We start from the raw sequence: 72,089 nt of genomic DNA, 5'->3' as shown, positions 1-72,089 counted from the left end.
AGAGCAGATTTATTGAAAAGGGATACGATGAAGCAAGCCTTAGAAATTATTACGAAGAAATTCTGAATTTGGAACGGAACACCCTCATGATCCCAAAAGAGTCGAAGAAGGGAAATATGGAAAAGATGAAGAATGAAATAACCTTCATCACCCAGTACAGCTCACAGTCGAAGAAAATGGAGGGAGTTCTAAACAAATATTGGCCCATTCTATTAAAGGACGAAAAATTATGTGAAATCCTTCCAAGAAAACCTAAGGTGATATATAAGAGGGCGAGGAATATTAAATCATCATTAGTAAAAAGTGCCCTTCCAATGGAAGCAGGGACAGAGGAAAGTGAGAAACCTACCTGGTTACAAAAGGGAAAAAGAACAAAGGGGGTTTTCCACTGTTTAGGGTGTCAGAATTGTAAAATCGTTAATCATACTAGTACCAAAAATACTCAAAGCTTTTTTTCCAAGGCCAACAGGAAAGAATTCAAAATAGAAGAAGAGATAACGTGTGACACAAAAGGTGTAGTGTACCTCTTAGAGTGCCCGTGTGGATTACAGTACGTTGGGAGAACCATCAGGCCCCTAAAGAATCGCATTTCAGAGCATATTAGAAATATCAGAAACAAAGTGGAAACCCACAGTATCCCAATACACTTTGCACATCATCATAATAGTGATCCTACATGTTTAAAATTTATTGGTATAAAGAAAATCAAAAATAACTGGAGAGGTGGGGATATAGTGGCCGAAATTTCAAAGGAGGAAGCAAAGTGGATCTACCAAATGGATACCATCACTCCAAAAGGCCTGAACATCGACTTTGATTTAGCAAGTTTCCTGGAATGACACTCCGTCCAGATGATCTGTTCGAGCTATATCACATCTCAAATAAGCACGGATCTCCCCTATAGAGGACAAAGGGGAGAATCCCCTTTTTCTCTCCTTTTTTCCTCTCCTCCTTCTTCCCCATTCCTTTCCCATCTTTTCCCTTTTCATCTTGTTTCTTTCTGGTCAGACTGGTTCTTTTAAACATCTGAGAACAGATTATTGATGCAATTATGAATTTGCATAATTCTTGTATAAGTAATTTCCTTTATTTATATGTTTTATAAGTTTGTTTCATTTTTAAAATGAAAGTTTTAATCATTTAATATAATGACAACTCTGCTCCTGCAAGGAAGGAGTTAACATACACACAATGGGACACTGCAGAAAAGACCTATCACTGGAAAACACCAGGTATATAAGACACTCCTTTTTGCATGACACCTATCCCTGACGAAGCCCTACATGGGAGAAACGCGTTGGTTCACTGCATGCTAATCTCAGGAGCTGGAACCCAATCTAAACTTCCACTGACTCGCTGACGACACGTCATCCCCGGAAGTCGGAAGCCGCGAAACCGGAAGCGACTGGCCTGCGTTCCACGCTTGCGGGCCAGACGATACAAGCTGTATCGGAGCTCTGGGAATCGGCTGCCCGGCCCCACCGGAGGTCCATGAGGTACAACGAGGTACGGACCCGGGGTAGGAGGGAACGGAGGACTCTGAACACCATAAATCTACAGGTACTATCACCCAACAAGCACTAGCTCACACATTCGTGGTGTGTATAATAGGAGAGTGCTGGGAGTTACCTACATAATAAGAACAGCCGCAGTGGAAGGGTATAGTGAGCCGTGATCATCCTAAGAAGTTTGTTAGCTACTAAACTGAGCTACTGGGATGAGGCGATACACGGCTATATATTCATATAGGAAAGTCCCTACTATTCAAAGACTGTTTTTCTAAAGGACATTAAGTATCATCTACGTGGGATAAGCAGGTCTCGGGACTTTTCTCCACGCCTTTTTGGGGCGAGTACTGAATTACATTCATAAGTATTGACACACTGATATGAATATATGATTATTTGTGATAGGCAGTAGATTGCTATAATCATTACACTGTTGTGTTTATTAGGTTATGCTAAGATAAATCATGCTAACTCTTTGGATGAAACTTTATGATTTTATAAATATGTTTTAACATGTCTTAACGTATAAATAAATTTAGAATTAATCAGTCTGACTAACTCCTTCTGGCACTCTTTCTTTAACCCCTGGTGCGCCAAGGTATTTTCTTATTTTTGATAGTCAGGGAGTAGTCCTCACCAGGAATAATGCAATGTATTGCCCGTGGCCCAGAGATGAGCTGCGATCAATCATTTCAGAATTCCCCGACCCTCGGAAGCATTTAGCCAGAAGTCAGAAATTTATCAGCGATCTGGGTAATGCGTATGAACCGACAAACACACACTGGCGGATAGTTTTGAAAGCGTGCCTACCTCCTAATATTGACACCCAAAAATGTATCACTGATTGTAGGTTAGAGTCGGATAGTCTTATGACTGACAAACATAATCAGGAGAACGTAGAACGAATTAATAGACAACTAGAGTTGTGTTTCCCCATTAATGTTAAGTGGAGAAAAATTTTCTCCATAAAACAGAGGGAAAATGAAATGACATCTGAATATTTCCATCGGGCCCTGCAAATAATAGATAGATACATTGGGGTATCAGATACAGGGAACGATGTGAATTATAGGGAAGTGGCTGTCTCTGTGCTAATGGACGGACTCAATAAGACAGTAAGGGACAGGGTACAAACATTTTTGCCTGATTGGAGAGGGGCCACAGTAGCTTGTCTTAGAGAGTGCGCGATTGAACACCATAAGAATATTGCTAGGCGTAGAGAACTGCAGGAGGAGAGGCTGAGGATTGAAAGAATACAGGCTCTTACACCAAAGTCTCATCAACCTAAACCCCAAAACCCAGATAGTAAGAAAAGACTTAGGATATGTTACACTTGTATGAAGGAAGGACATTTTGCTAGAGATTGTAAGAGTAGTAGAACACATAGCCAATATAGACCCCTAGACAGAGAAAACAAGCCACGTTATTAAACACATAGACGGGATCAAGGGACATATAGTAAGGAATCATGAGCCATATAGAAAACACAGATTTGGTTAATGGGAAGAACAGAATAAATGCAACTTTACCCTTTTTGACAGAACTTACTGGGGTTAGGAGGAGGTCTCTAAACTTTTGCTTCTCTCTCTAGCAGAAGTGACCTCTAAGTAACTTAACAGGAGTTTTGTTAGAGATGGTATACATATAGAGTGCTCCCGCCCAGGAAGCACAAAATATGTTGGATACCCACGAAGACTAATGTTGCATTTCACTGTTCTAGATGCATGTCCATCACAGGTAGAGGACATTATCTCAAAGATACCGGGTTCCCTATGAACTTAGAATGGACAGGACACTGGATTGATGGCTGGGATAGTCCCAGTAGAGATATAACACACATAGAATTTCTTTAAGGGGAGTAGACCGAGTAGAGAATCATTCCCCTGTAGTGCCCAATCCAGATGTCAAATTTTGTAAAATCTTCTTTGCCTCTACAAACTTATCTGTTACTAAACTCTATGTGATTTGTCTTCAAAGTTTCCCCATCATCTCTTAGGTTCACCGACAGGATTACAGTTCAAACGTCACATGCCTACTCGGCCTTTCAGAGCTCTGCCTAAATCCAGTATATCTCACCAGCATAGGGACACCAGTATTAACGCTCTGCCCACCCCTCTGCCCAGATACATCCATCTGGAAAAGACATCTGCCCTACCCAAAATGTTTATATGAATGTATTTTAGATATGTGTCTTATCTTCATCTCTGCAACCTCCAGTTAATAGCACACATAGTCGACAGGTGATATCCACATATACCAGCACTCACATGTTTCCCCCTCCATGTATCATCAACTAAATGTACACCCCATTTGTTTTAACAAGAAGCCGAAAAGAGCTCGGTAGTGTTTGTTGGCCCATTTACAGACCCTTGATACGGGATGAGAAGGATTTAATGTATACTTCGCAATACCTCGAAGCTTATTTAGAACATATACGGCACGATGATACATGCCCCTCAGACATGGATTCATACATACATGCTTTTTACTATCCCACTAGGTCATACATTTCCTACCTACCACTCTCCCCCGACCATCCAAACTTCTGTAGATATTGTGTAGATATTTTTCTGCTTAGTGATTAGATAGTGGCAGTTATTGGTGACTGCCAAAGGGTGGACTGTCAAAGTCGAAAAATATTGCAGTACACGCATCACGTACAAACTACACACAGATGGCCTCTGCGTGTGTACTTGTTCTGTCGTGCGTGCACATATTCGCAATTTGCATGTGGTCGCTCCCGCGGTCCTGCGCATTAGCGCGGGGTATGGGTATTTACGGTAGAGTTTGTGAACGAATGGAAAGCTATCAAAACACATTACATATTTAATCCAAATAGTGCACAATGTACACATAGCCTCCCTGCACCACATCAGAAAGTAACAGCAGTTTAAATGCTTTCAGAACAAAGGGATTCACCTTTACAGAATAGGAGGGGACAGAACAAGGTTATAAGGTGGTGTTTGGTATCCAGCTGAAGGGTATTTTAAGGGTAACATTCCGGTGTTGGTTTGAGAAAGATTGCATGTTCCTGCGGATAGTTATGTGCAGGAGCAGAATATAGATATAAACTGTATTTACTGTACATTATGTATGCGGCAGGAATCCAGATGAGACCACCCACAAGAACAGTTGGGAAAGACATCGCCTACCTATTCAAACCGACCTATGACCTCTCCTGTACTGTAAATGTGCATTCCTGTGTCCAATAGACAAAGAGATTACAGTATCTATTGTATTGCTTTTTGGAAGAATTGTATAAAGAGAGCCTGCTGCAGGCCTGGTCAGACACAAGACTCACAACGTTATCTATCAGATGACGGAGGACCGGACCGGGTAGCGCAAGCGAATCCACTCACGTATGTACCATTGAATGTAGCCATTTACTCTGTTATATTGTATTGTATTATTTGTATTGTAACCCCCTTTCAGCAATAATACGCTATGGTTTCGGAACCCAGCGGTTTAATTACAATCTGGTGTCGTGTCTTCATTGCCCTGCTAAGGTTTAAAGTGTATTATCATTGCATTGCATTGCTGTAAAAGGTTTAAAGTGTATCTCTGGGTGTATACGCGCTGTGAGTACTTTGTACCGTCAGCGCGGCGTTTGTACGCAAAGTCCGTACACAGTACGGGACTTTGTACGCCAATAGCGGACAAAGTACGTAGAGTGTGTATTAAGTATAGCGGCCGCAGCGGCTCCATGGTAAAGAGTATTTAAGGTGTGTTTAAGGTATAGCTTTCATTCCTGTAAGATAATCAGCATTATCACTGTCAATTTACATATTGGAGATGATTGGTGGGTGCATTAACACCTTGCACTTATCACTGCTTTAGTACTTCTCCAGGCTAAATACATCTGCCCCTGTGTGTGCACGCGCAGTGCGGCTCCTGCTGAATAAGCCCCTCCCCTTCAATTTCGCCAGCCATACCTTGCTTCTAGGGACTGCAGCTAATGTTGTCCCTACAAGTTATTTTTGTTTATATACTAAAGTTTTGTTTGAGGTTTTTTCTCTGTAAATGTTTTTCCACCCAAGAGATGATGACAGGCAGGCTACCAGATGAACAGACCCCCTCACGTCAGATGGTAGGACTCACCACTGGTAAAGGGATCATCGGTTTGATAAGAAAATCATCAAAGCAGAGACCCCACTGTCATGGAGAGACTTCCATTCTATTATATTAAGTAGCTTTCTGTGGATTAAACTAAATCGAATGGCTTTGTGATTCTCTTATTATTGAGTTACTAATATCTGAGAGACTTTAATACACCTTTACAGAAGGGTTTCAGCTGTCACTGGTCTCCTGTGGGAATACAGAGCAAAGGTAACTGTGTATAAACGACTTACCTTGGGGAGTGTCCCGGATACTATGATTCTCATGTAATAAATGTCAGAGCAGAACTTGTAAAGCACTCTAATATCTAGAATGTAACCTTCAGTAATTCTGCTGGTATAAACTTACTCAGCAGGAATTCAGAAGCCAAGCTTTCCCCTAGAGCCATTCTTTAGAATAGTTCCTATGTAAACCTTGTCCGTGACACTGGATAAGTGTTACGTAGTTTATAAGATTACGCCGTTTGCAGCAGGGGCTACAAAAATAGTGCAGTTGGCATTACTGAATGAATTACTGCACAGCTGAACTACATGTATAGGCAGATTGTGTCCTGTATAAAGATGGTGCTTGGTCCTGCAATCTTCCTACTTCAGTTTAACAAGAGCAACAGAAATTCCCTGTACTGTTGGAGGACGCTGCACCTTCCACTATCTAACTCTCAGTCTGTGGCATCTCCATTCACTTCCTCACATCATTGCACTGCCCCATACACCCCCTCTTAAGCCTGGTACACACTCAGGGCCGGTTCTTGCCCTTTTGGCGCCCCGGGCGGGAACTAGGGGCGTGGCTTCATACAGGGGGTGTGGTCAGTTATGCCCCCTGTACAGTAGAGTAGCACCGCTGAAAAAGAAAAAAAGAAAGAAATTTATACTTACTATCCCCGCTCCCGACCGCTGCAGACCTCCGCAGGCGCCACTCCTGTCCTCGGATCTGGCATAGACAGACACTAGAGGTCAATTATTACCCCTAGCGTCTGTCAGTCCCACAATGCTGTGCGGTGCGCGATGACATCATCGCGCACCGCACAGCAAAGGTCCTCTCCACGAAGGGAAACTAGACGCGTAGCATCTAGTTCCCTTCACAGCGGGACCAGCGGGGGACACAGCAGGCAGTGGGAGGCACAGCAGTAGCGGATCTTGTCATGGTGCGGCGCCCTCCAGATGGCGCTGGCGCCCCGGGCAACAGTCCTGCTTGCCCGTGGCAAGATCCCCTACTGTACACACTATGCCGATCGCTCAGCAGAACATTTACATATTAACATAAATGGACAAGGTAATACCTCCCCCAACACGCATTTCCTGAAATAATCTGTGCTACTGTGAAAATGCTGATAATCTGATTGGCTACGAGTTGCTGATTCCCCAGCCTGGGTACACAATATAGCAGGAAATAAAGGCTGTAGGCAAACAACATTTGAGCCTTCTCTGGCTCCCCAGCTTTAAGACTTTTTCTCTTTCACTTCTCAGTCTGACTTGACTTTTGCACAGAGTTTTCTTTCTTTCCTACTTTCTTTTATTACAAATCACCAGATTAGATAATCAGACCAGCTCCATAATCATCTTATTACTTATCAAAGAGCACAAGAAAATATTGCTGAGAAGTCACAGACTTTATTTCGTAACTAACTCGTGGAACATCAAAGTTTTCTGATTCCGCTACCTTATCTTTTTTTTTTTTTTGTCAAGAATAATGTTGTAAAAATATTTTAAGTTGCAATATGTTAAGCTCAACATCCAACTCTGGACCTTATTCAGGGTTGTTAGCAAACCCCAAAAAGTTAGTAATTGGGCAAATCCATGTTGCACTGCAGGTGGGGCAGATGTAACATGTGCAGAGAGAGTTAGATTTGGGTGGGGTGTGTTCAAACTGAAATCTAAATTGCAGTGTAAAAATAAAGCAGACAGTATTTACCCTGCACAGAAACAATATAACCCACCAAAATCTAACTCCCTCTGCACATCTTACATCTGCCCCACCTGCAGTACAACTAGTGCCGTTTCTAGCGGCGGGCGAGCCGTGCAACCGCACGGGGTGCCCGCCGCGGCACTTTGTGACTCCTTATCTCCTCTCCTCCCTCTTCCCGAGCGCTCCTGCTGGGGGGGGCGGAGTTTCGCGGAATGACGCGTTTGCGTCGTGATGTTACGACGCAAACGCGTCATTCCGCGAAACTCCGCCCCCCGAGCAGGAGCGCTCGGGGAGAGGGAGGAGAGGAGATAAGCATGGAAGGAGGAGGCGGCCGACGCAAGGGACGTGAGTCGGCGGGACCCGAAGAGCGGGAAGATGTAAGTATTATCTCTCTCTCTCTCTCTCTCTCTCTCCCTCTCTCCCTCTCTCCCCCTTCCTTCCCCCCCCACTTGACACCTGTCTGCCGCGCTGTGTAAAATGGGGATACCTGCCTGCCGCACTGTGTAAAATGGGGATACCTGCCTGCCGCACTGTGTAAAATGGGGATACCTGCCTGCCGCACTTTGTAAAATGGGGGCACCTGCCTGCGTACTGTGTAAAATGGGGATATCTGCCTACCGTACTGTGTAAAATGGGGATACCTGCCTGCCGCACTGTGTAAAATGGGGGCACCTGCCTGCGTACTGTGTAAAATGGGGATACCTGCCTGCCGCACAGTGCCGTTTCTAGCGGCGGGCGAGCCGTGCAACCGCACGGGGCGCCCGCCGCGGCACTTTGTGTGTCCATAATCTCCTCTCCTCCCTCTTCCCGAGCGCTCCTGCTCGGGGGGCGGAGTTTCGCGGAATGACGCGTTTGCGTCGTGACGTCACGACGCAAACGCATCATTCCGCGAAGCCCCGCCCCCCGAGCAGGAGCGCTCGGGGAGAGGGAGGAGAGGAGATTAGCCTGGAAGGAGGAGGCGGCCGGCGCGAGGGATGTGAGGCGGCGGGACCCGAAGAGCGGGAAGATGTAAGTATTATCTCTATCTTTCTCTCTCTCCCCCTTCCTCCCCCCCCCACTTGACACCTGCCTGCCGCACTGTGTAAAATGGGTATACCTGCCTGCCGCACTGTGTAAAATGGGGATACCTGCCTGCCGCACTGTAAAATGGGGATACCTGCCTGCCGCACTGTGTTAAATGGGGATACCTGCCTGCCGCAGTGTGTAAAATGGGGATACCTGCCTGCCGCACTGTGTAAAATGGGGATACCTGCCTGCCGCACTGTGTAAAATGGGGACACCTGCCTGCCGCACTGTGTAAAATGGGGGCACCTGCCTGCGTACTGTGTAAAATGGGGATATCTGCCTGCCGCACTGTGTAAAATGGGGATACCTGCCTGCCGCACTGTGTAAAATGGGGACACCTGCCTGCCGCACTGTGTAAAATGGGGGCACCTGCCTGCGTACTGTGTAAAATGGGGATATCTGCCTGCCGCACTGTGTAAAATGGGGGCACCTGTCTGCGTACTGTGTAAAATGGGGATATCTGCCTGCCGCACTGTGTAAAATGGGGATATCTGCCTGCCGCACTGTGTAAAATGGGGGCACCTGTCTGCGTACTGTGTAAAATGGGGATATCTGCCTGCCGCACTGTGTAAAATGGGGATATCTGCCTGCCGTACTGTGTAAAATGGGGATACCTGCCTGCCGCACTGTGTAAAATAGGGATATCTGCCTGCCGCACTTTGTAAAATGGGGACACCTGCCTGCCGTGCCGTGTAAAATGGGGGCACGTGCCTGCCGCGCTGTGTAAAATGGGGATATCTGCCTGCCGTACTGTGTAAAATGGGGATACCTGCCTGCCGCACTTTGTAAAATGGGGGCACCTGCCTGCGTACTGTGTAAAATGGGGATATCTGCCTACCGTACTGTGTAAAATGGGGATACCTGCCTGCCGCACTGTGTAAAATCAAATGGGGATACCTGCCTGCCGTACTTTGTAAAATGGGGACACCTGCCTGCCGCGCTGTGTAAAATGGGGACACCTGCCTGCCGCGTTGTGTAAAATGGGGACACTTGCCTGCTGTAATGTGTAAAATGGGGACTTTTTTATTTTTATTTCCCCCCCCCCTGTGGGGGGCGTGATGATATCAGACGAGGCCACGCCCACTTTAATGAGACTACACCCATTTTAATCAGGCCACACACCCTTGTCGGGAGATGCTTTTTCTTTTTATAGCTATATGGGGGGGGGGGCGCATTTTGAAATCTCTCACTGGGAGCCAAATTGTCTAGAAACGGCCCTGAGTACAACATGGTTTTGCCCAATTGCTAACTTTTTTGGTTTGCTAACAAACCTGAATAACTCCCTCTGTTTATGGTACTTTCCTGCTCTCTGCCTTCCAGCTTACAATATTTATTAATTCAGTATTAGTTTCTTATATAGCGCAGCTAATTCCGTTGCGCTGTACAATTGGAAACAGTAATAACATAAAACAAAGCAATTTGAAACAATAGTGACTTAGAGACTGGTGTAGGAAGGAGGGGTTTGTGTTCTTGGAACACTGGGCGGACTTCTCAGTCAGGCGCCATCTTTTTTGTCGTGATGGATTGCACCTGAATGAGGACAGGGCTGCGATGCTGGGGGGTAGGATGGTTAGAAGGTTGGAGGAGCTTTTAAACTAGGAGCCTGGGGGGAGGGTTTAGCTAGTATCTACGGGACAAAGAGGGAGAACAGTAAAGATCGGGGTAAGGAATAATTTGGGGAGGAGAAGGGGGGAGCAAAGGATCAGCAGGCAAGGGTATCTGCATGGGTATTGACACCGGATTTACGGACACTGGTATTGTCCGAGATATTCCAAAATTATTATCTATGGATGAGTATTCCACAACAATGCAGAATATAGAAAAGGATGTCCAAAGCATAAGGGAAGATACTAACATCAGGGGGCAGGACATAGAAAGACTTATTACGTCAAATAGTGCTAGTAGTGAGGAAGGAGGTATTAAATATGATGGGGGTGGTAATGGAGGGAGGAGATTAACAATAGGTAAGAGTAAGTCCAGAAAGACACTTGTAAATACAGATTAGATACCATTAAAACAAACCATCAAGGGAAACACTACAGTATGCTAAAATGTATGCTTGCGAATGCAAGAAGCCTGTCGGGTAAAATGGGAGAATTGGAATGTCTTGCATCAAATTTCCAATACGATATTATAGGTATTACGGAAACATGGTGGGACGACTCCCACGACTGGGTTGCGTTTTTGGAGGGTTATTCTCTTTTTAGGAGGGATAGGGCTACCAAAAGGGGAGGAGGGATATGTTTCTTCGTTAAACCATCTCTTAAACCATGCGTAATAGATACTATCTGCAAGGGGATTGGAGATAACGTGGAGTCGCTATGGGTTGAGATCACAAGTGAGGGCACTGAGGCAAAGAAACTAGTCATTGTCACGTGTTACAAGCAACCGGATATCAGCATACATGAGGAGGAACAACTCCTACAGCAAATAGAAAAAGCAGCAGGAATGGGGGACATCCTAGTGTTAGGAGACTTTAACTATCCTGATATAAATTGGGGGAACGATTCATGTTTAAAAACTAGGAGCAACAGGTTTTTAAGTACATTGAAGGATCAATTCCTGACTCAATTAGTCGAGGACCCAACTAGAGGTAAAACTATTCTGGACCTAGTTATTACCAATAACGTGGACATTATATCAAACATTAAAGTTGGGGAGACCTTGGGAAACAGCGATCATTATATGATCACTTTTGACATCAGTTTCAAGAAAAATAGCTATAAGGGAGCAACCAAAATATTAAACTTTAGAAAAGCTAACTTTAATATGCTGAGACGGGCACTAAACGGCATTGACTGGGATGAGTTGTTTCATGGCAAGGACACTTTGGAAAAGTGGGATACTTTAAAAGGGTTGCTTGATAGCAATATTCACAAATTCATTCCAATGAGCAGTAAACGCAGGAGTATTAAGCACAAACCAATGTGGCTTAATAAGGAGATCAAAGAAGCAATGGCTAATAAGAGGCGTGCTTTTAAAACATTTAAATCTAATGGAGGGGAGGAGTCATTACAGTTTTACAAGGAATGCAATAAAAGATGCAAAAAAGTAATAAGAGCAGCTAAAATTGCTAACAAAAAGCAAATCGCTATTGAGAGTAAAACCAATCCTAAGTTTTATAAATATATAAACAGTAAAAGGTTGAAGAAGGAGAATGTGGGCCCATTAGAGAATGAATTGGGATCCTTGACAAACAATGACAAATTAAAAGCTGAAATATTGCACAATTTTTTTCCGTCAGTATTCACCAGGGAGGATGCACAGGTGACAGTATTGCTTAACGACAGTGAATGTAATGACTCTTGGCTAGATACCTTTTTAAGTGAGGAAGTAGTCCTGGAGAGAATAAGCAAAATAAAGATTAATAAATCTCCAGGCCCAGACGGTTTGCATCTGAGGGTTATTATGGAGCTTAGGACACAGCTAGCTAAACCCCTATACCTGATTTTCAATAGTTCGATTAGATCAGGCATTGTGCCAAAGGATTGGCGCATAGCTGAGGTAGTGCCTTTATTTCAAAAGGGAACTAAAAATAATCCTGGAAACTATAGACCAGTTAGTTTAACCTCTATAGTGGGTAAAATATTAGAAGGCATTTTGAGGGATAGCATAGAGGAGCACCTACATGCAACTAAGTTTATTACTAAAGTCAACATGGGTTTGTAAGGAACAGATCATGTCAAACCAACTTAATTAGCTTCTATGAGGAAGTGAGCAAGAATCTTGACCATGGAAAAGTAGTGGACGTGGTTTACTTAGATTTTGCAAAAGCTTTCGATACAGTGCCACATAGGAGACTGGTCCACAAATTAAGGGAACTTGGCCTAGGAAATACTATTTTTACTTGGATAGGTAATTGGTTGGACAACAGGGAACAACGAGTAGTGGTAAATGGGATGTTCTCCAGCTGGGCACCAGTAGTCAGTGGAATACCACAAGGGTTTGTTCTTGGCCCACTGATGTTCATTGTATTTATCAATGATCTAGGAATAGGCTTGGAAAGCACAGTGTCAATCTTTACAGACGACACGAAACTGTGTAAGGTAATTAACTCAGAAACCGATGTGGAATCTCTACAGAATGACTTAGTTAAACTGGAATTCTGGGCGTCTAAATGGAAAATGAGGTTCAACATAGAAAAATGCAAAGTTATGCATTTTGGGACAAAAAACACACTTGCATCCTACACTCTAGATGGAGAAAATCTAGGGGTAACTATGGTGGAAAAAGATTTGGGGGTGCTCATAGATAACAGGCTTAGTAACAGTACACAATGCCAAACTGCAGCAAAAAAGGCAAGTAAAGTGCTTGCGTGCATTAAACGGGGCATTGAGACCAAGGATGAGGATGTAATCCTGCCGTTGTACAAATCATTGGTACACCCACACCTGGAATATTGCGTTCAGTTTTGGGCCCCATATTACAAAAAAGACATCGCGGAACTAGAAAGAGTTCAAAGACGAGCTACTAAATTGATTAAAGGTTTAGAGACACTGGAATACGAGGAGAGGCTTACTAAATCAAATATGTATTCACTAGAAAAGAGGAGACTACGAGGAGACATTATTAATATCTTCAAATATATAAAGGGGCATTACACGGAAGCTAGCAACTGATTTATTTATTAAAAGAACTCTGTATAGGACGCGTGGGCACTCACTGAGGCTAGAAGAGAGAAAATTCCGTACGCAACGTAGGAAAGGGTTCTTCTCTGTAAGGGGAATACAGATTTGGAACTCACTGCCGGAGGAAGTAGTAATGGTAGACTCTATAAATGCATTTAAAAACAGATTGGACAAATTTCTAACAGGAAAACGTATCAAGGGCTTTAGCATTTAGCATATTGACATTAAAATTATCTGGGAGTGGTAGGAATCATTGCTGTAAATCGGTACTAAACCATTACTTCAGCATGCACATTATAAAATAAACAGACTAATGCAGAATACAGGTTGAACCCGATCGGCATTTTGCCTCTTTTCAACCTCACTGACTATGTAACTATGTAACTATAGGGGGGAAAGCCAAGACTGGGTAATAACAGACAGTCATAGAGGTAGGAAGGCCCTGCTCGAAAGCTTCCAATAAATAGGGAAATAGGCATTATACACAAAGATAGGTGATCTCTATTGCATAGTTGTCCACCAGATGGCAAAGGTCCTTGGTGGGCTGTATTATATGGTCACACAGCAATGTTGTCCTGGGGGTCAGGAGGATGGGAAAGTGAAGAACGAGAACATATGTGAGGATGGGAAGCAGCTTTCCGACAGACGGGATCCCAGCGGTCGATATACAGACGCCGGGATCCCGAAGTAGGAGGCAGTGCCAGCATCAGATACCGATGCCGCACAGGATGCCGTCATCATATTACTGACAGCCGGCATCCCAATCATCTGGACAGTGGGAAGCATTGGCGTCCTGCCGCTCGGGTGGGGGGTAGGTTTAGGCAGAAGAAGGGAGGTTAGGCTGCAGGGCCGGCAAGGTTAGGGACTAGGGAGGGAGGGAGGGTTAGGCACATATAAGGGGAAGTTTAGGTTAGGCACAAAGTGGGGAGGGATAGGGTCAGGTACCGCCGGGGAGGGTTAGGTTTAGGCACCCACAAGGGAGGATTAGGGTAGGGTTAGGGGGCTTTCGGGATTCTGACTGGACTGACTAGGGCCTATATAGTGGTAGGTCCTCAATTAGCTTAGTGATATCATTCAGGTGCTTGCAAGGGAGGGGTATTTCTAAGTAAGAAAAAAAGCATTTTCTTTCCCCCAGCACCCTGAATGATACCAGTAACCAGATGTAAATCCTTCACAAGATTAGAATCCAGAGATCTTGGTTACATATACAGTATTTGTGCAAATGTATGAATAAGTCCTCAAGCCCCATCAAGGCCTCTCTATATTGGGGGTCCCTAGCGCTATATCTAGGTGCAGGGTGTGGCACCCCAAAAATCAGCATAAGCCAGAAAGCCCAGGGCAGCATACCAGTGAAAAAACTATAGTGTTAATAAATTAGTTGTTAGGAAGCCGAAACTATATACAGAAGTGATACAAAAATAATAAGATGTAATTAAAATAAAGAAGTAGTGTTAGTGAAGAAATTAGTAAGTGTTAAGTGTCTGTATATAGCTTCGGCTTCCTAAACACTTATACCCCTTTTCCACTTACGATCACGGGTCGCAGCCGGGAGCCTGACACGGGAGCTGCCCCCTGCTGCGACCCGTGCTCGTCCCCTTTCCCATCAGCAGTCACAACCCGGCATATGCCGGGTTGGTGACGCTTCTAGTGACGCGGCAGGGGCGGCGCAGGGAGATCACATGATCTCCCAGCGCCGCCCTTCCATACAGTGTAAACGGGAGCCGTGTCGCATCGACACGGCTCCCGTTTACACTAGAACCCTACCCGGATCATTCCCGTGTCCTACCCAGGTAAATAGCCGGGTAGGATTCACGGGTCACTTGATCCGGGTTGACCCTTTTCCACTTGCCAAAAACACGGGTAAATGCGCGCCCCCGTGCATTTACCCGTGTTTTTTGAGCTAGTGGAAAAGGGGTATAATTTATTAACACTATAGTTTTTTCACTGGTATGCTGCCCTGGGCTTTCTGGCTTATGCTGATTTTTGGGGTGCCACATCCTGCACCTAGATATAGTGCTAGGGACCCCCAATATAGAGAGGCCTTGACGTGGCTTGGGGGCTTATTCATACATTTGCACAAATATATGAAACCAAGACACCCACATAACCTTCAGTGCTTCCCTATCTAATTACATCCTCTCTGTACAGTCCACATAACCTCACATATTTTGTCTTTCTTTACTCTCACACCCTCCTGACACTTGGCCAACATTCCTGGGTGATCATATCATACAACCCATTAAGGACCTAGCAATCTGGTGGACCATGTACTAGGTTGACATGAAATGCATGTCAACCTAATGACCACCATCCCTAATTTTGATCACGCTCTGCGTGATGCGTAGTATAAACATCCGCAGCCATCAGTAAATCCTGCGTTTTTCCTCTGTAGCCCATATAATAGATAACAGTAAATGAAACAGGTTTTTTTGACTGTTTCCCTTTAAAACTAGATGACCTCTTTTATATGAAATCTAGTATTGGCTGTGATACAAGCAAGTGTTCTTTATCAGAGAGTGATTGTGGTCAGCGTGACTACAAAACGGTCATAAAGGTTTCAGCCAAGCTGTAAACCGGTGACATCACCTGACCTCTGAACAGAAAGATAAATTAAACCATTTAAAAGCTGGCAGAGGCTGATGTGCTGACACTCGCTCTTTCTCTCTCTCTCTCTTCCTTCCTCTCTGGTAGACAAGGATCACTCTCCAAAATGTCTTTCGCTGGCACCTATGAGCTGCAATCCCACGAAAACTTTGAGCCTTTCATGAAAGCCATTGGTGAGTCCAATAACAACCATCTTATATAATGATATATTGCACAGGGTGATGCTAATATAAGTAAAGCCTCCTGAATAAATGTAGAATGCAAGTTTTGGACCATGAGGTGGGGGGGGGGGGGGGTGATGTATCACAAAGATAAAGTGAAGAAGTTAAGGGCCCCATACACTAGAACGATAATGCCCGATTTCATCCAATTTCAGGCATTCGGCCCGATATATCAGGTGAAATTGGGCATTTTGGAGGTGTTTCTGATCCGATCCGATGCGCGTTCCCGTGAGGGTCGGATCGGCTCCCCTAGATCGTTAGTGCTGCACTAGTGATCAGTCGGTTCCCGCAGGTATGGCTGGGATCGCATACAATATATCGCATGCAAAATGTACAAAATCGTATGGTATCGCTGCTGATCGCATGGTACCACTCCCAGGAAGCTCCAGGGAGAGTTCAAGGGAAGTCGCCTCCGACTTCAGCCTCAGACATATCAACAATCAGCTTCTATCTGTCATTTTATAGACTGTGCTAGGTAACTGATGGCTAGAGGCTAGAGTACTTCACTACTGCTTCACTTTATCCCTCTTAAAAGGTTTTGATACATTTCTCCCTTGGCCTCGTCGAACCTGATGAAGGTCAGAGGACAACTTGAAAAGTTGAAATCCACTTTTTCTTGCTTCTTTCAATGGTGGAAGCTGTTGTGACAGTTGATGCTGAATATCCCATAAATAGTTGAGTTGTAGCATCATTATTTAGGTGTTTATGTGGAAACTTGAACATCATGGAAAATCCTATAAGGATATTAGAAGTCACCTTACATTTTGGTGACATGTATAAAAGCGTTTGTCCTGCACCTTTCGGGCATTGAGCAACTCTTTATTATTATTATTATTATTATTATTATTATTATTATCCTTTATTTATATGGCGCCACAAGGGTTCCGCAGCGCCCAATTACAGAGTACATAAACAAATAATCAAACAGGAAAACAGCAACTTACAGTTGATGACAGTTTAGGACAAGTACAGGGTAAATACACATAGTTACATCAGCAGAGGACACTGGAATAAATATCAGGTGGCAGAAGACTGCTGGATGTGGTACAGTTGAAGATTATTAAAGTAAGAAAGGATAAGCACATGAGGGAAGAGGGCCCTGCTCGTGAGAGCTTACATTCTAAAGGGGAGGGGTAGACAGACATGGGTGACACAGACGGGGTACATAGAGAGCGTGGAACAGAGGGTTAGGATGAGATTTGGCTAGGTTTGGTGAAGAAGTGGGTCTTGAGAGCCCGTTTTAAGTTTTGTAGAGAGGTGGAGAGTCTGAGGGGGAGAGGTAGGGAATTCCGGAGAAGTGGTGCAATTATAATATAAATGTAATATTGCCCAGAGTGATGTAAGTCAGGCACCACTGACTGAATGAAAGTGGATCATTTATTATCCTTACCCTGAGAGGTGCGTATACAGGAAACCTCTGAGTCGAAATAGTATAAGTAATGTGTTTGATTCTAATTTGGTAAGTAAAGCAAAAAAGAAAGCAAGTAACTGTGCACATGTGCAAAACCTAGGGCCTAATTCAGACCTTATCGTAGCAGCAAATTTGTAATGCAGATGGGCAAAACCATGTGCACTGCAGGTGGGGCAGATGTAACGTGCAGAGAGAGTTAGATTTGGGTGGGTTATATTGTTTCTGTGCAGGGTAAATACTGCCTGCTTTATTTATACACTGCAATTTGGATTTCACCTTACTCCTGTGCAGTATAATGTAACATGTATAATATATAATTTAAGTCCACAGATTGGAACCTGATCCCTAAAGGAAGGGGTGACAGGCAGTAGGGTGGGCGCCCCCACCCACAGACTGTAGGGCCCATCAGGAGTTTCCCCTTTAATCCTGTCGGCCAGTACAACCCTGCCTTTACCCCTGTGGGCCATTCCAACCCTGCTTTGGGGGTTAGTACAGTTGCGTCATTTACACACTGATTTAACACACAAATTGTGGATGTTGGGTTTGCAAACAAATAAAAGTGATCATGGGGCTTCCATGGGTGTGAAATAAACCCCTGATTTGTTTAAAAAAATTGGGACTCTTTATGTGTTGGGGTTAATGTAACGGGGTAGTTGTACTATTCTCTCTAATTGTCACTGGTTTGTTTCCTGTAAACAGTACAATATTTGGTACATATTATCAACGTCAGGCAAAGGGAAATAGACAGTAAATGGTTCCTGCAGCAAATAACATATGGGAACAATGCCCCTGCCATATCTGTGTCTGATAAAGTCATGTAAGGGGAGATGTCTCAAGCCTTGAAGGGAATCAAGCCTGGAGGGCGATAGTGTGGAGACGTTACCCAAGCGTCTGTCATTGCACAGACTCTGCCAGATAAATGTTACAAACTGATTTTTTGTTCCCTTTGAGCAACCTTTCCACTCTATCTCTCCAAGGCTTGATACATCTCCCTATAACCTTTTACATAACATCCAGCTTCTGAGTGTTGATGATTGCTCCTTGCTTCCAGGTCTCTCAGATGATCTCATTCAAAAGGGAAAAGACATCAAGAGCAAGACAGAGATTGTTCAGAATGGCAATCACTTTGTGATCACAGTTACCACAGGTGCCAAGGTGCTACGTAATGAGTTCAATCTCGGCGAGGAGACAGAGCTGGAATCATTGACAGAAGAAAAAATTAGGGTAAAAGCATCATCTTCACTGTCTGTCTGGGTACATGGGATAAGAGTATAATATGCAGAACACGAGCGGCCAGGTGATCTATAGAACTAATGCATTAAACTCAGTTCTTTTCCTTGGTGGAGAAATGCGTCACAGAATGTGCCCAGGCCAGTCAGCAAGGGAGATTGGTAAATAAAGAGGATGATCAGGATTGTAGAAACGAGGGTTTACTACTCGTAAATGCCCGGGGGGGGGGGGGGGGGGGGGGAGCTGATCACTGCAAGTGTTTTGCACAGATATGAAATAAAAAAACTAATAAACAGATGTAGAGAGATACAGGACCAATTTTTCAATTAGGAAGCCAATTATTTTCTTTTTCTAATGTAATAAGTCAGCCAAGTAGGGACAAAGGCCTTCTGCATGGGGGAATGGGGGAAATATGTGCAGATTGGGTCATGGGGGTAATTCAGAGTTGGTCGCAGCAGCAGATTTGTTAGCAGTTGGGCAAAACCATGTGCACTGCAGAGGGGGGGGGGGGGCAGATATAACATGTGCAGAGAGAGTTAGATTTGGGTGGGTCATTTTGTTTCTGTGCAGGGTAAATACTGGCTGCTTTATTTTTACACTGCAATTTAGATTTCAGTTTGAACACACCCCACCCAAATCTAACTCTCTCTGCACATGTTATATCTGCCCCACCTGCACTGCACATGGTTTTGCCCAACTGCTAACAAATTTGCTGCTGTGATCAACTCTGAATTAGGCCCCATGTTTATAAAAGCCTTTGTGATTCCCCTAGACGAGTGTTAATACTGAAACCTGTTATTTTATACATGGCAGAGTTAAATTAATGAAACTTCATTGTAAATATTTCTATAACTGATGTGACTAACTGCACGCAGAAAAGCTTCATATATCTTGGAATCAAGAACATTTAGATTTAAAGCTGAAATACTTTACATTTGTAATTTTTTTTCTTTTTAATTCAAGTTTGGTGTTGGCATTTTAAATCTAACGAGTACTATACAGTACATCACCGAAATCTTTATGGGGTATATGCAATTGCCGGTGAATTGCGGCAATTTTTCGCCCGTTTTTTAATTCGACACAATTCGACCGACGAATTCCGGCAGGTGGGTGCCGGAATTCAACATATTCAATAAAAAACGGATTCGACAGTCCCGCTGTCGAAAAACGGCCGATTTGACGGATTTTGATTAGAATTTAAAAAATGTAAAAAAAACGGGGGGAAACGGGAAAATCCCGAAAAAAAATTGCGTGGGGTCCCCCCTCCTAAGCATAACCAGCCTCGGGCTCTTCGAGCCAGTCCTGGTTCTAAAAATCCGGGGGTAAAACTGACAGGGGATCCCCCGTATTTTTAAAACCAGCACCGGGCTCTGCGCCTGGTGCTGGTGCCAAAAATACGGGGGACAAAAAGAGTAGGGGTCACCCGTATTTTTTACACCAGCATCGGGCTCCACTAGCTGGGTAGATAATGCCACAGCCGGGGGTCACTTTTATACAGCGCCCTGCGGCCGTGGCATTAAATACGCAACTAGTCACCCCTGGCCGGGGTACTCTGGAGGAGTGGGGACCCCTTCAATCAAGGGGTCCCCCCCTCCAGCAACCCAAGGGCCAGGGGTGAAGCCCGAGGCTGTCCCCCCATCCTAGGGCTGCGGATGGGAGGCTGATAGCCTTTGGAAAAATGAAAGAATATTGTTTTTTCCCAGTAATACTACAAGTCCCAGCAAGCCTCCCCCACAAGCTGGTACTTGGAGAACCACAAGTACCAGCATGCGGGAGAAAAACGGGCCCGCTGGTACCTGTAGTTCTACTGGAAAAAAAATACCCGAATAAAAACAGGACACGCACACCGTGAGAGTAAAACTTTATTTCACACATGGAGGGAGCTGTGCGATGCGCTGTCTGCCAGCTCAGACGCACATACAGCCAATCAGGAGAGTACCACGAAGTGGCGCTTCCTGATTGGCTGAAGGGACCTTTCTGTGACAGGAGTCACGGGGGTTCTCTGCATTCGGGGAAAGGGGTCCCATGTGTAAACATGGGACCCCTTTCAGTCCGCCTGGTCCGGGTGTTCGGTTTTTTTTTTTTGCCAAGTACGTGGATTATAATAAAAGACCACAGGATACTGGATCAGGTGAGTATAATTTTATTTTCAGGTACACCGTGGATTCTACTTGGACAAGTGGACAGAGGTCGGCGTGTGAATATAGGTAAGTATGTGTGTGTCGACATGTGTGAAATAAAGTTTTACTCTCATGGTGTGCGTGTCCTGTTTTTTTGGGTATTTTTTTCCCAGTAGAACTACAGGTACCAGCGGGCCCGTTTTTCTCCCACATGCTGGTACTTGTGGTTCTCCAAGTACCAGCTTGCAGGGGAGGCTTGCTGGGACTTGTAGTACTACTGGAAAAAACAATATTCTTTCATTTTTCCAAAGGCTATCAGCCCCCCATCCGCAGCCCTTGGATGGGGGGACAGCCTCAGGCTTCACCCCTGGCCCTTGGGTGGCTGGAGGGGGGGGACCCCTTGATTGAAGGGGTCCCCACTCCTCCAGGGTACCCCGGCCAGGGGTGACTAGTTGCGTATTTAATGCCACGGCCGCAGGGCGCTGTATAAAAGTGACCCCCGGCTGTGGCATTATCTACCCAGCTAGTAGAGCCCGATGCTGGTGTAAAAAATACGGGGGACCCCTATGCTTTTTGTCCCCCGTATTTTTGGCACCAGCACCAGGCGCAGAGCCCGGTGCTGGTTTTAAAAATACGGGGGATCCCATGTCAGTTTTCCCCCCGGATTTTTAGAACCAGGACCGGCTCGAAGAGCCCGAGGCTGGTTATGCTTAGGAGGGGGGACCCCACGCATTTTTTTTTTAGATTTTTACCATGCCATTAAAAAAAAATATATATTTTTAAAAATATATAAATAATACTTGTGCATCCAAAATAGACAAACCAAGTACCTAATCCCTTCTAATATAAATAGATATGCTATTACCAATTAAAAAATCACAAAAAAAACATGTTTTTACATTTTTTTATTAGATTCCGTCAGCAAAGTGTGGCGGATTGAAAATGACGAATCTACTGTCTGAAAGCACTGTTGTCGAATTTACAATCTTCAATTGAATATACTTTTGTCGAATTGCCGCATTTGTACCATTGCAGAAATGTCGAATTTGACAAATGTCGAATTTCAAAAAGTCGAATATGGAAAGTCCGTTTTTTTGGCGAAAAGTACTGAATTGCATTGTCGAATTATTTTTTTGGGCGAAAATGTCCCGTTTTTCTACATTTTCGGGAATTCGACCGCAATTGCATATACCCCTATGGCTCTTACATTTGGGCCACAGATCAAGTATCTCCCTTTAAAAAAACATATGACAGACCTTTCCTATCTCCTTTCAGATGATACATTACCGGGGTCCAGTTAATTTTTTTACCTATAGTCTTTGAAAAGCATGAGTACAAATACTGAAACGACCTAAATTGATACCGTATAAGAAATTCTTTATTACATTGATATAACTATTTCAATAATGATTCCTCGCCTGAAATATGTGAAAATCTTCAACAACGATCAGTAATAACAAAAAATATATAGAATCATTTTTTTTTTTCTTTCAGTCTGCAGTTAATCTGGTGGATGGAAAACTGGTTGTGAAACTTAAAGGAATTACCTCTGTCACTGAACTGTCTGGCGATCTTCTCACCAATGTAAGTTTTCCACTTCCCTGACTATTTCTCCCCCCACTCCCCCTCCCAAACTACAAAACGCTCAGAAGTTATTGGGGTTTTTTTTATTAGTGAATTAGGTGAAGAAAATTAATTTAACCTTATCCAAAATGATTTTAGTTAAAAAAAAATGTATTTTCATTCTTTTATTAAAAAAATAAAGAAATCATTTTTCTCAAACATTGGAACATCGGTCGGGAAGATTGGGACCATCACAAGGTTACTTTTTGCACCCAAGACAGCTGCCATGTACACGGGGTGGTGGTGGGGGGTTATGTATTAAGCTTTGGAGAGAGATAACGTACCAACAAATCAGCTCCTAACTGCCATGTTACAGGCTGTGTTTGAAAAATGACAGTTAAGAGCTGGTTGGTTGGTACTATATCTCCTTCCACTCTATCTCTCTCCAAGGCTTAGTACATAGGGGGTAATTCTGAGTTGATCGCAGCAGCAAGTTTGTTAGCAATTCGGCAAAACCATGTGCACTGCAGGGGAGGCAGATATAAAACGTGAAGAGAGAGTTAGATTTGGGTGCTTTATTTTTACACTGCAACTTAGATTTCAGTTTGAATACACCCCACCCAAATCTAACTCTCTCTGCACATGTTATATCTGCCCCCCCTGCAGTGCACATGGTTTTGCCCAACTGCTAACAAATTTGATGCTGCGATCAACTCAGAATTAGGCCCATAGTCCCCTAGCTCAGGATAGAGTCACGTGAATAGTATGGTTCAGGGCCATCTTAACTAATAGGCATACTTGGCAGCTGCACCACAATTCTAGGGTCCTTCGAGTAGGGACAGGTTGAGCCAGAAGACATTTACCCCCTGGGCTTTAGCATCTGTAGCTTCTTGGGATGCAGGTCGAAAATGCTGCCTAGCTGTGAATTACACACAATAAGAGCAGCCAGGCAGCATTCTCTACCTGCCTCCCAGCCTGCAGCCCAGCAGTGAATATCTGTCAGCATGGTGATTGGTGAATGGCTGGAGCTATCCACCAATCAGAGAGCAGCATTCTCTACCTGCCTCCCAGCCTGCAGCCCAGCAGTGAATATCTGTCAGCATGGTGATTGGTGGATGGCTGGAGCTATCAACCAATCAGAGAGCAGCATTCTCTACCTGCCTCCCAGCCTGCAGCCAGACAGTAGAAGGCTGTTAGCATGCTGCTAATTGCTGGATGGCTCGAGCTATCCACCAATCAGAGTGCTGACAGTCATTTACTGTATGGGAGCATGTGGAGAGACAGTGCGGGGACAGCAGAAGGGGTAAGTAATTATTATCGTTATTATTATTTATTCCCATGACTGGATGGCTAGGGGCCCCAGGTAATCATTTGGCACAGGGGCTGCAATGCTATTAAAACAGCCCTAGTATTGTTCAGCTAAGGAACTAATCTCATATGATACTGACCCATTGACGAGCCAAAATATAGTTATAGCTTTATGCTTACTACAATATTTTCTGTCCCGCAAAAACAGATAAAATACTTGTTATAGCTCTGAGAAAATTGCAAACAGGTATTCTTGCAGTATATACTACCGAAGGGCTTACTTATGTCTACAACCACAGAATTATCCTAAAAAAACATTGACGGACTGCTGCACACCTATCAGGGATTTTCTAAATTAGTCTTCAAATTGTTATTGTCTCAGAAAAGTTCTGAATAGATCCAGGGAAGGCATAAAGCAATAAGTTACCATTTAGGAAATGTGCACGGCACATTCTAACAAAACACAGCCAGTACTGAATCAGCTGAATCTCCAACTTCAGCTTTGTCAGTTCCCATTTGTATCAGCAGATTTATCAAACCGTGCAGAGAGATGAAATGGAAAGAGAGAAAGTACCAGCCAATCAGCTCCCAACTGCCATGTTATAGGCTGTGTTTGAAAAAGGACAGTTAGTAGCTGATTGGTTGATACTTTAGCTCTCTCCACTTTATCTCTCTCCAAGCCTTGATAAATACTAGAGATGAGCGCGTTTGGACTTACTCTGTTCTTAACGTGAGAATTAATGCCAGTCCGGATTTTTCTTATTGGCTAACCAAAACACGTGACACCCGAGAGCCAATAAGATGCTGTTTTGAGATCCAGGTAAATCTGAGTAAATCCGGGTAAATCCGAACCCACTCATCTCTAATAAATACCCCCCATCAATTTCTGCAGATTGGCGTTGAACTTGTGAGTGCTGTAGTATTTCAGCTGTTTGCCGGATGTTTAGGATGCTGTCAGAGTGTCATCACTGTCTGCTTTATCTTTCAGGTTGTAACTTTGAAGGACATTGTCTACAAGAGAGTCAGCAAGAGAGTCTGAGAGAACAGTGTTATTACTTTTTTGTGTGTAATATAAAAGTTTGTGAAAAAAAATCTCTCGCCTCTGGTCTAAATGATACCACACACCTAAAGTGACACAGCACAGCAGTCATCTATGATAACCGACACATCAGAGATTATTAAAATGTTTAAATTGCTGTTTTACGTCTGTGGAGGTTACACGTGGTTTTCAGAATTGAACTGAATACCAAGGCTAATATGCTGTATATGGGCGTCAGCTCTCATTTACAGGAGTGGCAGACATGGTTTCAGAGGCAATTTGCACAATCACCCTTATTGCCTGCCGCCTAGTACTGTACATACTTTTGTGCTCAGCCCACATTCCCCACATTCAGGTTTTGAGAAAAGAACCCCCAAAATCTGTACCTCCGTTCTTGGATCCAAAGGGAAAAAAGCATAGTGGAAAGAGTGAAAAGTTCACCTTAAATTCCATTTTACAAATAATTGTTAATTTTTTTCTTATAAAACACTGCTACTTCCTGTTGAAAGTGGAGTGCGTATTGCATAGCTTCCATGTTGGTTCCTGAAGGGAGGCTTCATTCCCTTACCAAGATGGCCGCAGAGCATAGTATTGTTTATGTGCAGTTCCAGCTTTCTGTTGTGTAGGAGTGATATAGTGATACACATCCTGCTTAGCCCTAGTTAGAGACCTAATTAACTGCATTTCAGCTGCATCCTGCACTTCTCCATGATTGTATCATAAAATCACGGACTGGTGACTGCAACAAACCTTGTTCTGCTCAAGTTTTACTGTATTGCTACACACAATAAGATTATGCCCAAAATGCTAGATTCAGACAAATCTTCCTCCAAAATGCCAAGTCCAACACAGGTTGTCCAACCTGTGTCACAGCCAGGTCAGACCCCATACACACCGCAGACTGGACCTGGCTTATTGGCAGATAGATCCCTCTCACACTGCACTTATGTGCAGTCTGCCGGCACTTGGAGATGAAATCATCTCCAAGAGCCAGTGATCCAGACCTCCTTATGCTTTTAGTGTGACCCTGGTCAGATCGCACTGTTATCCAGGTCAGTCCCGGGTTTGACGCTGGAAGCTATCAGGGTTGAATTCCCAGGTAACATGTCGTGGATTCATTTTCTCAGACCCTTTCCCACCAAACTGTGACCCAGGTTGCACCTGCAGTAACCTGTGTTATAAGTTTGATGGAAAAGGGGGTATCAGACTCACTAAAACGATCCAGAAAATGACTGATGTACAGCATACATACTACCCAACAATTGTAGCATTCTAAATGATCTCATTGATTACAGATTGTCTTGTCGATATTGTCTGTAAACACTGCATGCTCCACACAATACCAAAACGATGTGCGTCTGCAGCACATGCTATATCAGGAGCCGATTCTACACATTTTAGACCAACTATTGGGGCCTGGTGCAGTGAGTGTACGCAATAAGCAATTATGAGGCCAACAGGGGTGTATCTAGGGGTCTGAGCGCCCCTGGCAAAGTAAGGAACTGGCACCCCCCACCTCCCCCACCCAGGGACACAGAGGGGGGAGTTACAAATAGGCTAAGGTCAGGGACACTGAGGGAGAATTACTTGGAGGGTGCGGGTAGGGACAATGAGGTGGAGGGCTTACAGGGAAGCTGAGATCAGGGACATTGAGGGGCAATTACAGGGAGGGTGTGGGCAGGGACACTGAGGGGGAATTACAGGAGTGTGTGGGTAGGGACACTGAGAAGGAATTACAGGAGTGTGCGGGCAGGGACACTGAGGGGGAATTACAGGGAGGGTACGGGCAGGGACACAGAAGTGGAATTACAGGAGGTTGTGGGCAGGAACACTGAGGGGGGAGTCACATGGAGGCTGAGATCAGGGACACTAAGAGGGAATTACAGGGAGGGTGCGAGAAGGGACACTGAGAGGGAATTACAGGAGTGTGCGGGCAGGGACACTGAGGGGGGAGTCACAGGGAGGCTGAGGTCAGAAACACTGAGGGAGAATTACAGGGAGGGTGCAGACAGGGACACTGAGAGGGAATTACAGGAGGGTGCAGATAGGGACACTGAGGAGGATTTACGAGGAGGGTGTGGGCAGGGACACTGAGATGGAATTACGGGGATGGTGCAGGCAGGAGACTGGGGGAATTACGAGGAGTGTGCAGGCAGGGACAATGAGGGGGAATTACGGGTAGGGTGCAGGATGGGAGACTGAGGCAGAATTACAGGGAGGGTGCAGGCAGGGACACTGAGGGGGAATTATGGTTAGGGTGTGGGTAGGGACACTGAGAGGAAATTACGGGGAGGGTGCAGGCAGGGACACTGAGGGGGAATTACGGTTAGGGTGCGAGTGGTAGAGACACTGAGAGGAAATTACAGGAGTGTATGGCCAGGGTCACTGAGGGGGCAGTTACAGGGATGGTGCGGGCAGGGACACTGAGGGGGAATTACAAGGAGGGTATGGACAGGGACACCGAGTGGATATATGCACACATACATACATACATACATACAGTTAAAAACCCCTCTCTAGGTGTGATGGCACTACATGTCCCAGCAAATCCAGTTGACAAGGTGTGCTGGGACTTGTAGTCTCAACACAGCTGGACAGGCAGTGACTGGTCTAGATACTTCTACATACAGAGCTCTTTGTAACCTGTGATCCAGACTGCCAGGATAGACCATGCAGTGCAGCTACGGTACCGCAGAAAATGTACAGGTATGATCTCATGCTGCACTGCTGACTGGTGCTGATTGTAGTGGCTGGTGACAGATCGCATGTGACCAATGAGAAGGGGAGCGGATGAGGAAGAGGAGGTGCCGTGCCCCCTCCCTATACCTGGAAGTGCCCCGCTCCCCGGCTATATTCACCATCATTGTGACTGTTGTCACAGAGACTGTCAGAGTGCAATACGCTTCTGAGAGTCCAGCAGTGGATAAGCACTGCTAAGGTATGTACTCAGTGAGAGCTACTATGTCAGTCTACCCCCTGGCGCGAGTGGCACTGCCGGGCGGCGCCCCATCCCCTTTAGACAGCGCCCCTGGCGAGTGCCATCCTGCCCAATAGGAAGATACACCCCTGCAGGCCAATGACCCAATATCTGTCAGGTTGGCCCAAAAATGGTATAGTGCAGAGGTTCCCAAACTGTGTGCCGTGGCTCCCTGGGGTGCCTCGGGACACTTGCAGGGGTGCCCTGGGTTGGTCGTCCAGGACCAATTGCAATTATTCATGGTCAATATAATAGACAAAACCAGTGCTGGTGGCTGCCAGTCATAAAATATGTGGCCAAACAGAAGCAAATCCTGTCCCTCACCACACAACTGACCCTAAGGATGACATACAGTATAAACGCGATCTACCTTATGTAATATTTCTTTCTAAATTTCTCAATAAGAAATTTTTGGCCTAGGGGTGCCGTGAAAAAAATTCTGATATTCTAGGGCGCCGTGATTCAAAAAAGTTTGGAAACCACTGGTATAGTGTGTACCTTGCTTTAGTCTTAAGCAAGCAATTCTCTGACTCCTCGCGTATGACCTTGACCATCCCTGTCGACCTTTATAGATGTCGGACCCTTGAACTTCCTATAGCCCTTTACCCGATTCCTTGTCCAGAGCAAATCTATTATGAATTCACATGGCTCTACCATCTCATCCATGATTGAGACACTGCTCCTTACACTGGCCATTACACCTGGAACTCTTTAACTGTACTACAAAAAATTCTGAGAGGCCCGCATCTCCTTATCATACCAGACTGGATAGTCTACTTCACTATTCTGCCACTAATACAGGGTGTTCGGAAAGTCACTGTGCACTTTTCATAAAGCAGTGAAACAGTGGAGCAGTGGAGAAGTTGCCCGTGGCAACCAATCAGCATTGAGGTAACATTTCTAATTTGCATATTATAAACTAATACGGAGCAGTTAATTGGTTGCCATGGGCAACTTCTCCACTGCTTCACTTCTCCACTGTTTTCACTGCTTTATGAAAAGACCTCATATTTTGTTCAGAAAGTCACTGTGCACTTATGTATATAGAGGTGTTTAGAAACAAAATAAAAAGGATCCAAGTCTGTCTTGATGCTAATGGTGGTCATTTTCCACATTGTTTATAATTATCATTCGTGTTTACATCATGTATTATACATTGAAAGGTGTGTTAATAAATAAATATACATAATTGCACAGTGACTTTCCGAACACCCTGTATAAAAGGGTAAATAATAGGATACGAGAAGACGGAGGTGCGAGCGTTTGTGCGAGAATGTCCGTATTTTTAAAGCAGCAATCATTTAGATGGCAAAACCAACCTGTTTTGACAACACTAGTATAGAACATTTCCACAGTTTCACTTAAAATGCTTTTTTAATACTGTCAGGACAATAGGAGCTAATAAAGCTTCTACCTATGATTTTATAGTATGTACTCGATAAATGCTGCCTCACAGCTGATTGAATGCTATGGGCAACTTCTCCACTGATCCACTTCTCCAGTCTTCTCACTGATTCATACATCAACCTCTTTGACTTGATACACACGGGCCGGCGGCGTGTCCAAATACATACTGTATGGTTGCTCCTTGGAAAGCTGTGCATTATTAAAGGATACCCCATGAGACTGAGTTCAGACCAGACATGCGGTAGGCTATTATTAACCATCACTGTAGCTAACCATACCTTGATTTATTCACTAAATATCTCTGCGTTTGGAAATGCATCGTGTCATTTATTACTGTAATACACATAGTCCAGAAACACAATACGAGGGGTGTGCAATAAGTTTCTGGATGCACAAAAAGTATTATATTTACAAACAGATTAACGCCACATTTTTTTCAAAGTATTCGCCAGAGGAGTCTATACAAAGTTGCAAGTGCTCAAACCAAGCTGGACCAGTCCGAAGCAGGAATGTCTTCTACCTGCTGGATGAAGGTTTCCACTGCAGCTTCTGGTGACTCAAAATAGATCCCACTCACTTGCGCTTGGTTTGAGGGAACACAAAGAAGTCACAGGGGGATAGGTCTGGACTGTGCGGCGGATGACCAAGCTCAGTTCATGGGCCAGAAAATCTACCACTTTCCTGGACAGGTGCATTGCTGTAATGGAGAATAGCACCATAAGAGGGGGTTTTGGACAGCCCCTGGAAATGGCTTTCAGCACTTGCAGCAAGCAGTGGTTGGCACACTAGTCCCCATTGACAGGATGGTGTTGCACGAGTGATACAGTAGCTACATGACCAGTCTTGGCCACAAAAACAGCCACCATCTGCTTGACTACACTGTGCTCACGTCAGAAATTCTGTGGCACCACACCTCCAAGTGGGCCAACTGTTGTTTCACCTCAGGGTCAAAACTGTAGATCCAAGATTTATCGTCACTGAAGACAGACAGAGTTTGAGTGACCGCCATCAAACCTGGCCAGCATGTTGTGGCATCAAGTCACCCAAGCCGCCTTCTGCTTTTAGTCAGCTGACGGAGCACCCAGCATGCACAAACCATGCTCAGGCTAAGCTTTTAGAGTTCAAGCGGATCGGTCCCGATGAGATGCCTATCTTGTTCTCTAACTGGACCACGATCACCCTGGTGTCCACCTCAACTATGGCCCACTCAACAGCAAGTTTGGCTGCAGTACTCATTGTCTTCCAGGGACAATTTCCTGTACTGAAATTCTACAAACCACTCAAAAACAGTTGTTCAGATGGTACTTATACCCCAAGAGCTGCTTGCAGTCGGTCAAAACACTCCTGCTGTTGCAGACCGCTCATAGGAGATCATGGCTCTCTAGTGGCCTCTGTTGAGCTCCATAATGAGTTTGTGAAGCAAGTTGACATGCTGATTTGTTGGGTATGAAGTGCTGCTTATATACGGTTCTGTGCCTTGACATTTCAAAAGAACTTTAGTCAGAGATTACAGTTCACAACCAGTCAGTCAGATTGTGTCTACCTAAGCACTGCACATCTGGAAACTTATTGCACACCCCTTGTACACAACAGTCCCTTTGGTGACAAACACTAACAGAAGACAGAGCTGTTTTCTTTAAGAATACTTGCCAACACTGATAGCCACTTATGAAATCAGTGGGCAGGGAGTTGGAGAGGGTAGAGTTCCGGGGAACGTAATCTGTGGTGGAAGGGTTAAAGATTGTAGAACACAGTAGTAAAAACAAAGGTCAAAAGGATTAAAAAAAACTGAGATACCTCATAAAGTCAGTTGGCCAATATCCCAGAAGCTGGGGGACAATAGTATTTAAGGGGTACACGCAGAGCTCCATTGTGCTGCTTCTTGGATCCCATAGCCAAAGATCAGGGTTAAATTAAGAATGGGGCATGTGAGACTACAGCTCCAGGCCTCCACATAAAGAAGACATTGTAATGACAACATGATGAAGATCAGCCACCCAGCTGGCAATGTTGTTGGCCATAAATATAAAAAATATACTTCTATTGTTCTCACAAAATTATGCAATTTTTCTGCTTTTACATATTTAGTTGCTCATTTATCAACAAGTGATAAAACTTCTTGTGAATGATAAAACTCATTGCATATAATAAATGGTGCTACAGCCAATCAACTTTTAACTGTCATGCATCCAGTTCCTGTCATGTGTTTGAAAAATGATAGTTGAGAGCTGATTGGCAGAAGCACCATTTATCATACGCAGCAAGTTTTATCACTCGCTGATTAATGGGCCCCTTAGAGAGATATTGGGGCTGATAGAGCTGTACACTCCCACATGGCACTGGCCACATCCACACAGCACAGCTTCTCACAATAGTCCCCTGATCATTTTCAGGTCTATTGGCCCAGATTTATCAAGCCTTGGAGAGTGATAAATTGCACGGTGATAAAGGACCAACTAATCAGCTCCTAACTGTCATTTTTCAACACAGCCTGTAACATGGCAGTTAGGAGCTGATTGGTTGGTACTTTATTACTCTCCAAGGCTTGCTAAATCTGGGCATTAATTCGGCCCTGCCAAGGATTGCATGGTTGGGACCATGTGGACCAGCATCATAGGCGTTTCTATAATGGGTGCAGTGTGTGTGGTGCACACGGGCCCCTCGGTCTGGGGGGGTGCACACAGCACACACTGCACCCATAGAATATACTTACCCCTCCAGAGTCCCACGGCGGCAGCTCTATAATGTAGGCACTAATCACTTGGAAAATGGCCACCGCGGCCATTTCCGTGTGATTTGCGCATGCAAACTTGAAGTGTCCCGGGGAACAAAGCATGGACGCCATGTTCCCGGAAACCTGCGCATGCGCAGTAGGTTTTGGCTTTAAGCCAGAGTCTACTAGCTGCCGGAGAGGAGGGGACCTGCGACGGAGGCTGCACGCGGGTCCCCTCCTCTCTTAAAATGCCCCTGACCAGCATATACCCACAACCTTGCTATATGGGGGTAATTCCAAGTTGATCGCAGCAGGAATTTTTTTAGCAGTTGGGCAAAACCATGGGGGTAATTCCAAGCAGGGCCGGTGCTAGGGTGTTCGGCGCCCTCCTGCAAAATATAAATTTGCGCCCTCCCATACTTTACATGCAGGGCCGGAGGGTTACCATGGCCTCTTGGGCCCCTGAGCTGCAGGAGATCCGTGTAAGCCTATGGATGTGAACTCTCTGCCCATACACACCCTGTGCAGCGCTAGTTACGGCCCTACACACAGACAGTGCCGTAACTAGACATTTTAGCGCTGTGTGCAAGAGAGGGCATTGGCGGCCTCCCTGTATGTAGAACAGGGGCACTGCGCGGTGCAGGCGCACGCAAAAAAATTAGGGGCGTGGCTTCATGGGGAAGGGGTGTGGCCACAAAATAATACCAATTCATATTACATATTATAGTAGTCTCCATTATTCAAACTACGCCGCACAGCAGCGCCACTACACCAGGTAGAGCCCCTTTAACACATTACGGCGGACAGGTTTCCCTTTTTACACATTACGGCAGACAGCGCCCCCCTTTTTACACATTAAGGCAGACAGCATCCCCCTTTTTACACATTACGGCAAACAGCGTCCCCTTTTTACACATTACGGCAGACAGCGTCCCTCTTTTTACACATTACGGCGGACAGAGTCCCCTTCTTACACATTACGGTAGACAGCATCCCCTTTTTACACATTACGGCAGACAGCGTCCCCTTTTTACACATTACGGCAGACAGCGTTCCCTTTTTACACATTATGGCAGACAGCGTCCCCCTTTTTACACATTACAGCAGAGAGCGTCCCCTTTTTACACATTACGGCAGACAGTGTCCCCTTTTTACACATTACGGCAGACAGCGTCCCCTTCTTACACACTACGGCAGACAGCGTCCCCTTTTTACACATTACGGCAGACAGCGTCCCCCTTTTTACACATTACGGCGGACAGTGACCCTTTTTTACACATTACGGCAGACGGTGTCCCCCTTATTACACATTACGGCAGACAGCGTCCCCTTTTTACACATTATGGCTCTGCATACAGATACACACATACATAAATACAGTATATACATAAATACAAACACACACATACATACACATACCCAGACACACACACACACACACACACACACACACACACATACACACACACACACACACACACACACACTTTCTCTCTCACTCTTTTTACATCCACTTACCACAGTTGTGCTGGCCAGATCTTCAATAGCATGATCCTGTGTAGCTCCGCCCCCTTGGTACATATAGCTCCGCCCCTTTTCAGCCAAACGGTCACTGACACTCCTCTCCCTGTCACAGGGGAGAGAGGAGAAGGCTTCATGCTGCCGATGCTGTTGCAGCTGCCTGTCAGTGTGACAGGGCAGGCGCAGCAGCAGCAGCAGGGGGGGACAGAGCTGGGATGCAGAGCAGTGAAGGCGCCTCTCCTGCCCGGCGCCTACCTGCACTGCATCCCTTTGCTGAGCGGGTAGCGCCAGGCCTGATTCCAAGTTGAACGCAGCAGGAAATTTTTTAGCAGTTGGGCAAAACCATGTGCACTGCAGGGGAGGCAGATATAACATGTGCAGAGAGAGTTAGATTTGGGTGTGGTGAGTTCAATGTGCAATCTAAATTGCAGTGTAAAAATAAAGCAGCCAGTATTTACCCTGCACAGAAATAAAATAACCCACCCAAATCTAACTCTCTCTGCACATGTTATATCTGTCCCCCATGCAGTGCACATGGTTTTGCCCAACTGCTAAAAAATATCCTGCTGCGATCAACTTGGAATTACCCCCCATGTGCACTGCAGGGGAGGCAGATGTAACATGTGCAGAGAGAGTTAGATTTGGGCGTGGTGTGTTCAATCTGCAATCTAATTTGCAGTGTAATAAAGCAGCCAGTATTACCCTGCACAGAAATAAAATAACCCAACCAAATCTAACTCTCTCTGCAAATGTTATATCTACCCCCTTGCAGTGCACATGGTTTTGCTCAACTGCTAAAAAATGTCCTGCTGCGATCAACTTGGAATTACCCCCTATACCACCATAATCACCATTGTGAGGCCCCAATGAAGTCCCTGGTGCTTTATATGTGCAGCACCCTTGGCTGTGTGCAGTGCTGCCACCTGTTGGAATTGGAAAAAAATGGTATGGTGTCAGATCTTTAAAGCAAAGTTTTTCACTACCATCTCCGCTGTGCTTGCTGTGTAGATACATTATATCCAGAGACTGTGTTGTATCCCTGGACAATAGCACTATATAACTTTATGTAGTGATATACACACATTACTGAAAATGCCACAAGAGAGCTAGAAGCATGAATTCATTGTAATCAGTGTCGGACTGGGGCATGATGGGCCCACCGGGGAATGCAGTGATAGGGGCCCATACTTAAGGATGTGGCCAGTCTCCAAGGGGGGTGTGGCCAGCGTCCACAGAGGCTTGAAATACACAATAGTCTTGTGCAGTGTAATGCAACATATCTACCATGTATAATACAAGTGCACAGTTTGGACCCTGATCCCTAGAGGAAGGAGTGGGCCCTCAGGCAGTGGGGCCTACCGGTGGTTTCCCTGGTTCCCCTGTGGGCCAGTCCGACCCTGATTGTAAATTTAGGTGCATGATAGCTATATAAAAGCCGGGATCCGGACTGAAAGTCGACAGTAACTAGGTCGACAATGTCTAGGTTGACCACTATTGGTCGACAGTAACTAGGTCGACAGGGTGTCTAGGTCGACAGGGTATTTAGGTCGACATGTTCTAGGTCGACAGGTCAAAAGGTCGACAATTTTTTTCTTAACGATCCACGCGGACTACGATTGGAACGGTAATCTGTGCCGAGCGAAGCGGTAGCGGAGCGAAGGCACCATGCCTGAAGCATGGCGAGCGAAGCGAGCCATGCGAGGGGACGCAGTGCACTAATTGGGGTTCCCGGTCACTCTACGAAGAAAACGACACCAAAATAACATTAAAAACTCATGTCGACCTTTTGACCTGTCAACCTAGAACATGTCGACCTAAAGACCCTGTCGACCTAGATACCCTGTCGACCTAGTTACTGTCGACCAATAGTGGTCGACCTAGACATTGTCGACCTAGTTACTGTCGACTTTCAATACCACACCCATAAAAGCCATCATTACGGAAAGCTCCTACAAGGCTATTAGCACATCACATACTGTATATCACCCTATAAGGACAGAGTCTGATAACTGGAAGGCAAACATTATTGTTTGAGTCAGGCTGTAAAGAAGTTGTCATCACCTAATCTCTGATCATTGAGATAAATGAGGCAATTTAAATACAGAGACAGGCTGACTGTTCCACTCTTTGTGTCTGTGTCTCTCTGTCTGTCTGTGTCTCTCTGTGTCTCTCTGTCTGTCTGTGTCTGTGCAGCTGAGAATCACTCTCCAAAATGTCTTTTTCTGGAACCTATGAGCAACAATCTCAAGAGAACTTTGTGCCTTTCATGACAGCCATTGGTGAGTCCAGTTCCTGTGCATACGTGTTATATTGTTATATATTACATAAGAGATGTTATTATATGTAAATATTTCTGAATAGATTTAAATGCCAATATTTGGAGACTATTTACTGTATGTCTCTTGGTACCTGACACAGGAGAGAGTTTCACCGGAATAACTCATTTTCCTGCTTGTTTCAATATCTAACCTGGTGACATGTCCTTTCTGATATATACTCCTGTAAACATAGGTCTGAGTTATAGTTATATTGGAAACATTATGAGGAATAACACTAAATTATGCCCATATATGTTCTCTGAACACCCGATAACTTGCATTATCCATATTATCTACAAAAAGGATCACATGATCCAAAAATATATCCTAGAGAGAAGTTTGCTAAATAATATGTTAGCGTGATTTATAATTTATTATATTCTTAGACAGAGAACCAGACACCCATCTCCTATATAATAGCCGAGATCTGTGAATCTGTGCCTGTGTGTATAACGCTGGGCATGGCTAGGAGCTCTCATTGGGTTAGCAGCAGGTCTATCACACCCAGTCCACAGCTGATTGGGCGAGAAACTCCCTCCCACACAGGTTACATCCAATGGGAGGCTCTGCCCTTTGGCTGCTGTGTGTTCCCAGAGCAGGATTAACAATGGGGCTGATGGAGCTGCAACTCCAGGTACACACCCCAAAGTAGGCCCACTGCATCTGCAGCAAGTCTCTGCGCTGTAGATAGGGGGGGGGGGGGAATCCTTTTACTGCAGCGTCCTATGTCCTGCTGCCAGTCCGCCTGCCCCCTCCAGCATCAAAAATCCCCACTCCCTAGCCGCAGCGCAGGTGCAACAAAAACTGCTGCAGCCACCGGCATAGATGTGTATGAAAGCGGTGCAGCTGAAGGCTTTCATAGCCCTCCCTGCACCGCATACTCTCTGAGCCCCGGAGCCTCCTCTCCGTGTGATGTCACAGAAGTGCCTCTCCGCCACAGCCGCACCCAGATCCCCAGAGGCCCTGACTTGCAACACAGCACCTGGAAGCACCGAGATGACTAATGTAACGGATAGAGTGTGTGATATCGTGGAGGGTAATGTCTGGACGCTGAATCAATGTGAAAGGTGACAGTGCTGTGCAGTGCAGTGGGTGTGCAGTGTCACTGACATTGCACAGCACTCCCTCCTTTTACATTGATTCAGCGAGTCAGTCAGTTCTGCCAGCCAGTCACTATTGTTAGCGCCGGTGTCCCAACGCGCCGCATTACAGGGAAGTAGATGCACTAAATAAACTACAGCTCCCAGCAGCCCTTAGCACCAAAGCATTCCGGCGCTAAGGGTTGCTGGGAGCTGTAGTTTATTGAGTGCATCTTCTTCCCTGTAATGCGTTGGGACACCAGCGCTAACAATAGTGACTGGCTGCTTGGCTGCTGTACGAGTCTCCGGGAGAGCCACTGCCAAAGGGAGGACAGCAGCTTAGCTGCTTCCAGAAGGAGAAGCAGGAGAAGCATTACCCGCCCCTCCTCCACTCGCAGTACCTCAAGGCCCCATCCGTGGCACCCTCACACCCACCCTCTACCACCCATGGTAGCTCCAAACCCCCTCCTACACCCACAGCACCCGCAGCACCACCGCCCCTCCCACACCCACAGCACCACCGCACCCGACCCTCCCCCACCTGTGACCCCTGCAGCTGCTCCTCCCCACCCACGGTGGCTCCAGACCCCTCCACCACCCGCGGCACCACCGCACCAACCCCTCCCCCACCTGCAGCACCCCCGCAAACTGCCCCTACCCCACCGTGTCTCCCCTGGACCCCCTCCCCCATCTGCGTCTCCCCGCCACTCCCCCAACCACGGCACCTACTAGGTGATTCATCAGGCCCTGCGTGCACTGTTCACACCGTTGCAAGGGGCTACTTCCCCTTAACCATTGCACGCCCTTTGTCCGTGCAATATTTAACCACTCTCACAATTATGATTGGAGGTAATATTCCATATAATAAAAATATTGCACGCCACAAGGGCGTGCAAAGGTTATGGGGGCGTAGCCCCTTACGATGGTGTGAAAAGCGCCCATAGGGCTCGATGAATCACCTAGTGTATTTATATGTTTTATTGTGAATGTTATTCCTTTTTCCAGTAGCGGATCTTGCCACGGGCAAGCAGGACTTTTGCCCGGGGCGCCGCCTTCCGGAGGGCGCCGGCGCCATCCGGAGGGCGCCGCTCCATGGCAAGATCCGCTGCTGCTGTGCCCCCCGCTGTGAAGGGAAACTAGACGCTACGCGTCTAGTTTCCCTTCATAAAGAGGACCTTTACTGTAATGATGTGCGGTGCGCGTTGACGTCATCGCGCACCGCACAGCAAAGGTCCTCTCCGCGAAGGGAACTAGACGCTTAGCGTCTAGTTTTCCTTCGTGGAGAGGACCTTTGCTGTGCGGTGCGCGATGACGTCATCGCGCACCGCACATCCTACTACAGTACAGGGGGTGTAACTGACCACGCCCCCTGTATGAAGCCACACCCCCAAATGTCGCCCGGGGCGCAAGAAGCCCCGGAACCGGCCCTGCCTTTTTCGTGTAGTCCCAGTATATTCCACATATCTGTAGCATAGACTCTTATTTGGGCACATCAGTTCCTGGTGTAATGTCCTTACTGGCGCAGGTTCCCGCAACTGGATAGTCAGTACCACTTCTTCAAAAGAAATAGTTTATGGAAGATTCATAACATGGCACCAATGCAAACATGTCTAGGACATCTGGTACAGCCAGTGGGGAATTTCTCGTGCCTAGGGGCGGCAGCTGTTTGGGGGCGGCACTTGGATGCTTGTGTTGGTACTGTCAGTCCAAAATGTACCAGTAACTGCTAAATATTTCCACTGTACCGTACTATATGCCATCTTGGAATATATGAAATGGAATATAAATGGCTAGGATGTGCACATACTGTCCACGTAAGCTGCCCTACTTAGTAAATATGTATACATAATTCAAATATCATAGTATTCTAGTAAATTGGCTATCATCAAATGGGTGGCGATTACTGTTGTGCCTAGGAGCTCCCCCACCCCCATGAATCCGCCCCTGGGTACAGCATTTGATCAACTGCATAAACTTTGTTACGCGTTTCACAGGACTGCTGCCCACTTCTTCAGACAATTTATGCCTAATTTTTTCTGATGATCCTATTGCTGGAATCAAAATAAACACACGTTGTATCGTCGAGAAGTGGCAGCATCCAGCTTGTTCTGTATTGGGGATTGTGGTTAAAAAAATTACTATTCTACAATGAGCATTACTGAGATCCTATTAAATATTGCACAAAGTCGAATTAGATTATTGTAAGGTATAATAATGCCATTAAGAGACGGGGCAGATGTATTAAGCTCGGACAAGTGATAGTGATAAAGAAGTTGTAAGTGGAAGGTGATAATGCACCAGCCAATTATTATGGGTTTGAAAAATGACATTTAGGAGCTGATTATTACCTGTAGAAAGTTAACTTTTGTGGTATATTATTTACTAGTATTCATGACTAATGTGGGACATATATCATCGCTGCAAATTCCCCGATCTGTCAACCAAAAACAGTGATCAACGGCCATCGATTATTGGCGATCCTTCAGTTAATCAGAGAAACTCTGCATGTTAAAATGAAGATTCACCCATGCCATCAAAATCTGCAAATCTGGGAAATCTAACGTGTCGACAGAATGATGAATTGGGGCAATCCATGTCAGATGCATGAGCTCCACAAGGTTGCTTTCTGCATGACATATGACAACATTAGCTGTGTCTCGGTTTTCCATGGTCGGTTAAAGTCATAATCAATTCTATGGTACATTCAACTGGATTATTATAATGGAATAATTGTATAGTTTCTAATTATCATTTATTTGTTGCATGTCATACAATTCAAAGCTAAGCTATCTTTGGCTCTAGTAAAGGGACATACACAGTAAAAGTTCCCTGCAAGAAAGTGTTTACAGAAAGAGAGAACTCTTAAGATCTGTTAACATTCAGGAACATAGGAGTCTATTTACTAAGCCTTGGATGGAGATAAAGTGGTCATTCAGACCCGATCGCACGCTGCCTTTTTTTGCAGCCGTGTGATCGGGTCTGAACAGCGCATGCGTGCAGGCCGCAACGTGAAGGCGTGTCACTGGCCGGACAGCGACGGATTCTATGAAAAAAGCGATTGCAGCGGATATAGCAAGAAGATTGACAGGAAGAAGGCAGTTGTGGACGGCAACTCACCATTTTCAGGAAGTGTCCAGGAAAACGCAGGTGTGCCCGGCCATTTCCAGGGAAGGTTCCTGATGTCAGTTCCATCCAGGATCTTCGCAGCGGCTGAGCAAGTCCTGAGCTGTGCAGAGACTGCACAAACGTTAGTTTGTGCAGATCTCTGCACAAGCTTTTGTACCACTGCACAGCGATTACCCCCTCCCCCTGTAGGCGGCGACTACCTGATCGTAGCAGTGCAAAAAATATCCTGCTAGCAATCAGGTCTGAATCATTCCCAAAGTACCAGCCAATCAGCTCCTAACATTTTTCAAACCCAGCCTGTGACTTGACACTTAGGAACTAATTAGCTGGGACTTTCTCTCTGTCCACTTTATCTCCGTCCAAGGGTTAGTAAATACACCCCATGGTGTGAGCAGTGCAACATTCAGGGGCGGATTTTGGGGTCAGGGCGCAGCTAGTCATAACAGTAAATTACTGTCCCGCTCGACCCAATTTTTATATTTTTATTATTTGGCTATAAGTCCTTATTTAATGATTGCCAATTTAATATAGTAAAAAAGCTGTGAACTGTGACATATAGGGGATAATTCAATTGTGGGTGAAGGTGGTGAATTGTCATTGCCAGGGCATTTAAACAGCAGCCAGACTTGCACCCTTCACCAGTGTCGGACTGGGGAATGTAGGGCCCACCGGGGGAATGCAGTGGTAGGGGCCCATGTTAGGGGTGTGGCCAGTCTGCAGAGGGGGTGTGGCCTGCTACCTCACTGGTTTGACTAACCATTAGAGAGTAGAACGTCTGGGCGCCTTCATAAATATATACAGTAAATTCAGCTGCTGCATGCATGATAATGTAACAGATTAATAACAGCAATGCACTGTAGAAAATACACCATAGTCCAGTATAAGGTAACATATGTATAATGTATAATTCAAGTGCACAGTCTGGAACCTGATCCTTAGAGCAGAAGGTGGGCCCCAAGGCAGTAGGGCCCACCAGTGGTCGAGTCCAAGCCTGCCCTTCACCTGGCTGAATTGCACTCCTATTCAGCCGGGTGAGTCCATTTGCCCACAAACAAACATGACTTACAGAATTGCATAGATGGTGCTCTCAGCCGGTCAACAGGGACTGATGCCTGCAGTGAATTGGCAGGGCTCCAGCTACGCTGTGTGACAATGACCGGTGGGTCAGGGGGTCACACTCACAAGATTCAGCCACATGCAGCATGCAGCTGCGTTCACCGGCGGGTCCTATCTCACCTACCAGCAGCATCAGCGGGTGCACCAACGCTTGCTGCAGCGCAGGCTGAGCGGTACCAGGTGGGAGCTGTCCTGTCCCCTATTGCAGGTACAGGGTGAACTAATTCTGTAGCAGCAGTGGGTTCTCCACAGAGCTCCATCGGTAGAGCAGCGGTCACACTTGTATCCTGCTGTGAACTCACAGGTGCTACTGTACATGCAAGTGAACCTACAGAGCTTGGAGCCCAGAGGCAGGCATCTCAATTGCCTCTGGGAGTTACACCTCTACCCCTTGTCACGTGCCTCATTTGCCTACTGGCAACATCTTGCAGATCACTAGTGAAATCAATAATAAATCCTCTACTTTTTTTTTTTTTAAAGACCCACTATAAAAGAGGATCTGCTTACATTTGAACCTTTCTATCCACTCTTGGGAGACTGAATTATATTATATTGGGTTGTGAGACTCAGTATTAATAATTATACATTCCTACAGCTCTCTTATGTTACTGAGATCCCCTCGTTTAAATGAAATCACATTTCCTCCTATTTCTGTCTAGCGAAACAGGAGCAACCATAGATTGAGCATATACCAAGCCAGTTCCCGAAACATCCCAATATTATTGTTCTTGTGATTCCAGGTCTTCCAGAGGACTTAGTCGAGAGGGGAAAAGATTTGAAGAGCGTGACGGAGATTGTTCAGACTGGCAATCACTTTGTAATCACGATTACTACAGGTCCCAGGGTCCTACGTAATGAGTTCACCATCGGTGTGGAGACGGAAATGAAGACGCTGGCAGCTGAGAAAGTTATGGTAGAGATATATTACCTTCATTATCTATCTGGACACGTGGGGAAATGGGCCGCTAAACATGCAAATTGTTTATTTTAATTAAATCTACAGGGCCAGACATATTTACTTACCTATCCTCTTGTCACTGTCATGGAATCATGTACACATCTTTTTGAGGAAACAGTGTTTCCCATCCCTTTACAGGATCCATCGTCCGGCCTGCTACAGATATTGCTTGCACGTTTGGCCAGTTTAGGGGCTGATGTATGAAGCAGCAAATAAAGTGAAGTAGTGGACAAGTGGAGAAGCTGCCTATGGCAACCAATCAACTTTTAGGTAGCATTTATCAAGTACATTCTATAAAATGATAGGTAACACCTGATTGGTTACTATGGGCAACTTCTCCACTATTTTTACTGCTTGATATGTCTACCCCTTCAAGTTGGCAAAAAATTCCTGTATGTTTTGTCCTTCACCGACCACCAATGACAGCAAAACTTATTTAAGATCTGAATGGTCACTGATAGGAATCCATGGAGTGTGACCATCCAGCCTTTCATTGGTTAAGCCATTTGACAGCTAGCAGTACACTTTGAGATATAGTCAAAAGGTCGCATCTTAACATATGTGGCCAGGTAAACTATTTTATCCTATCATAGAAGGTGTGAATTCCGCACAGAACAGCATTCCAAATATATAGTCAAAATGTCAGTGCAATATATGTAACCAACATAGCTTAATAGATTTGTGAGTGAATGACTGTCGACCTAAGTTGACTGGACCCAACGACCCATACCCCTTACAATAATAGTGTGATGCAGGTTGTAATTAAAAACAATGACAAGTATAATTACACGTTAGAGAAAAAAATTGGTAAATGTGTCAGCCAAAATATGATTCCCAATATTAGGCAGTGTGAGTGTCCTGTAAATCATGGATTATATTGTGGCTGTGTTGCTTGTCATAATGAGATATTTATGAAACAAGACATCATAAAGTATACAAAGGGAAAATATTATTTGGAACAATTTATATCAATAAATATATATTTATATTTTGAACATGAAAACAATAAACTCTCAAAGTTTTAATCTTATTGCACAGATGCTACAGGGTAAATCTCATGTTGTCCAGTTAGTTTGAAACACTGGGTAGTGGTGAGAATCTTGAAGTTCAAGGCATATTAAAAGTTATTAAAATGAATAACTGGCGATTAGGCATTTTGATATATTACTTACTCCAGGTGATCCTCTAGCTACAGCACCTGGCATTCTCTGGAGGTCTTCCTTCCAGGTACTGACTAAGCCCAACACTGCGTAGCTTACAAGATCTGAAGGGATTGGGCATGTCTAGTGTGATTGGGCATGCCTAATCACCAGTTATTCATTTTAATAACTTTTTATATGTCCTCCAGTTTAGTGCTCCAACAGGTGATGACTACAAGTTAAACCAACTGTTCTGTTTTTCTGTTTCTTACAGTCTACAGCTAATCTCGTGGATGGAAAACTGGTTGTACAACTGAAAGGAGTCACTTCGGTGGCAGAAGTTTCTGGAGATCTTCTGATCACTGTAAGATCTATGCAACAGATCACTGGGAACTTGGAAGTACTAACAAATAAAATAGATTTTCTCCCAGGGGGCTAAGTTACACAGCCAGTTCTTATTTCAATTGGTCACACATAGTCACAGGTTAATACCATGGAATACTATTAACAATATGACACACGGCCTCCTATGGCCCATGTATCATGCTGTACTGCAGCAGACGAAATCTGTCACTTATATGTCTCTATGTCAGACTGCAGACACGCGGAGTACAGTTATGCTGCTCCAAGGACAAAGCCCCATGGCAGCGGTAGCAGGCACAAATATACCAGCCTTCCTGCTGAGGATGGGGTGTTATAGACAATTTTATGGTCAGAGAGTTGGAGACTGTAGACAGGGCCAAAACTAGGATTTTCGTCACCCGGGGCAAGGCAGACATTTGCGCCCCCCAAAAACAAAAACAAAAAACCCTGTCAGACTAAAAAATCAGGTTATCAAACATTTTGAAATAAAGGGAATACTGTTGGACAATATTCCCCTATGTGCCCCAAATGCCCTAAGTGTCACATGCCACCCCAGCAGCGTGTTCCACTACATGCCCCCATGTGTGTTTCATACATTGCACTATAGGATTGCACTATATCATAACACTTCATCACTGCACTACATTCCCCTATCCAATGCACTACATCACTATACTACATCCCCTACATTCTAAACTACATCACTACACTACATGCCCCTGTACACTGCACTACATACCCTATATGCTACACTATATCACTACACTACATCCCCTTATATGCTACACCACATCAGTGCACTACATGCCCCTATATACTGCAATACATTACTACACTACATAACCTATATGGTACACTACATCACTGCACTACATCCCCCTATAAGCTACACCAAATCCCCCCATCTTGGAGGCAAAGCTGAAGTTGATACTACTAACAGGGAGCACAGTGTGATAATAAAGTCTGTCTTTAAACTCACCACAAAGCTGCTGCAGTGATACTCGGTGAGAGTTGGAGGTTGTCCAGGCTCTTAGTTTCCACTGTCAAGTGGATAGCTAGCAAAGTGAGCCTTTTATTTTTGTAACATCGGTAACTGCACCTGTTAACATGCAGCGTGTTATCGGTTGGTGCTGGCTAGGCAGCCGGGATCATAGCCTGCTGAAAAACACAGCACCAACAGCTTGTTTCTATAGCTTGCACGGTGCATTGTGCGCTAGTCGCTGCACTACATGGCAAAGAAAAGAGTTTAAGTCAGTAGCAGGCATAGGAGAGATCCCAGGTACTGGAGCTCACCCACACAGTGTCGGAGCCAGCTGTGGGCAGACAGGTGGATCAAAGACACTGCCCCCGGGAGCCATCTGGTGTCTCACTGAAAGAGCACGACACTGCCGGTGGAAAAAAAACACTGCTACTCTGTAACTCCTCGGCGCACCCTCAAATCCTCCATCCGGGGCGCATGCCTTCTTAGCCTTCCCCCCCAGTTGCAGCCCAGCTGTAGATGAGAGGGGGATGTAATCCATGGTTATAGAGTGGGGAACTGGTGAAGCAGAGATCTAAACCAAGCCAATGCAAAACTAATTTCTAAACCAGGCTACTCTGTTATCCCTACACCTCCTGCAGGGCTAGGCTGGCAGTAAAGGGTATATATGGGCTGCAATCAGGTGATTTTCCTTACCCTTCTTATTCTTATTCTTCTTATTGGCAGCAGAGGTGCTGAGGGGCAATGGTAATTAAGTGTTGCTAGCAGCCTGTCTGCAGTGCTATTGTCTGTTGAGAATCACTGCTATGGTGCTGATTCTCTACAGACCATTTCTTGCTGCAATTTCTACTGACACACTAAGGGCCAAATGTAATACCCCCGAATTTGTGGGAACTGGTGCAATTCCAGCGTGATAACCACCTTATGCCTTTAAACTAATTACCTTTTTAAATGTAGTGACTATCTCACCGGAATTGCATCGCAAGCTAATACAATTGGCAGTAAAATGTATAGGTTGGATTATAGGGGGCAACGTAACTAATCCCACATGATTTTAACCAACTATTGCACTCAACGTGTCGTTTGTCAGAAGGGGGCATGTAGTCCTATCAACAAGTAAAATGAAGCATTTCCCCCACCAACCACAAATGAGAGAAAATGTACCAGCCAATCAGCTTCTGTCATTTAACAGGCTGTGTTCGAAAGATGACAGTTAAGAGCTGATAATTTGTTACTTGATCTTTCCCTTTTCTGTATCTCTTTCTGGGGTTTGATACATCTCCTCTTAAATTCCCACTTGTGATTTTCAAATGTTATCTTTAGGTTTTATAGGCAAAGAAAAGTTTTGAAAGGAAAAGTTGCATGGTTTGCCCATGTGCAGAGTTACTTGCTCTTTTTTGCTTTACTCCCAACCCTTGATGAACTTGATGAGTTCTCAGAGTAAGTGCAGTCTTTGTGTCTTTTATTTTGCAGGTTATGACGTTGAAAGACTTAGTCTACAAGAATATCAGTAAGAGAGTCTGAGAGCATAGAATTGTTATTACTTCGTTGCATTAAATAAAAGTTTGAAAAGTGACAAAAAAAGTTTTGTGTCTGTTCTTATAAAAAAAATACAAATTCAGTGTCATCTACTAAACTGTCATACAAGTGGGACTGCAGAAACTATTTCCACATATGTGCCTTTGTCTACTGCTTATAATGTAGAGAGTTGCCACGATGCCAAGGGGGAAGGACAGTTCTAGGTACCAAACACTGCTGCTAACATCTACAGAGGAGAAACCTAATGAGAGCCGAGGAGGAGTGGTGATCCTCTGCCATTCCACCCTTGGATATTATGCTCATATTATATACCAGGGACCTGTTTGCCATTATCAGGGCACTCCTCAAAAATTGTGAGGCCCAGTACAACCAAAATATACAGCTCCCTCCTCATTGACCCAACACAGCTCCTCATCCCGCACAATCACCCCCCCCCCCCCCCCCACACACACACACACACACCTCAACGGCTCTATGGGTGCAAAGGTGTAGTGAGGATCCTTGAAGTCAAGAGAAGGACCATGCTATAATCCCTACATAAGTACTGAAATGTGACAAACTGTAGGACCCTTACATATCCCTAAAACCTACCCACATGCCATCAGAGGTCCCCACAGGCCATCAGAGCTCCTTATGTTCTATCCCAGCTCCCCACAAGCCATCAGAGTTAACCACATGCCATCAGGGGTCCCCACATGCCATTAGAGCTCCTCACATGCTATCACAGCACTCCATGTGCCCTCAGAGCTGCCCACATGATATCACAGTTCCCCACATGCCATTAGAGCTCCCCACATGCCATCAGAGCTCATCACGTGCTATCACAGCTCCCCACATGCCATCAGAGCTCCTCACGTGCTATCACAGCTCCCCACATGCCTTCAAAGCTCCCCACATGCTATCAGAGTTCCCCACAAGCCATCAGAGCTCTTCCAACATGCTATGAGAGCTCCCAAAATCTAAACAATATTTTAGAAATCTTTAAAGTTTACAAAAAATGCTTTATTCAAAAGTCATTTTGATGCAGCGTGCTAAAACAAGTGCTGCCATCACCTTGTTAAATAGGCTTCCCCATGCGATGACAACATTACCAGCATCAGCATCTACCACAATGTTACCACTGGAAGTAACCTGTTGAAGTGAGAAAAATAATTGATGATTTAGTAATACTGTGCTCATCTGCCTTCCCTAGGTTCAATTATGTGGGGATGATTATGGTTCCTTTCTGTTCTTCCATGTCACTTCTTTTTAGCATAGACATAGCTCAACCAACATCCAGAAGAGGAGGATGAAAAGTCATGAAGAATGAAGAAGTGTAAAATGAGTGTGTGAGTGCAGAATAGAGAAAATAAGGGGAACAGATGAGAGAGGTAGACAGAGGGGATAAGAGGACAAAGTGGGAGAAAGGGACAAGTGGGCAGAGGCACACTAACAGAGGGTGAGCAGAGGCACACTAACAGAGGGTGAGCAGAGGCACACTAACAGAGGGTGAGCAGAGGCACACTAACAGAGGGTGAGCAGAGGCACACTAACAGAGGGTGAGCAGAGGCACACTAACAGAGGGTGAGCAGAGGCACACTAACAGAGGGTGAGCAGAGGCACACATACAAAACTGCAGTGGGACAAAGAGAGTGGGAAACAGAGACAGACACATTGGTGTTGGATGAGCAGAGGGCTGCAGAAATGGGGTGATATTCCTGTGCTACCTACATTGCCACTTGGACTGTGCCCGGCAAACAGAGAGGAAGTCGAGGGAGGAGGAGAGAAGAACTAGTATTGGGTGCAGAGACGCATAGAGCAGGCATATTGCACTAAGGGTGTGCATGCATCTGACTGAGAAAATACACAGTGTTCCAACATGGTAATAAATAAGAAAAAACATTATTAAGATGCATGCATAAGTATTGCATCAAAAATGCACAAACACTATACATTACCATATATAAGAATTTGATATTTTTAATCAGTTACTGCTCCCAATTTAATTTAAAAAAGCAACCTCATGAATAAATGAAAAACAGGCTATAAGGGATAATATCACACAAATATAATATAATGTTCTGAAGATTTGTGGTTAAATAGTGTGACTACAATATTAATTAGGTTGTAGTCAATTGAAGCTTGCTGGTGACTGACTCTCACCATTGTGAAGTACTGTAGAACTCTGGATGCCTGAATGCTGCTTGTTAATGTACAGTACAAGCCAACCATTCATCACAATTGGGGGGCAGCTGATAAAAGATATCCTGTCCCTAATGGTTTACTGGCTTGCTAAATAACCCAGGGACCACACTAGGACCCATGCAACTTTTAACCTAAGTACAAATAATTGTACATAATATACCCTGTGTAATAGCTACATGAACTTTGGTATGTTCACACTAATCTCTCTTATTTAGGTTATAAAATGAACTTAAACAAAACTGCTCTGGGATATGAGATTGTTTAAATACCTAACTCTCAAATTCCACCTGACTAGTGTACAGACTTCTATGATTTTGGAAGCTCCTAGCTATGGTAGAAATATAAATTTTTTAGGAAATAAACAGATTAAATATGGTAACATCTTTGATCTCTGCTATGTCAGTCATACCTGTTGAGCAAATGGCTTTTTGAATACCCCCTGTGCTGGGTGCCAGATAAGCATCCTCTAGTAATGTGTAAACAGACACAAACCTGGGGTGGGTGAAAACCTAGATTCATTCTGCTCCCCAATTACTGCTCGGGAGGTGGAGGCTGCTATCAAACATTTAAAACCCTTAAAAGCCCCTGGACCTGATGGGTTCTCTGGCGAATTCTATAAAATGCTCCAGCCTAAACTGCTGGATATTTTGGTTCTGGTGTTTAATGCAATCCTAACCTCTCATTCCCTCCCTTTATACTTTAATGATGCTCTGATCCGTCTTCTTCCCAAGCCCGGGAGAGATCCCCATCTCCCCGGCTCCTACCGCCCCATATCTCTCCTCAATGCGGACTATAAACTTTTTACAAAAATTATTGCTGACAGATTAAAGGGAGTGCTTCCCTCAATTATTCACCCGGATCAAACCGGTTTAATCTCGGGTAGGCATTCCACTAATAATATTCGTAAAGTTCTTGCAGCGGCTAGCTGGTTGCATTCCAGCGGAGACCCGGACCCCCAATACGTGCTTTCATTGGATGCGGAGAAGGCGTTTGACCTGGTTACTTGGGATCACCTGCATACCACGCTGGAGAGGTTTGGATTTCCGCTGGAACTGATCGGCATGCTCCAAAATTTATATTCCCCCTCCTCTTCCCATATTATGTGTAATGGCTACTTATCTGCACCCATTCCCCTTCACAGGAGCACCAGACAGGGCTGCCCCCTCTCCCCACTCTTATTTGCCATCGCCATAGAACCCCCTGGCTATTAAGTTGCGCCACCTTCCCGGATACTCTGGAGTTCTGGTCCGTGACCATGAGCTTCGTGTGAGTTTATTCGCGGATGATATGCTCCTCTTTATTTCAAATCCTGAAACTTCTATCCCACCAATTATGCAAGTCATTACTGAGTTTGGTACCTTTGCAGGGTATCGTGTTAATGCTTCCAAGTCTGAACTCTTCCCCCTCACTCCGGCTGCTTGTACGCGCACCTCCTCACCTGTCCTTGCTCAATTCCAGATGAATACTACGAAACTTAAATATTTGGGTATATATTTTCCAGTGAATATCTCAGATTTATATTCAGCCAACTATACAGAGGTTTTTAACAGGGTGTCACAGTTGCTGTCCACCTGGTCCTCTCTACCTGTCTCTTTATTAGGGAGAGTAGCCATCCTGAAGAGCATTGTGTTCCCTAAAATCTGTTATCTCATCCAGATGATCCCTATCCAGCCCCCTAGCAAAGATTTATTGTTATATGATAAACTGTTTTCTAAATTCCTTTGGAACCATAAGAGATCTCGAATCTCCCTTCCTAAGCTTAAGCTCCCTCGCGCTAAGGGTGGGCTGGCTGTCCCTGACCTCTTAGCATTCTTCCGGGCTGTGAATTTTAGATATATCTCAGATTGGCTATTAGGCACCTCCTCATATGTTAATTATGATGTAGAGCAAGATCTTGTGTATCCCTACGATCTCAGAGCGCTGCTACACACCCCAAAACCCCTCCTCCCATCTCTGGCGTGTTCTAATATTCTTTTTTGGGATACTTACCGCTCTTGGGGAGCCATCAACAAAGCTCTACACCGAAACCCAGAATATTCCCCTTTTATTCCTTTCTGCGGAAACCCCCGTTTCACTCCACCTTTTGACAACACCAAATTCCTTGCTTGGAAGTCTAGGGGCATTGCCCTTATTCGTGACGTATTTGACCCGGGTGGACTTTTGCTGTCATTCGCGGAATTAGCCGAGAGACACGGTGTGCCCTCATCTGATTTCTTTATGTTTCTCCAGGTTCGTCATTTTGTACAATCTCTCCCCATCCCTCCTGTGCACAAGCGGAGGATGGACCCTCTGTCCCACTTATTGGTCACGTTACCAACTCTTTCATACAAAGTCAGCTGGTTGTACCAGGATATGTTACCTAGCAAGCCTGATGTTCTCTGGCCCCCTATGTTATCTAAATGGTCAAGTGAGTGGTCCTGGGATCCGGAGGTGAACTGCTTCCTTTACCCCCTCCCTTCTATCCTGAAAGCCCTGCATTCTGCTCAGCTTCAGGAAATCCACTTTAAATTCTTACATCGGGCTTATATTGCCCCAGGACAGCATAAATATATGGTCTCTACAGACTCTGGACACTGTATCAAGTGTAAAGCACCGAATGCCCTTTTTATGCACAATTTCTGGCACTGTCCAAAGATTAAAGGTTCTGGAATAAGATACTGTGGTATGTAAGATCTACCTTCCAGATTGTGCTCCTTCTGGACCCAGCAGCGCTCCTTGGCCTTAACACTACAGCCTGGTGTTTACCCCCCTCTCAAGCTCATTATGTCCCGTTTCTGTATGTTTTGCTGACTTTGGGAAAGAAATTGATTTTAAACCATTGGATATATAGAACTTCCCCCTCTCTTGCTAACCTCAAGTCCCTTCTTACTACTACGTTATATTTTGAGCGTCAATCTACTCTCCCAGACCTTGACCGTAATGCTCTGCGTTTCTACAAGAAGTGGGGACCGTATATTGACTCTCTGCCATCTCCCCAACAACTCCACGTTCTAAAAATATTTGACTCACTTAGTTGGGAAGCGTATCGCAAATTATGTATTTCTATTGGTGATAACCCCCTTCTGGCCCCTAGGTGACACCCGTTCCCTTCCCATTGGTACGGAGCGGGATGGTCCCTTCGCTGCTTATGTGTGTGCCGTGCTTCACAGGCTTTAGCATCTACAAACCCCCCCCTCCTCCCCCCTATAAATTCATATCCATGTCTCTGTTGTTCTGTTCTTTTTCTTTCATTCTCTGTTGCTGTATTATTAGTTTCGTTAGTATGTATTAATGTATTAGTGTGCAGATTTTATACTGTATAGTGCACTTTGGGTCTGGACTTTTGACAATATGTGCTACTGATGGTGTGAAGTTGCCTTGCCATGGTTCCCACGCTGTTTAAATTTACCCAAGGCGTCAGTGGTGCTTCCTCTCCCGCCGCTTCACTTCTGCCACTCCCCTTCAACAAAATCTACACTGGCTCCCATTCCACTACAGAATCCTCTTCAAACTCCTCACCCTCACATACAAGGCCATCTCTAATTCCACTGCTCCCTACATCTCCAACCTCCTCTCCCTTCATACTCCCTCCCGCCCACTACGGTCGGCTGATGACCGTCGCCTCTCCTTTGCCTTGGTCACTGCTTCCCATGCACGAGTTCAGGATTTTGCCCGTGCTGCACCCCTTCAGTGGAATGCGCTCCCCCGCTCCATTAAACTCTACCCGACCTTGCAAAGCTTCAAACGGGCATTGAAAACCCACCTATTTATCAAAGTGTACCCCTCCAATGCATAACCTAGTCCTTAGGCTGCTCCTCCATCCCCCTGCCCCATGCCTTGGACATCTCTGCTTTGCTCGCATACCACCATCAGGCTTCTACCTGCTTGCTTGCACCTCATGTCATCTGTCTGTTGCCCCTCCCCACTAGATTGTTAGCTCTTCAGAGCAGGGCCCTCTTTCCTCTTGTCTAAACCCTCTTCTTGACACATTTCACTCAGCAACCATCTTTACCTGCTTTCTCTCCTGCTGGTAAAGGCTCATCTCTATCTATGGCCGCCAGCCCCAAGTAGTACAATGATTACTCCTTCGCTACTTACATCTAAGCTGTATTATGTTTTGAGAACTGTGTTGCTCTTTGTTACCTGCACTCCATTTTTGTTATTTATTTACTGTTATGCTAAGTTTTGTCTCCCTGTACTGTCCTTTGTACGGCGCTGCGAAACACTTGTGGCGCCCTATAAATAAAATGTAATAATAATAATAATGCCCCTCAATCTCTCCTGAGCTGTCGACTACCATTTTAGGATACCATGTACCAAAGGGGCCAGACTTCTGGCTGCTCTCACATTCCATTATTCTGTTGGCAAGGTACAAAAAGTCTCTTCTTAAACATTTATTTTTTGTATAATCTGTTTTTATTGTAACAATACAGACTTATAACAGGTTGCAAACATTTCTGGGTAACAATCAATGGCAAAATGATGTGACAACATGAGCGTACACAGATTGATAATTGCATGTTCAGTACAGTTATAGTCCGCATTATCATTTTGGGTTAAGGAAGCATAATAAAGGATAGGTATATAACAAGAAAAAGAAAAAGAAAACATCAAAGGAGTGAAGTGACTGAACCGAGTATGTTGAGAAAAGGAGAGTAAGATATGTGCAATGATTTAAGAGTTAAGCTTATTTGTCTAGGACCCCATATAAATTGAGTCAGAAAGCGGTTCCCGTCATCTACTCTATTTCGCAGAGGAAATGTAAGTCTTATACGACTCGGATGTCTTGTAGTCTATCCAAGGCCACCATATAGCAGTAAATTCCGGGCGCCTGTCCCCGGCGCTCATTAATACATCTTCCATATTCATGTAATAATCTAGTCTGGAGAACCAGGTATGCCTTGTGGGAGGACTGACAGATTTCCACATTGTGGGGATCACTGCTCGTGCGGCATTGCCCAGGTGTCGTAATAACGATGATTTGTAGGCAGAGATTGGGGTAGTGGAATGATTTAATAACCAAAAGGCCGGGTCAGATGGGACGGAGGTATGTAAAATAGCACCGGAGGTAGAAATTACGTCATCCCAGTAATTTTTAATAAGGGGGCAAGTCCACCAGATGTGTAGTAGAGAACCTAGGTCCCTATGACATCTCCAACAAGTAGGTGAGATGGATGGGGAGATGACGTGTAAAAGAGTGGGGTGTCTGTACCATCTCATCAGGATCTTATATTGCGTTTCTCTAACCTGGACACAGATGGAGCTCTTATGGGTTTTAAGAAAGATATAGTCCCATTCCTTGTCCGAGAGTGAGATGTTTAGATCCCTCTCCCACTTTTGAATAAAATGGGGAGGTGTCAGGGAGTCAGACGCACATAGGAGTTTGTACAGGGTGGAGACAGTGTGTACGGGATTCATAGGGGCCACACACATTTTTTCAAACGCGGTCAGCTCCCTTGATGCCTCACGGTATGCATTATCTGTGTGTAGGAAGTGTCGGACCTGCAAGAATTTCCAGAAGTCTGTCTGTGGGATCTCCCATTTCTCTCGTATCTCCGAGAACTGTTTAACCCCAGATGGGTGGACCAACTGCCCCACTCTAAAGAGTCCTTCTAGCGCCCAATTTTGATAATATCCCAGTGAGAGGCCAGGTGGAAAAGTCGGATTGCTCAGAAAGGAGGTGAGGGGGCCCAAGACAGAAGAGATACACGATCTTCGTCGTGTCCCCTTCCAAAAAGAAAGTGTAGGAGTAAAGGTCAGGTGAGGGCGTTGTAGTTTGGGCAAGGTCGGGAGCCACGGGAATATTTCTGGGAACAGTTGTAAGCATAAACCTTCTAAAACCACCCATTGTTTAATCTCCCGGCTCCTGGTCCAATCTAAGACTCTGTTTAAGAGGATTGCTTGGTAATAAATTTTAATATCTGGGAGCATGAACCCACCTTTTTGAGGTGGTCGAGTCAGGATGGATCTACTGATCCTAGGTCTCTTACGACGCCAAATAAATTGCTGGATCAAAGATCTCACAGTCCGGAACCAGGAGTCGGGGATCTGAATTGGTAAGGTCTGAAGGAGATAGAGCAGTTTGGGTAACGTGTTCATCTTTACAACGTTAATTCTACCTAGCCAAGAGAGATTATGATATTGCCATCTGCAATAGTCGTTTCTAATGGCTTGGAGAATGGGGTGGAAGTTCAAGGACAATAGACGTGAGGGGTTGCTAGATAGCTGAACTCCCAGGTAGGTGATGTGGGAGTCTCTCCATTGAAAGGGAAATGTGGCTTTCAAGCCGGTTAAGACCGAATGTGGGGTTGAGACATGAAGGGCATAGGATTTGGATGTGTTAATTTTAAAGCCTGATAATGAGCTGAAAATGTCCAACTCGCTCATCAGGTTGGGGAGCGAGAGTGCGGGGTCAGTGACCGTCATCAGCAGATCATCTGCAAATAGAGCAAGTTTATAATCTATATCTCCTACTTGTAGTCCCTTAATCTTGTCATTAGCCCTAATCGCCCTGGCCAGGGCTTCAATACAAAGGACGAAAATCAGAGGGGACAAGGGGCAGCCCTGTCTCGTTCCATTACTGATAAAAAAGTTATCAGAGAGGATCCCGTTAACCCGTACTTTAGCTGATGGTTGTGTATACAAAGATAATATTCTATGGAGGGCTCGTGGGCCCAGCCCAATATGCTCCAGCACCGCTCTCATGAAGTCCCAACTTACTCTGTCGAAGGCCTTTTCGGCATCTGTAGACAACAGTACAGTGGATGTCTTACTGCTAGAGGCCAAATGGATTAGATTGAGGAGTTTAGTCGTATTATCTTTAGCTTCACGACCGGGTACGAAGCCCACTTGGTCGTTATGGATGAGCGACGGGAGAAAGTCATTCAATCTAAGAGCCATTAACTTCGCAAAGAACTTGAGATCTAGATTAAGCAGGGAAATTGGCCTGTAACTGGAGCATACTGAGGGGTCCTTTCCTTGTTTAGGAATCACCGTGATGTGGGCCTCAAGTGATTGTCTAGAGAAGTGGGTTTCGGCGGATATGGAGTTAAAAGCCCGCAGTATTTTGGGAGCAAGAACTTCTTTAAACATCTTATAATAGGTGGCTGTGAAGCCGTCTGGGCCCGGACTTTTACGTAGGGGAGCGGTAGAGATAACATGTTCCACCTCGTTTAAAGTGAAAGGTACTTCTAAAGATTTCCGGGCAGACTGTGATAGTTGAGGAAATGCCACATCGGCTAGATATTTCCTGGCTTTCAACATATTGGAGAGAGGATCATGGGCCTGGGAAGGGTTACCTAGGTTATATAGAGTATTATAATAGTTTTTAAAGCATGCTGCTATCTCCGGAGATTTAAAGCATGTGGAGCCCGTGTTATTTTTCATTGAAGGAATGAAGGAGACCAATCTCTGGGATCTAAGTGCTTGGGCCAACAGCCTACCTGGTTTATTCCCCCACTTATAATATTTACTATTACATCTACGTAAGGTGGCTTGGGTTTTGTTATTAAGGGCTGTTCGGAGTTGTGCTCGGGCCGCAGACAACTCCACCAAGTCTGATGGGGTCAGGGAGGATTTGTGGCGGGTTTCTAAGGCATGAATTTTATGTAATAATGTAGTGATCAAGGCCTGACTGTTTTTCTTCACAAATGAGCCTAATTGGATTAGTTTACCCCGTATAACACATTTGTGGGCCTCCCAGATCGTAATTTCAGATACCTCTCCTGTATCGTTGATATCAAAGTAATCGGACAGTGCCTTATCCAATTCTGATTTGCAGTATGTATCATATAAGAGTGATTCATTAAGGCGCCAGGTCCAAGGACCGGGGGTTCGAGAAGGGGCCGATAGGGACAAGGATACTGGGGCATGATCAGACCACGTGATGGAGCCAATAGAGGCTTCTACGATTAGGGGGAGGTGTCTATGGCTTAAGAACATATAGTCAAGGCGTGAGTAAACCTGATGTGGGTGTGAGAAAAAAGAGAAGTCCCTATCAGTGGGATGTGTGACCCACCAGGAATCAGCCAATTGAAATTCATGGAAGATCTTCCTAACCTGTCTATGTTTGTGTTCAGAGAATCTAGGGGCTGGGGGAGAAGTGTCGATGGAGGGGTCCATGGACCAGTTTAGGTCGCCTCCCAAAACCACTACACCTATCGCAAGGGCTTCAAGCCGGGGAAGGAAGGATCGAAAAAAGGGTACTTGGCCTTGATTTGGCGCGTAAAGGGATATGAGGGTGTATGACTGGGAAAATATATTGCATTGGACTACCAGTAACCTCCCTGGGACAAGTTTATGGACCGAGACATTAGACACTTGGAGGGCTTTGGAAAAAATTATGGCGACTCCCTTAGATTTACTTTCAGGGTTATTGGAATAAAAAGCCAGAGGATATCTTTGATTTACTAAGGAGGGGCCTCGAGCAGAGATCTTAAAATGTGTCTCCTGAATTAGAGCCACATCCACCCTGTCGGATCGTAGTGTCCGAAGTAAATGGGATCTTTTCTCGGGGGTGTTAAGTCCCTTTGCATTGATCGAGGTGAATTTAATTACACCTGAAATAGACATCACATTGCATCACAGCACAAAGAAGCATAGCACTCGGACAGTTCACCAAAAAAATAAAAAAAACAATGAGGAGAAAAAGAGTGAAGAAAAGAGCAGGTTACAAAAAATAGAAACATCATAAACATAGTAACATCCGCAATGGGGGAGCTGGTAGGTATATTAACCAGCATCCCCATGGGGCACAGTGGCCTTATGCGGGATCGGGGTAAGGGAGTCACCCCTACAGGCACTATTTTTAGCATAAACATCGTAATAGTACAATACTAATTTAGTAAAGCTTATAATAACCAATAATATTAATCGGTGGAAACAAGTAATTAACTTCTAATAAAGTCCCGTCGCTGAATTCTAGGACTGAGAATGAGACCGGGGGGGGGGAGGAAAAGGGAACACAGCAAAACGAGGTCAAATTGACACTAGGCCGCGTGTAACGTGTCTCACCCGGTACCTCACAGTCAGGATATTCAGTCCTCCCAGAGAAAACAGCAGAGTTCAATCAGCAGAGTAGTGGGAGACAATTTCTTCAGGTGGGGGAGTGATCCTGGCGTGCAGGAAGTGGTTTTGAGGGTTTCTTTTGAGAACTGCCGACCACTTGCCATGGCTCTCCCCCTCCTGAAGGCTGTGGTGGGTGTAGATCCGGGAGGGTGAAGTCCCAGTCTGGGACCTTTAAGGGTGGGAGACCGAGACCGGAGCAGAAAGTAGGAAGGTCAGATGTGGTGTGGAGAGAGTGTATCTTGCCTGAGGAAGATACTTGTAGGCTGAAAGGGAAACCCCATCTATATTTCAGCTGTCGCTTGCGGAGTTCATCCGTCAGGGGGCGAAGAATCTTCCTTTGTTGTAGGGTGTGCCAGGAGAGGTATTGAAAGACGGAGACAGGGCCGCCTTTGTAGTCCAAGTCATCAATATGACGCGCTTTATTCATGATTTCTTCCTTCTGGGAATAATAATGCAGGCGACATATGACGTCTCGGGGTCGATCGGAGGAAAGCCCCCTTGGTTTTAGAGCGCGGTGGGCTCTATCAAATTTTATGACGGCAGCTGGGTCTTTGCCCAGAATTGTGTTGAAGATTATCGTCAAGGCATCCACTATGCCCGCCTGGGGGACCTCCTCCGGAACACCTCTCACCCGGATATTGTTCCTCCTCCCTCTGTTATCTAAATCCAATACACGGGACCGTAGCGATCTGATCTCTTCGGACTGGGATTTGATAACGTCTGTTAAGGACCCCAGAAAGTTATCAGTGGAGTCTCGGTGCTCTTCCAGTGTGTTTACTCTTTCAGAGAGCTGTGAGATATCTTGTTTGATTGATGCCAGCTCCCTTCGCATGGTATCTTGGATATCCTGCTTAGTTGGGAGTGTTTTCATGAATTGCAGGATATCTTGAAGAGCGGTATCACTGTGAGTGTGTGAAATAGGTTGCTCCATCATTGACGGGGAAGCAGAGGAAGCAGAATGACAGGAAGACGGGCTGGAGGGAGAGAGGTTTCCGGATAGCCTTGCGGGAGTAGGTTGTAGGAACGATCTCATTCCCGGTTGGGTCGCGGTCTCCTTAGGTTGTGCGGTATTACATTTTTTTTCCCCGGATCTAACCATGCTTAAAAATGAGTAGATGAATACTTGATTGCAAGAGATATCATAAGTGTAGACTTGGCATTGCTTGGTGCGCTATGAAGTGCCTATAGCATGGTGACTCCCAATGGAATGGCACTAGCACGCCATTAATCGGTGATCGTTATTAGAATAACAGGCACATAGAGAGCATCAGATCTCGCTTCTTCGGTTATGTGGAAGTAGATATGAGGTGCTCGCATTGCCGGCTCCCAGGGAGCGACCCACTTCCTTTGCAGATTCTATCAGGGAAGTATAAAGGGACCTGAGTGACACATGTATAACTATGTATATGGATAGGCCACTAGAGGGAGCTCCAGCTCAAGACATAAATCACAAAGGGCACTGCCACTGGAGATTAGGAGTTAATCCCACTGGTCCAAGTAGGTATAATATCAGAACTGTAAATCATAAAGGGTCCTCTATGGGACTCAGCAGACACAGTGGGATATGATGAGATAAATGGTGCAGGGTCTCCAAGGGGTGTATTCACATCGATGAGCTGTGTGTTATTGGGGTATATAATATTAAATAATGAATACCCCCATACATTGAGTGCTGATAGAAGCTGTTATTAGGCCTGCCACAGGTGGAGAGGGGCCCTCCGGACGTGGAAGGTGGTTGAGGGTGCGTGCTTGGGGTCCGCCGTGTCTCGTTCCGGTCCCGGAACTCACGGCCGGGCCTCTTCCAAACTTCAGTCCCCGGCCCACGGATGCGGGGAGTGGAGGCCTCGGATGTCGGGCCTAAGCCGGGCGCCTTTCTGGCTGAGCGACAGGGGGTGGGAGAGGTGCAGTGGATGCCGCCGGGCCGCCGGGTGGCGAGGGACTGGCAGGCTAATAAAAACCTACCAGCCGTCGCCTCCGTCTGGTCCGCGGGTGTTCCGGACCTCCGTCACCGCCGCCGCGCCTCTGGAGCGAGGGTTCCAGGGGCTTACGTCTCCACGGCCCGCGGTCTCCCTCCTCACCTGTCGCTGCCTCGCGATGTAGGCAGGTGTAGGCTCCGTCTCCGGGCCCCTGAGCAGGGGTGCAGCACTCGGCCGAGTGTCGGAACGGATCCGGGGGGGAGGGAATCTCTATTTCAGTCCCCGGCTTCACAGGGACACCTCAGACCCTCTTCTTAAACATTTAAATAATGCAAGAGCTGTCATTCCGGTTCACTGGCGCTCTGCGGAACCACCATATTGGAATGGTTCCAGCATATAGATTTCTATATGCATATGGAAGACATTTTTATCCAGCTCAGGAGAAGTATTCAGATTACACGGCAACCTGGTTTGCTTGGATTGAATTTAAGACTACTGCGATTTATGTTGCCCTTGTGCCCAACAAATTACAATAGGTCCTCACCAATTTGACACTTCTGTGTAATGTTCATTGAGTAGTGCCTGAATTCTTTCCCACTCTCCTCTTCCCTCTTTCTATTCCCCTTGTCTCCCCCCTGATGTTTTCATATGTCAGATGGCGCGTTTATGTTATTATTTTTAAAATGTGTGTCTTTTTATTGAGGATGGTTGTTTGTCCACCTGATCGTATGTTCCCAACTATAGTGACATGTATCATGGTTTTTCTTTCTCTGCTATTGTCATTATATTGTGGGATTGCTATTAATTGCTATACTTGGAAAAAAGTGGAGATTGTTACTGTGGCCGGAGAGACTAACCAGCCACACGTGTAATGGCGGCTGCGGCACTGAAGGGGTTAACCCTCGTGCCCGGCGCCATGTTGCGGACAATAGGTGCTTGGCATCACTGTTAAATGTACTTACGGCGCTGGGCGCAGACTGTTTAAAAATATGTTTAATGATGTGTCTTAACATGTCATATGTAGTGCTCTGTGCACAATTGCAGGAATGCATGTTTAAATGTATTTATATTTAAGATGTGGTCACCTGTATATTTAAAGGAAAAATGCACTTACTATAGATGTCTGAATAATCATCTCCTGTCAGTAGGAAGTGGCATGCTAATGGCCCTGTCCTAGCAGAGAGGTGTGAATGACAAAACCTTTTGATGTGTAAGTTCCTTAGAGAGAGATGTTACTCACGGGGATCTCTTTATCCCATATGTAAAGTAGTTCTGGGCTTGGAACCATGTTTCATGTAATGATTTAATTGATATACGAACCCTGAATGGCAGATGCAGGAAGTAAGACTGTTTGTTTGTGTTGCAGCCTTTCCTGTTGTAATCCCAAACACTGGGTTTGCCTGGAGAGGTGAATGACCAGAAACATTTGTATTTTGAAGCTATGTGATAAATTTATCAATAGTGAATGTTAATCTGATACCAAACGTTGTCTGTGTCACAGGAAGGAGGATATTGTTTTATTGCACTTATCTCCTTTTGAAATGTAATTTATTTACTTGTATTTTCTAAGATATCTTGATTGGATAGAAAGGGCTCAGGGAGGACATGACCCCCCTGTTGTACTGTGTGGAAAATTTACATAAAAGGGAGGCCTGCGTGCCTCCAGAATGTATTTGTGCCATCTTCATTCTGTTGGAACATCTTGCTAATGTTATGATTCCAGCACTCTGGTCAGAGGAGATCTTATGGCAAGGACCGGAGCACTGGAACGGAATGCTGGGGAAGAGAGCAGGACAGGAAAATAGCCCCTGGCGCCCTAACTCTGTTGTCTCACCCGTGTTGTCAGAAATCCCCTGCGAGACTATGGTTTCTTGAGCCCTTGGCAGCCGCGTTTGAAGGGCGGATTATGTCTGCCCAACTTCGATGCCCCCCGGTCTTAATGAGAGACAAAGGGAAACCCGAGACAGGGTGATAACAAGAGGCCCTCTAACTAAAACAACTAGGCCAGGGGCTAAGCAAACTCAAAACTATAATATGTGCGGAGAAACCGCCAGGGAAAAGGACAACCAAAATATCCACTTGACCAATTCTCCTACCCGGCACCGCCGAGTACCAGAGAGGACTTGTGGAAGCGGAACCCTCCGCAAATGCTCCAAACACAAAATATAAAAGGTAAAGCGGCTGAGCCGCAACACACGGCAAAGCCGCAACTCACGAACACCACTGGATATAAAACGGTGATCAGTCAGGACTCCAGGGAACCAAACGACCTCTTGGGATGAGATGACAACTCCCGAATACCTGACTTCTGAGGACTGGAATGACCGGATACAGCAGGACTGGAAACAGGCTCTCAGCAAACAAAGGCAGCATGCAGGAAGCTATTACCGGCGTCTGTGAGAAGCCCTGGGAGTGTATTTAACAAGGAGTCCTCCAATCAGCTGCTAAAGGCTGATTAGAATAAATGCCGTGCAGCTGCCTTGCTGCACGGCCAGAGAGCAGGTGAATATCTTAATTTCCTAAAGCCTAGCAACGGGGAACGCGGTCCGCCAGTGGCGTCGCCGTTGCTAGGGTCCGTGCGGCTCAGCGACCCGGCGTCTAGCGTTGCTAGGGAGCCGGCGGCTGTACGCGCACGGCGTCTCTAGTTGCTAGGCGCCGGGCCGCGCAGACAAGCGGACCCCGGCGCCTAACAGCTGTAGGCTGTAGCCCCTAGCAATAGGGAAGAGTCTTTTTTAAGACTATTATTGAGCAAATAAACATCATCTGCCTCAAGAAGATTGCTTCATCTTGTGACCTACAGGGTTAGGCCAAACATAGCCCCGTACTCCGGCTGTCCAGGGAAGCACCTAACGTCTCAAAGTTCCGCCTTTCGCCAGCTACCGGTAGCGGCCTAGTCAGGTGACTAGTGGGGATTCGTCAACACCACACAGGTGTGGTAAGGCAGTGTGTCGGCACATACATAGCAGAACCGTGGTTCCAAACGCCACGGCAGGTTAGGAGTTTGGTGGTGGCAGCATAAACCCGCCCACAGCGCAGTGGGTGGAGTCAGTAACAGGCGGTTACTGACGGTAAGCGGGAATCCCCTATGTGGTCAGGTCCCGTGTGACCTAACTTTCCATTCTGTGCACTGGGGACGAGCCCGTCGCGAAAGCGGTGAGTGCTTTCGTACGAAAGGCGTTCGGTCACAGAAATCTTTTGCAAAAACTAAAATAAAGAATTTCTAAAAAAAAAAAACAACAACATACAAAAGGCCTTATTTACAAATCTCCTGTTTAGGTAATTGCTTTTCCTGATATCAGGATATCATGATGTACATTTTAATGAAACGACACCAGCTCCTTTAGCTTCACTGGACTCTTATTAGGGTCATGAATCATAGTTCACATCTAGGGGAAGATGTGCCAAACCTTATTAAGAGGCCAGATAGAGATGTTGTCCATAGCAACCAATCAGATTCTAGCTGTCAATTATCTAGTACAGTCTGTAAAATGATAGCTAGAATCTGATTGGTAGCTATGAGCAACTTCTCCACCTGTTCTCTTAAGAAGGTTTGATACATCTTCCACTAAGACTGATCAGCAGGATCGGCAGGAAGATTCTGGAGACCTGGTGCTGCTGTTTCTTATGCACAAATAAAAAGCTATTGACTCACGCAGTCACTCTTCCAAATGAGCAAACTCAGTGGTGTAGCAATAGTCCCTGCAGACCATGCGGAGGCTTGGAGGTGCTGTGTGGCTTGTGGGTGCTGGCTGTCTGCAGGGGCAATTGCTACGCCACTGCCTGGACCTGGAGATACTTGTCTGCATTCCCGTCACGCCTGCCCACATTGAAAATCTCCCTCCCAAAAATGTCCACCTCCTCAGAGGAGACAGTTATTAAGGATGCTAGAGGAGGCAGCAGCCATTTTGGGAGGGATATTTTTAATGGAGGCAGGCGCGATAGGAGGGGGGGGGGCACCCCCTGACAATGACCAGAACCCCTGACAATGTGCAGGTACTATGAAGGGGTCACCTGAAACTTTTTTGGCAGGGGGGCACCTAATTTATAGTTATGCTACTGAACACATACACTAATCCAAAGCCCCTCCTAAGGACTCTAGTGTCTCAGCAGGTTTGTTCATTGAGAATAATGTTGGCATGCAATAAGGTTGTCTCAGGACAGCGTTATTATCACAGGGCTCACTACATCATTTTTTACGGTTTTTTTTTTTGTTGTAAATTTGTCCAGATTGCATTTCCCATTATAAGTATAGGACATGCAATCTTGTTACTAAAAAAAAAAGTGAATTCAAAGGTTTGGAGCAATTTTCAAGGTATGAAAACACCCTTTTTCACAATATTGTGGTAAAAATAATGTTAATAAATCGGCCCATTAATAATGAGAATCCGTAACAAAGATGTTTCCTTAGTGTAGCTGACTCTAATAACTAATAAGAAAACAAAGTATGTTTAACCCAGCGCCGGTCACTAATTTAAATACGGCTGCTCTTTAAGTGGGTATACTCACCCCACCTAAACTAAAGTACAGTATACACAAGAATTCCACTACGTGGAGACAAAGAGTGCTGGTATTGAAACAATTTTAATACAATTCATCTGAAATGACACATATATAAAACGGTTCCGGTATGAATGGTCGACAATGTTAAGTTTGACAGTCATTAGGTCGACCACTATTGGTCGACAGTGACATGGGGGTAAATTTACTAAGATGGGAGTTCTATTTAAGATGGCATGTTGCCCATAGCAACCAATCAGATTCTTCTCATTTATCTAGCACCTTCTAGAAGATAATACCTGGAATCTGATTGGTTGCTATGGGCAACATCCCATCTTAAATAGAACTCCCATCTTAGTAAATTTACCCCATGGTCAACATGGACAAATGCTCGACACGTAAAAATGGTCGGCACATGAAAGGTCGACACATGAAAAGCTCAACATGGATTTTTGAACTGTTTTTGGTGTAATCTTTTCCGTAACATGACCAGGAACCCCCAATTAGTGTACCGCGTCCCCTTGCATGGCTCACGCAGGCAAGGTGCCTCGTTCTGCTACTGCAGTGCTTGGGACAGGTTACTCTTCCCAATCATAGTCCACATGGATGGTAAAGTATGAAAAAGTTCAAAATCTATTTTTTTTTAAAAAGCCATGTCGACCTCTTCATGTGTCGACCTTTCATGTGTTGACCATTTTCACGTGTTGACCACTTGTCCATGTCGACCATGTCAGTGTCGACCAATAGTGGTCGACCTAATGAGTGTCGACCTTAACATTGTCGACCATCTGAACGGATATCATATAAAATAATAATGCAATATATTAGAAGCACACATAAAACTAGATAAAGTTTATATAATTACCGGCCGGTGTATATATTGTCCCAAAAAACTTTTTTAAAAAGCAGTTGCGAAATATGGACTGCCAGAGGCTTGTTTGTTGTAAGCAAAGGGTGCTGCTTGTTTGTTTATCAGCAGGGTTAAAAGTCATTTTATAAACTTAGTGCACAAGCACATTACCCATCCACAGAGTCTGAGAATTTGCTAAGGTCCTCCGGACCGCTGGTGCACAATCCTTTTATCGCAGTCCTATCCGGAGGAAACAAACATATGACCACCGCGGTGTGGGACTCTGTCTCCCCGATCGGTTGCTTCTCTGTAACACGTGTCACGATTGCAGTGACCCATTTACCGTTCCCGTCAGCGCACCACTCTATCATGTGGTGCGGAAATCCCGATGCATACTCGATAAGGGCTGTAACACACTGGCCGGTTTCTCCCGGATGGCAAAAAGCCAGACAAACTTTGTCCGGCTTTTTGCCATCCGGGAGAAACCGGCAGAGTCTGTCACACAGGACGGCTTTGAGCCGTGTGTGATGCTGTGCGCATGCGCAGCATCAGACACGGCTTGGAAAAGAACCGTTGTGTGTGAAAGCTCCCCTTCACACACACGGTTCACTGGCTGCAAAGACTGCCCGGCGCCCGCCCGGCAGCCGGACCTTCCAGTGGTGAGACCCGGCTGCAACCCGGCAGCCGGGCCGGGGCCGTGCAGTGTGAAGGGACCCTAGCCCTCACACTGTTAACTACAATGCCGGCACGGGAAAAAGCCGTCCGGCTTTTTCCCGGCCGGCAAAAGCCGGGTAGTGTGTTTTAGCCCTAAGGGGGACTGTGGTAATAGCCGGCTCATTTGCTCCTGGTCAGATTAACGGGTTTCCCCGCCTTTGAACAGTCTCGGCGGCTTCCTCAGAATCAATAATTGATTTAAACACAGGTGGACTTTTTAAACCTGTTGCGCTACCATGCGCATGCGCACTCCATGTGCACTCCAAGCCTCACTTTCAACACAGTATATCTTGCATTGTAACAAGTTAAAACAACATTTAAGTTTAGTAACTCAATTTAGAACAGTGTTACAATATTATAGCAACAACATTCATCAGATTATACAGCACAGCTAATATTTAGCAGAGTAGAGTTGGTTATACCTTAAATACCACATATAATTCATGCAAAATTCAGTGCACTGACCAAAACTTTAACAGGTAAGTATATACGGGCACACAAAAGAAGGTTGGTAATAATAATAATAATAATAATAATAATATAATATTATCATGAATAGAGTCATAACGACTCAGTATTTAAATGTACTAATAGCGCTGATATAAATTCACATACAGACTGTTTTAAACACTTTTAATTTCCGGGTGTTATGTTTATCTACCCAGAAAAATAATATAACACCACTGAAAGACATTATACAGTGTTTAAGCAGCCATTGTTAGCATTCCATGACTATTACCCTACATTTAGAATAGTTTACGCACTGCTTGTACGCCTCTGTCTACTGGAATGTTCGTATATAAACTGTTAACATCAGCTGTACATAACCAGCTATTGTCCGGTAGAGTACCGAAAGATCTTAATTTAGACAAAAAAGTATTCGTATCCTTTAGATACTTTTTTGTCTAAACTGAGATCTTTGGGGACTCTACCGGACAATAGCTGGTTATGTACAGCTGATGTGAACAGTTTATATACGAACATTCCAGTAGACAGAGGCGTACAAGAAGTGTGTAAACTATTGGATGGTAATGCTTTATATAAAGGTCCTATGCTGTCTTTTGTTCCTATAGTTATTGTTCTTAACCCTTAGTAGTAATTATTTTCTCTTTGATAATCAATATTTCTTGCAAATTCTTGGTTGTGCCATGGGCAGCTGTGTGGCACCGGCATTTGCCAATGCCTTCATGTTTCAAGTTGAAAAAATGTTACAGTAAATTTATACATTTCTATACTAGATTTATCGACGATGTATTTGTCATATGGACAGGGTCTAAAGAACAATTTGTGGAAATGATGTATGAGGTTAATCACGGTGATCCAAATATTAAATTCACCTATGATATACAACCTACATCAATTCACTTTTTGGATGTAACTGTTTCTTTAAGAAATAATATGGTGGTAACATCACTTTATACAAAACCCACAGATTGCAATACTCTCCTTCATGCCTTTAGTTTTCACCCCACTCCGTTAATTAATGGTTTACCGTTTTCTCAATTCCTCCGCATACATAGAATATGCAGTGACGAGGAAGATAAGAAACAACATTTACAAAATATGCGGTGTAAATTTCTACAGAGAGGTTACTCCAGTCAGTTACTTACAAAAGCTATGAAACGGGCACTTTCAATGCCTAAAATACCAGAAGTAAAGGATTGTGGTGAGCGTCAGCAAAATGCATTTGTCTGGGTTAATAATTATAATACTGGTAGTAGACAAATGAGTGCAGAGGCTAAACGATATTGGCCCATAGTACAAAACGATCAGAAATTACCATCATTAGAAAATAAGAGACCATAGCCTTGCTATCACAGAGGAAGAAACATAAGAGATACTGTAGTAGTGACCGACATTGCTAAACTAAAAAATCCACAGGTACATTTCTTGACAAAAAAACCTGGTGCATATAGATGTTTAGGATGCACAATGTGCTCATATTTAGAAGTAGGTAATTACTTTTTGCATCCATTTACTGGTAGGAAAATAATGATAAAGCATGTCCTTACGTGCAATAGTAAATACATAGTTTATCATATCCGATGTCCGTGTGACAAATTACATGTTGGTAAAACCAATTAGGACTTTCAAGGAAAGGATGGCACAACATAGGAGTGCAATCCAACAGTGTCTTATAGGTAAAAGCATAGATCAACCAGTTGCCAAACACTTTAAAGAGGCAGGGCATACATTAGCACAACTTAAATATAAAATTATAGACCATGTTCCTGAAAATAGTAGAGGAGGAGATTGTGATAGAATCCTCCTACAGAAGGAAACAAGTGGATATATGTACTAAATGCTTTACAACCTAATGGGTTAAATGAATAGCTATTGTATAGTTGTTTTCAATGAATCTTAATGTATCACCTAATTCTTTTATGTAACACTGCCATTATATGTAATATATATTGTTTAGTTAAACGTTTTGCAACAGATTTGCTATTAACGTGTTTGAATAATGTATTAAGCTGATTCCTCTGACTGTTTCTATGGTGATGGGTATACACAATTTCTCTGATTGGCGCAGATGTAGATACGGTGGACGTGAGTCTGCTGCAGATGACGTCGGCTCTAATCAGAATTGGCGCGCTGGTGCACCGGTACACTGGGTGTGCGATTACTACTTAAGGTAGGAATGTTTTTGTACTATTTTATTCCTTATGACGGTTTTGATAAATAAAACCGAAACGTAGAACTATGGATTAGTACGTTTGCTTTTTAGTACCCATTGAGTGCCGCCGTGTGATTGTGGAACTTTATATATATATATATATATATATTACTTCTTTACACATTATTGAGCTCAATTGTATCATTAAGGGCGTATGAAATTAAAGAGCCCAACCTGTATATCCAATACGCCTTTCTTCTACACAATATTCTAAAATGGTCTCCTCCTCTCTTTGTAGATTTGATTTCCTCAATTGCCTCAACTGTAACCTTACAGTATGGATTTGCGGATATACACTGGGATACATGATTTGACAAAGGGTGTGTCTTAATGCTCATTTTTATATTTCGCCAGTGTTTTCTATGAAGCGTATATGGAATGTACGCACTGTCCACCCAACGTACTGTTTTCCCCATCCACACTGGATCATATAAATAATAAATGTTGATTTACAATGCAGGAAGTCTTTAATTTTAAACACCTCACCATTGGTATGAGACGTAAACTCCAAAGTTTTTTATGAGCATGCTGACAGGTAGTACAAGTCTGTTTACCACATATGTGGAAACCTAATGGTCTCTCAGGAATCCACATACTACCTGTCAGGGGCAGATTGGGATGGAAAAACAGCCCTAATGGGGGTGCGGTCTGATGAGTGGGGGTGGGGTCTATTGAGAGGGGCATGATCCCTCATCATAGGGCCTGATTGTACGCAGTTGTGGCCTCCCTTGCATCTTTTGCTGCAGTTGTGTCTGAGACCAGGAGCAGACTGGGAACTAAAAGTGGTCCTATAACATTGTGTAGAAGTGGTCCGACATGGGCAACACAAGAGGTATAACATACCATGTAGCCATGGCAGCATCACTGGATGGCAGAGTTGCTGTACTGCAGAGATGGAATAACAGAATGAATGGGGACAATGCACTGTACTGAGTTCGGTGGGCTGCCTGTCATGTAGGGGGTGGGGTCACATGACAACACACAAAACAGGCCCCACAGACACAGCGGCCTACCTGGAATCTTCCTGGTGAGCTCTATGGCCAATCCGCCCCTGCTACCTGTAAATCTTTCATGTTGATAATGACTTTTGACCAGCATGGATTGCAAGTTGTTAGATTCTACATTGTCCCTAAGTACCCCATCCAATTTAAGTAATGAAGAATTCTTAATAGTGGATTTGATTTTACATGCGCAATTGTTATATTCCGTAGTGAAAAACGATAATCTGTCCTTTTTAACTGTTATATTATTTGTTTTCGCATAATTAGTTTGTAGAAGAGTTTCTCTGTCCATTTGATGAACTCCCACCAGAGCTTTCTGCAAGATGTTATCTGCGTACCCTTGTTCCAAAAAAGATTGATACAATCTGTCAGCCTGCTGTTTAAAGGGCCTTTCTGTTGCACACTTCCTCTCTATTCTGGTGAATTGACACTTTGGGATGTTCACCTTCCAAGCCTTTTTGTGTGAACTTGCGAAATGAAGATAACGGTTTTGATCTACTGACTTGATATTTGTTTTAGTGGTCAACTGTCTTTGTTCTATTGACAGTGCAATATCCAAAAAATTAATATGAGTGCTGTGAATACTGGAAGTAAACTTAAGACCAAAGTTGTTGTGATTCAAACTGATGACAAAATGTTGTGCCGACTGTAAATCCCCGTCCCAAATAAAAAACAAATCATCTATATATCTGCTATAGAGGACTAGATTCTCTCCGTAGTCCTCGCCCCATACATGTTGTTCCCAGTGGCGTAACTAGAGATTTTTCTCCCCCAAGCCAAAAAATTCTTCGGCGCCCCCCCCCCCCATAATTGGCACTAGGAAAGGGACAAACATGTGCGCGCCGCAGGCGCGCGGCGCCAAAAAGGGGCGTGGTTTTGTTTAAATGGGCGCGGCTTCGCATAAAGAGGCGTGGCATTGCAGGAATAGACTACCTTATACCCCAGTTTTGCAACCTGCACGCCCAGACGTTAGCCACCACAGGAAAGAAAAATAATCCTGATTCATGCCCCTTCCATTATTTGTCATTTTTCCTCCTTATAGTAATGCCCAGTATACATTATGCCACATACTGCAAAGGCCCTCAGACATTATGCCACACACAATAATGCACATGACACAATATGCACACACCGTAATGCCCCCGACACATTATGCCACACACCGTAATGTCTGTGACACATTATGACAGGAATCGCAATGCCCGTTATACATTATGCCACACTGCAATGACCCTGAGACATTATACCACATACCACAATGCCCATGATATAGTATACCACACACCGCAATGTCCGTGATACATTATGACACACACCGCAATGTCCGTGATACATTATGACACACACTGCAATGAACCTGAGACATTATACCACATACCACAATGCCCGTGATCTAGTATACCATACACCGTAATGCCTGTGACACATACCGCAATGCCCGTTATACCCTATGCCACACTGCAATGCCCCTGAGACATTATACCACATACCACAATGCCCGTGATATAGTTTGCCACACACCGTAATGCCTGTGACACATTCTGACACACACCGCAATGTCCGTGATACATTATGCCACACACCGTAATGCCCATTACACATTAAGTCCTACATTAAGGCTTCTAATTACTTTTAAATTACCTGCTCGTTGCCAGGGGTTTCATGCTCTTGGTTCCATGCACGGTGCCAGGGGTTTTCATGCTCAGGGTGTCATGCTCGTTGCCAGGTGTTTCATGCACTCGGTGTCATGCTCGTTGCCAGGGGTTTCATGCACTGGGTGTCATGCTCATTGCTAGGGGGTAGTGCTTGTTGCTAGGGCTGTGCTCCCAGTGCCACATATGTCCTCAGTGCCAGATATTCCCTCACGGTGCCAGGTACTCACATGCCCCCAGTGCCAAATATAGCCTCTCCCCCCAGTGCCACATATGCCCCCAGTGCCAGATATTCCCCCACAATGCCAGGTGCTCACGTGCCCCCAGTGCCAAATATAGCCCCCCATGTGCCAGGTACACATACAGTGCCATATATGCCCCCTCAGTGCCCCCCCATTGCCATATATGCCCCCTCAGTGCCTCCCCAGTGCCATATATGCCCCCTCAGTGCCCTATATGCCCCCTCAGTACCCCCCAGTGCCATATATGCCCCCTCAGTGCCCCCCCAGTGCCATATATGCCCCCTCAGTGCCCCACCAGTGCCATATATGCCCCCTCAGTGCCTCCCCAGGGCCATATATGCCCCCTCAGTGCCCCCCAGTGCCATCTATGCCCCCTCAGTGCCCCCCAGTGCCATATATGCCCTCAGTGCCCCCCAGTGCCATATATGCCCCCTCAGTGCCATATATGCCCCCTCAGTGCCCCCCGCAGTGCCATATATGCCCCCTCAGTGCCATATATGACCCCTCTGTGCCCCCCCAGTGCCATATATGCCCCCTCAGTGCCCCCAGTGCCATATATGCCCCCTCAGTGCCATATATGCCCCTCAGTGCCACCCCAGTGCCATATATGCCCCCTCAGGCCATATATGCCCCCTCAGTGCCCCCCCCTGTTCCATATATGCCCCCTCAGTGCCCCCCCAATGCCATATATGCATACCTCCCGCAGTGTCCCGCGATGGGGGGGGCAGTTGGGAGGCTCCTACAGTCACTGCTCTGCATAGCAGAGCAGTACAGTAGTGAATAGACGCTGTGCGCATGCGCACAGCGTCTATTCAGCGCAGACAGTGGGAGAGAGGGCATGCCAGCAGCTCACAGAGCGCTGGGCATGCCCCCTCAGTGACGAAACGGGGGCGTGGCCTCCGCGAAGCCACGCCCCCTTTTCATAGGACACGCCCCCGACACGCCGGAGACTCAGAGGGACACAGGAGAGGCGCACGCTGTGCCCTCCGTGTCCCTACTTCACAGCGGGGGGCTAGTGACAACAGATTGACATGCGGACGTTCGTCCGCATGTCAATCTGCTCTAAATCAGTGGCGGCGCCCCCGCAGCCCCTCGCCCCCAAGCCACCGCGAGGGCTGCGGGGGCAGTAGTTACGCCACTGGTTGTTCCTCAAACCTACCCATATACAGATTAGTGAGACTCGGAGAGAACCCAGCCCCCATGGCAGCACCCCGTGTCTGTCAATAAAATTGTGAATTAAATGTAAAACAGTTGTGCCCCAAAATAAATTTAATTGATTGTAAGATAAAATCTTGTAAAGAATTTGACATGTCAGAATCTTTAAGAAGGTACTGTAGTATTCCACTGCTTCAATTCCC

At 45.2% G+C, this 72,089-nt stretch overlaps 2 protein-coding genes and 1 long non-coding RNA gene across 3 annotated transcripts; all 3 read left to right on the top strand.

The window, feature by feature from the left end:
• Nucleotides 1–15,845: 15,845 nt before the first annotated feature.
• LOC135007271 (fatty acid-binding protein, liver-like) lies at nucleotides 15,846–24,766 on the top strand. The gene is made up of 4 exons (XM_063952105.1): nucleotides 15,846–15,999; nucleotides 18,510–18,682; nucleotides 22,303–22,392; nucleotides 24,668–24,766. Exons 1-4 carry the CDS (start codon nucleotides 15,933–15,935, stop codon nucleotides 24,716–24,718), a joined length of 381 nt encoding a protein of 126 aa, XP_063808175.1. The 5' UTR covers nucleotides 15,846–15,932; the 3' UTR covers nucleotides 24,719–24,766.
• A 10,710-nt stretch (nucleotides 24,767–35,476) lies between these two features.
• Nucleotides 35,477–45,986, top strand: LOC135007117 (fatty acid-binding protein, liver-like). Its single transcript, XM_063952090.1, has 4 exons — nucleotides 35,477–35,615; nucleotides 41,716–41,888; nucleotides 43,347–43,436; nucleotides 45,888–45,986. The coding sequence occupies exons 1-4, from the start codon at nucleotides 35,549–35,551 to the stop codon at nucleotides 45,936–45,938; spliced, it is 381 nt and encodes a 126-aa protein (XP_063808160.1). The 5' UTR covers nucleotides 35,477–35,548; the 3' UTR covers nucleotides 45,939–45,986.
• Nucleotides 45,987–66,958: 20,972 nt separating this feature from the next.
• Nucleotides 66,959–68,144, top strand: LOC135007011 (uncharacterized). Its single transcript, XR_010207120.1, has 3 exons — nucleotides 66,959–67,040; nucleotides 67,693–67,794; nucleotides 68,075–68,144. It is a non-coding gene; the product is annotated as an uncharacterized LOC135007011 (long non-coding RNA).
• Nucleotides 68,145–72,089: the final 3,945 nt, after the last annotated feature.

This window comes from Pseudophryne corroboree, chromosome 1 (assembly GCF_028390025.1).
Source record: "Pseudophryne corroboree isolate aPseCor3 chromosome 1, aPseCor3.hap2, whole genome shotgun sequence".
Classification (NCBI taxonomy): domain Eukaryota; kingdom Metazoa; phylum Chordata; class Amphibia; order Anura; family Myobatrachidae; genus Pseudophryne; species Pseudophryne corroboree.
Note: the sequence above shows the minus strand (reverse complement) of the source record. Positions and strands in the feature narration are given on the sequence as shown.

Coding starts and splice junctions, on each gene's coding strand:
- LOC135007117 (XM_063952090.1), top strand. CDS start 35,549: ATGTCTTTTTCTGGAACCTATGAGCAACAATCTCAAGAGAACTTTGTG. Junction 41,889..43,346: donor TGGCAGCTGAGAAAGTTATG/GTAGAGATATAT, acceptor TGTTTCTTACAG/TCTACAGCTAATCTCGTGGA. Junction 43,437..45,887: donor CTGGAGATCTTCTGATCACT/GTAAGATCTATG, acceptor TTTATTTTGCAG/GTTATGACGTTGAAAGACTT.
- LOC135007271 (XM_063952105.1), top strand. CDS start 15,933: ATGTCTTTCGCTGGCACCTATGAGCTGCAATCCCACGAAAACTTTGAG. Junction 18,683..22,302: donor TGACAGAAGAAAAAATTAGG/GTAAAAGCATCA, acceptor TTTTTCTTTCAG/TCTGCAGTTAATCTGGTGGA. Junction 22,393..24,667: donor CTGGCGATCTTCTCACCAAT/GTAAGTTTTCCA, acceptor TTTATCTTTCAG/GTTGTAACTTTGAAGGACAT.